Below are 72,089 nucleotides of genomic sequence, written 5' to 3' on the forward strand. Positions count from 1 at the left end.
TCCAGATTGCAACATGGCACGCAAAATACTTAGTAGGTTATATGGAGCAACAGTGCAGCAAATCAAAATGAAGTTGGTAACAGTGATGCTGTGGCTGCTATAGTGAGGCAGAGGTGCAACAAGCACAACGCGCTAATTATTATTCATTATATTTATAACCAAGGACAACGAGGACTTTAGGATTTTAGGATTAAGGTTTTGATCAATAATAAAATTACACAGAAAAACATTTGATGCATTTCAGGCAATTTTACCCATAATTACCCACTTTTCATATTCAATGGTAACTGTAGGAAAAACTTAATGTGAAATACGTGCGCAAAGTTCCTCTGCTGCACTCAAGAAACCATTCCGCCCTCGCCTACGGCTCGGGCGTAAACGTTTCTTTCGGTGCAGCAAACTGTCACTTTGCGCACTAGTTGCACAAATAACTATTTTATCATTATTTTATATTGAGAAGAGGACAAATGTATGAAATGAGACAATAGGGAGGAGAAGTGGGAGATGGAAAGAACTGGAAGACTGGAAGAGAAAGATAAGATGTAGAGAATGATGGAGAGGGAAGGAAAAAATATAAAGAAGGAGACAGATGAGGCTGTGAAGGAGGTGGGTGACGAGGAGAAGGAGGAAGAGGAGGGAGAATATGTGGAGGGAGAAGGCAGAAGAAAAAGTTCTTTTTAATATCACTTCTCTGAGAATCATGGGCGTTGTAATGCGTAATAAATTGATATGAAACTAGCAGGGCACCCGTGCTTCGCTACGGGAATTAGAAGATAAGATTATTTTTGTGTACCATTTATAATCTAAATTCTGCCAAAATTGCTATAATCGTTTTTGAGATTAGGCCACAACTTGGCATGAAAACTATTGAGTCAAATCAATCGATTAATTATTGATGTGTTGGAAGTGCTCTGTAGAATAGTAGTCTAATTGCAGCGAATTTTTTAGAATATTGGGCGGGGCTCAAGAGTCAACCTCGACTTTATTCATTGGCAATTAATATTTCCCATTGACTATTATCAAATCATCAGGCAGTGATCATAATTAATTAATTAATATCGAGTGACCTGGCTGGCTTATGTCTGGTGTCAGAGTTTTCAGGTCGCAACTGATCAATTTCAGGGCCTCTGACATGACCTAACGACTGCTTTTTAGGCAGCCGGGACCGACGGCTTAACGTGTCCATCCGAAACACGGGAGTGGCCCGAGATAAATATCTTGCCCGGGCCGGGATTTGAACCCGGGCCTCTGAAACATAAAGCCAGCATCTGATCCACTCGACTACGGCCACTCAGTTTTTGCTTGATGCAATTGAAGGTCAAATTCCAAATTAAGTTGATTAGGAATTAGATGACTCTGGTATCCATCGATCTCTTGCTTATTCTGGAATTTTTGACATAGCCTGTCGCTTACTTTTCGTTTCACTTATCCAAAAGTGTGAAAGCACCAATCCACTGATTCTTTCTTCCATGGAAGTCCATTCATACATAAGAGTCCATTCATTATAGTTAGTATAACATTTATTGTGGCTGATTTCTCATGTCCTAAACTTTACTATCATAAATATTGGAGTCGGATCATTTTAATGTGAATTCGCATAAATCTGAATAGAGTTAATTCAATCACTTTGATAATTGACTACCATTATATGATTTCTTCCTTTCATCTTAGCTCGAAACCAAAAGCTCAGGGATGAAAATTTGGATGTGAACTAACATTTAACTTAATTTAATTTCTATCTAAATTGACAACTCTAGTATCCACTTGTGATCTATCAATATCAATATCAAAATCAATTTTTTGATTTTGTTTTTCTTGATCATATGATTTCTATATTTCTTTTCTCATTTCTTTCTTTGTGTGTGTGTGTCAGTATGAATGTGGTGTCTTTTTTGTATCTTCTTGTTGTTTCGCCGTTTCACCCCTCTCTTCTGCCTTGCTGCTTCGTCGCAGCTACCTTGTCTATACAGCAGGATGACGGCGCGGCCGCGCTGAGTGTCGGCGATGCCCTCAAGCGGGCTGTCTCTCCTTTCCCTGATCGTCTTAAAGTCGCTCATATCAATGCACAATCCCTTCTCTGCCATATAGATGAATTTAGGCACACTTTCGAGGGCAAAGATTGTGACACCATTCTTATATCTGACAATCCCTAATCGACTTGTCGCACTCGAGGATTATGTGCTCATTAGGAATGACCGGTTACACAAGAATGGTGGAGGGGTTGCCGCGTTTGTCAAGCGTTCTCTGTTGCCTGTTCATAAGTTTTCCTCTGATACCTCCCGTGCAGCTAGACCTGAATACATGTTTATTGAGGTAAAGTGTAACGGAGTTAAAATGTTAATAGCAGTTTGCTACAGGCCGCCTCATATTTGGTATATGTCAGAATTTGAGGAAGCACTACTTGAGCTGATGGTGCCCTAAAACATGTGGCTATCATGGGTGACTTCAATACTGACTTAGGCTACTTGGACCTGATACTCATGACAAAATACAACTGACCACTATGTTTTTTGCGAATGGTATGACCTTGCTGCCTCTCCAAGCTACGCACCATATATCCACCTCTGACACATTGCTTGATCTTATTGCAGTTGCTGATAAGAAGTCAGCTGTGTGCCATGGGCAGATCCCTTTTCCAGGCCTTTCAGCACATGATATGATATTCCTTGTCTATAATATCAAAAGGCCTAAGCCTAAACCTAAAATAATCACTTATAGAGATTATAAGAATATTAACTACCAAAGCTTGTTTAATGATGCAATTAACCTTGACTGGCTACACATATTCCATACTAACGATGTTAATGTTATGTTGAACATTTTGAATCACAATATAATCTCTCTTTTTGAAAAACATGTTCCTTTGAAAAATCGTAGAATAAGCAGGGATCCTGCTCCATGGCTCACTGATGAGATACGCCAGCTGATGAGGGATCGAGATTATTGGTGCAAAAAAGCAAGAGCGTCAAAAAGCCCCAATGATTTCAATCATTATAAGTGTTTGAGAAACTCTTGCAAGCAAAAAATTAGAAATTCTAAAGCTACATTTTACCGAGACTTGATCTCCTCAAAGCGATCATCAACTTCATCTTTGTGGCGTGCTCTGAGGGGGAAGGGGGCTGGCAAGGAGAGGCAGGTACCGACTGTTGCTCACTCGCTGGATGATCTCAATGATTTCTTCACTGACATCCCTGTAAGTTTGGACCAAGCTCGTGCTCACTTTGACTCTCTGCCTGATTGTCATCCAAATGAGGATTTCTACTTCTCCAATGTCACGGAGCAAGAGGTCTTCTTGGCTGTTCATACATAGAGTAAAGAGTAATGCTGTTGGTGCAGATGGTATCCCAATCAAATTTTATCAAAATTATCCTTCCTCTCATCCTTCCTTTCCACTCATTTAATCAATACCTCACTTTTAACGTCGGTTTTTCCTGATGACTGGAAGTCATCTATTGTAATCCCCTTGAACAAGATCCCTAACCCTCTCTCTCCATCTGATTACAGGCCTATAGCCATTGTCCGTCTTGTCAAGGTTTCTGGAAATCATTGTTCACTCCCAATTGAGCACATTCGTTCATGGCTCTGGATTGATTGGTGACTTTCAATCGGGGTTTCCGTAGTGGTCATAGCACACCTCTGCACTCCTGAGAGTAACTGACGACATCGTAGGGCCATGGATAATAGAGAGCTAACAGTTCTAGTCCTAATAGATTTTAGCAAGGCATTCGACAGTATTTTCCATCCTACTCTACTCTACAAACTCAGAAAATTAGGTTTTTCTAACTCCACTGTGGCATGGGTGAGGTCCTATCTTCGGGGTCGTGTATGTCAGTGTGTGAGAGTTGGGGATGCCTCTTCACGGTGGCGTAAAGTGAACAGAGGAGTTCCTCAGGGTTCGGTATTGGTGTCCTCTACTGTTCAGCATTTACATAAATGACGTGACAAGCACTCTAACTTACGACCAGACATCACCTGTATGCAGACGATTTACAATATACCGACACTGCAAGAAAAATGACTTTGGCGTCACAGTTGATGAGGTCAATGCTGACTTGACTCGTTTGGTACAGTGGACTGAGAATAATGGACTAAAAAATTAACGAGACAAAATCGAAATCTATAGTGATAGGTTACTCAAGACTTTTGAACACAATTGACATATCTAACGGACCATACATAACATTGAATAACATACAATTGGAATACAGTTCTGACGTGAAAAATTTGGGACTGACAATGACAAGGACTCTTGACTGGACCAGCCACGTGACTCAGACTTGTAACAGGGTCATTGGGGGGATTATGACATTGAAGAGGATCTCTGACTTCATTCCCTTTCCTACAAAGGTTATGCTGGTCAAGACTCTGATTTTCCCAATCTTCAACTACTGTGACATTGTGACTCTTGACATGACAGTTCAACTTTTGCAGAGGATGCAGCGTGCACATAATTATTGTGTTCGCTTTATCTTCAACCTGAGACGTGACGACCATGTGACCGAATACTTTAACAGACTTGAACTCATGAAGCTGCGTGAGAGTAGATCACATCATGCTTTGTGCTTCCTGCATAAGATATTGAAAACCAAAACGCCTAAGTATCTGGCAGTGGAGTACCGTTACTTGGGTGATTTTGGCCATGGAGGAATGCGGCATGGATCCCATCTGCTGGCTGTCCCAACACATAGGACTGTTATGTTCAATACGTCGTTCCTTGTGACAGCCTGTAGTTTATGGAATTCTTTGCCTGCTGAGCTGAAGCTAGTTGAGGGACGTCGCCGGTTTGGCGCGGCTGTCTTGCGGTGGATCAGAGGTGGTGGACTCGGCTGGAATGCTCCCTAACCCGTAATTCAAGTCTGTATAGTGTATATGTGTGTGTGTGTGTGTGTGTGTGTGTGTGTGTGTGTGGTGTGTGTGTGTGTGGTGTGTGTGTGTGTGTGTGTGTGTGTGTGTGGTGTGTGTGTGTGTGTGTGTGGTGTGTGTGTGTGTGTGTGTGTGTGTGTGTGTGTGGTTCCTCTCTTTCTTCCTTCTTTCTTCCTTCTTTCTTTCTTCCTTCTTTCTTTCTTTTCCCTTCTTCCCTTTCTTCTACCGGAATAATCTATGGATTTGGACTGAAAATTCTCAACTGTATTCACTTTCTCTTCTTCCTTTCTGCATAACCACCTTTACGTACTCAAATTCGAAAGGAGTTCAAGTTTTCTCTTTTTTTTTATTTTTATTATATTTATATATAATTATAAATAATTATAATGTAATAAAAATTAAATATAGTTATTATATTTATATATATTTTTTCTTGTTAATTTGTTTTCTAAGTTATTGTTTTCTTTTACTTTAGTTCATTGTTTATGATGTTGTTTTAGTTGTAACTTAGAATTGTTTGGAGGGTTAAGTGTAAGAGAGGGCCGGCTGCGCCCAAACTTCGCACTCCTAGGTTTTTAATAAAGGCAGCGATTCAATTCAATTCAATTCAATTCAATATCAATAGGTTTGTCTTGTGTCATGTAATGACATCATGAAAGGAAATAGGAGCAGCTGATGGAATATTATGCTTTTTTCTATTTAGTTTTTAGCTGATTTTGAAACATGAAAATATCAGGCCCAGTAGCACAAACGCCTGTTCAATTTCAATCAGGATTAAATTTCATGAGAATTGATCAGAGCAGGGTTTTTTTTATAGAAGGCTACTCTGATTGGTTCTCGTGGTATTTAGTCCGGAATAGGAATTGTCACCTGGTCATATGAGACATATATATATGAACCATATATTTATCCCATATTGATCAGGATTTTAGAGTTTTAATTTGGAAAAGTTTAATGAACAGTGTTTTTGTCTTTGAACAATTTTTGTCATCGACAGAAAGATTGTTTATTTCATTTGTTGTCAAAATTAATGTAGCTTCTCTTTTGTTTTCAATAACAAACGTGCCGCTTGTGCGACAGATAAAAATATGTACTGAAATGGCTTCCATGTTTGGCATTGACTGAGTTATATTTAATACCCAAAATTTTACTTTTAGAGTGTGTCAGTGTGTGAGCTCGTGTGTGTTCGATAGGACTGTGAGTAAAGTCCGGCTGTTCTGGTGAAGGGGATAGATTTTGTTCTTGTTTTATAATACAGTTTTCCTGTCACAGTTCGGGCAGTTTAAAGAGAATTGTATTATTGAATAGGAAGGGATCTGAACCCACTTCATTAGATCAGTTTTTTTTTTTTAATTAATAATTAACGTTGCGTTTCAACCAGTGGATGCCAATTGGGAAGCCATTTTCATAAAGGTAGGTGACTACTGAGTCATTGTTCTTAAATTTTTCATAACCACAACAATTGAATCTTCACTAGCAGCAAAGCGAGTAGCCCTTGAAATATTCATCTGATTATTATTATTTCGTTATTTCTATTATAATTCTAATTTTGTACAAATATTTTATTGTTTTGTTTTTAATATCAAAACCAGTACGATATTTCTTGTGTTTGTTTTTCATTTTCCCACCCTTACATATTTGGTGAAGGCATATCTTGCTTACATATTTGGTGGAGGCTTCTCCCGCTTTCCATATCGTGCTTACAGAATTAACAGTGCAACTGGCAGTGCAACTGTCTCTCTCAAGGCCATGGCTGCATACAAACATAGAACAACAGAGGAACCAATACAACAGAAGCTGAAGAAATTAGTCGCATTTCTATCACCTCACAATGAACATTACATTCAACTACCATATGTTTTGAGAGATCGATTATAAATTTTTTGCTACCATCCGGTCACTTTCTGAACCTAATATACCAGATGTTCCAAGAATATTGCAATGTTTATGAAAAATAAAAACTATCTATACTCCCAGGAATAGCTTTGATTGAAGCAGCAGTACCTCATCAATTTGTTCTCGATAAATGCATTTTGATTAGCTCTTCAACTTGGTCCCAACCTAATGAAGTCATCTCAACTTAATGCCAACCTGTCAAAATTATTAATTTAGTTGCCAGTTAATAACTGTTTCGAAGAGGTACTCTCTCTAGATTATAGATCCATAATAACATATGATATGGACATTTCTATTATAATAAGGAGATTGGGAGAATAAGAATATACATGCTAAAAACGAACTTTAAACCCTTAAAAACCACCCTTAGAGTTGAAATATCGCCAAAAGATTTCTTAGTGAGCACCTAGGACGTTTAAGGAAGCTATATTCCAAGTTTTGTTGCAATCCATCCAGTAGTTTTCCAGAAATCGTGATCAGTGAGTCAGTGTGATAAGAATTTTATAAGTATAGATAAACGGAGATATTCTCCCCGTTAATCTATATAAATTGAAATCAAGCCTCAAATTTTGACATTCAATAACTTTTTATATGTGCACCGAATTGATGATTTTTTTAGTTGTGTTCGTTATGTTCAGGACCAAGTTTATGGACTATCAAATTTATGATCCGACTTCTGGAGTTTTCCTACGATCCTTCAAAGTTCACATGTAATCCTTATGGGAAAGATTTGTGAGCTGGCCACACACAGAAATAAAATTCAGCTGTTATAATCATTGCGTCATCCAACAGATGTCGGTAGATAGTAGCATAGAGAAACAATAGCATAACTTACGCTATTGTTTCTGTATGATAGTAGACTAGTCACTGTAGATAGTGACAAGAGTATAAGTTGCTCTATAACCACCCATGTATTTTATTCCAAACGCTCCGATTAAAAACAAAATGACGTTTCTGTGTGTAACCATCCAGCAGTACGGCCTCAGGTTAAAGACTTACATGCGCTAAAGACATTGTTTTGTTTCGAATAATTGTGATGTCTTCGGTGTTTAGAATTAATTGATATTTAGTAAATTATTTTGCAGTAGAAAATTATCTAGGTACATAAATAAAATACATTGAAATTGATTATTGGAATAACATCTACTATTCAAAACCAATAAGCAAGAATCACATGGATGCAAAATGCTGCATCGCGCCTCCTCAGGTGTGCATCCAGCTCAAATTTGTCATGAGATGCATTAACTATTTGGCGGTACGAAGTTCGCCGGGCCAGCTAGTTTGATATAAAATTATTGCGCATTACAACGCCCCATGATTCTGAGAGAATAAGTGATATTGAAAAGAAAAGCAAATCTTCGCGATGTTACCAATTTCATCATGAAAGTTAAATTTCCTCTTATCCTTCAACCCTGAAACTTTTTAGCACTACTAGGATATCGGGGATGATATTCTACATCCAATTCTGACGTTGAATTGAAAGTTTGAAAAAGTTGCAATTTCACACTAATTATTGTCAACCTTGTAATTTCTTCGGATGGAGGGCCAAGTCTCAACTTATTTTACACAGACTATAGTGTGAAATCTCCAGTTTTGCAATAATAGACTAATTGACAATGGAATTTGGAGGGAATGTTTTGAACAGAATTTTTGACTTTGCAGCTTTGTTGGGATTAATTAGGAAGTGAACATATCTAAAGTTCCCCATCCCTGCCCCTCGTGCTAAAGGGATGAGGGTGGTTTGAAAGTTAAATTTATTCAAATCATACTTCAATATACCGTACCAAAATCTATTTCGGATGTGGAGGGTGAACTGAAAGTGGGCAGATCATTGCCAGCCTTTGCAGGCTTTTGACAGCCCCACAATATTGCACGGCAAGAAACAATAGGCCTATAGATATGGTATAGTTCCTTGCCAGGCCCATGAGAAGCGGCTCAAACTTTTGCTCAGGACCTTGCATCCATTCCTGCAACGTCAGCAGACCAGCTATACCATGTTTCTCGTTGATCAAACAGGTATTTACCTACCAAGGCTTCATTATTCAATCAATCAAATTATTTCCTTTTTTTGTGTAAATAATATTGGGTTCTATGAAGACGCTGCTAATATCCGCAATGGTGTTCTAGATCACAATACAACTAATAATATTTTGCCTCACAATATATTATACATCCATATCTCTTATAAGCATAAGTTATATTGCTTGTCTCTGATAGTACCTTGTTGAAAAATATTGGATATTATAATCCTTCTAAATTGAAATTGTGACCGAGTCAATAATAGGCCTATATTTAATAGTTCAAGAAACGAAAAATGAAACAATCATATTTAGTGCTTCAAACGAAGTCTATTTGGAATACTATACCTACCTATACCTATAGGTATTCCTTATATAGGTATTCCTATAGGTAATCCTTTGCGGCTTCTTGCTGCATACACATAATAGGCCTAGAAAACACCGATCAATTTATGCCACATGTATCTGAAGCTATCTAATCTTCTATTCACATTGATTCGTCAATGACGCTTATGATAATGAGGATGGATTATTCGGTTCCACACTATTCAAATCATAGTTTATTTCTGAACACATTAACTACAGTATCGTTCACTGTACATATATGTTAAAGTTCAGAGAGAGTAGCTGATGCCTTTTTGTTTGATTCATTCAAATTGTAAAATTTCAAACGTCAACTTATATAGCACACTCATAACTGGATACTTTGCAAACACATTATAAACCAACTCATATTTTTTTCGGATTAGTCGGTTTTGTTCTGATGATCCTACACAGCACCACTGATTCCGGATTGAGTCTCAGCATTGAAAATGGGTGAGTCTGATAAGATTTTATTCATTCTTAAGTCATTTATACTTTATTTATCTATATTATACTTATATATTTTTAAAGTCTGATTCTTATTTGAAACTGAGTTGGATTACTGGATAAAAATCGAACTTCGAGCTACCAATAAATTTAAAATGTATATTTTAAAATCATTAATGTTCCTATATAGACCTACTTCTAGTTGCTTGTGTTAAATTTATGTTGATTCCCTAAACAGTGTAGGTTGCATATCAAAAAGGTAGTGCAGAACATTTTTTTCAAAATAATTAATCCATTACATCTCTCTATAAATTTAGTTCATGGAAATATTTCTGAGAATGTTGTGCATATTATTTCCACTTTAGACCTTGAACAAAAACATTTTACCAGTACAAAACTAATATATGATTGAAGAAATTTTTTTCAGCCCCAACGTTTCCTATCAATTTTACCATTATCAAATGTTTTGTTGATTTACCTTCAATTCAAAACATCCAAATTTCAATCAATTGCATATTTTAACCTGTGATATTTTTCTTTGTTTCAGTGAATAAACGTTTCTCAGCATTCTCTCGAAAATCTCTTCTGGTTAGATCAGTCCCAATTCTGTTGGCTGGATGTGTCCTTCTTTATTACATCTACTTGAAAACTACGATTGTGCATCAGCAGATATTTATTATTGATCATCAATCCAAATACTCAAATGGAAGCATCAATGGAAATGAGGAAACCATAGCCACTGGAACCTTTGGTGATCATAATCTTTTGGCAAAGAATGGGAATGTTTCAAGCTCCAATGAAAAGGGTCTTTGTCCCCTTGTTTCACCACATTTGAGTAAGTAAATCCAATTAATCCAACCAATTTTTTTCATGTAGAAGCTGATGAAGACTACTTTCTATAAAAACAGTAGAATTGAACAGTAGGTTATCAATATTGAATCATACAGTGTAAACAGATTAAACAATAATTTACAGCTAGACAAATAATAGCAATAGTTGTAGCTTATCCAGTAAATGTTTTAAGCTATTGTTGTATTGCTAGTCGTCTAGCTGCAATACTAATACCAAGAATCATTTTTCAACTCGTAATGAGGAATAGACTACTTTGAAATATTATTATTCTTTGATAAATTTATCACACGTCATAAGCTAGGATATAGAATAATGTCTTATAAAATATAGGCTATAACAATGTACCTACCTAGAATACATTTCTATTTCTATATGTATTCTAGGTACATTGGGATATAATATTTGGAAATAATCTGAATTAATGTTTCAATGAATTAAAAAAACACGCTTTCGAAGTGAAAAGCTTACTTTTTTGCAGTGACGATGTTGCGACCTATTATGGGTCATCTTCGGGCTGTGGAAACTTTATCCCCTCGAAAGTGTGTTTTTATCAAATTTGAGATTAATAGTGGAAAAGCATGGATACACAACACAGTAATGTTTCATTATTGAAGGAGGAGAATTCAAACCAACGCATGTTATACCAGAATCTATTTCCAATGTGGAGGATGAACTGAAAATGGTTGAAGCACTGCCAGCCTTGGGAGGCTCTTGGCAGCCCAACAATTGCACGGCAAGACATCATATAGCTATAATAGTTCCTTGCCACGACCGAGATGAGCATCTCAGAGCTCTGCTGAGGCACTTGCATCCATTCCTGCAACGCCAGCAGAACAGTTATGGCATATTTGTCGTTGATCAAAAAGGTAGGTACCAAAGTTTTCACTCAATTTTTTTCTGAAGATTGCATGTATACTTACTATATGCTACACCTCCAAACTGCTTTAGTCAACTGTGTAAGGATTTATTTGAAGGAATTCCTATCAAAATAATTATTGGAACACCTGCGAAATTGTTAAAATATAGCTAAATAAATAGAGTAATAGAGAGAACAATAAAAATCAAGAGAAATGAATAGCCTATAAATAAAATAAATAAAGAATTTATATGCCAAATGCTATAAATAATAATTCCACAAGAAATTATGAAATAGTCCTCATTCTATTCAAAATGTTAATAATGTCTTCAAGTTAATCAAATTTTTTTTTGCTAATAAGTTATATCTTAATAGATGTAAACCCTCAAATATTTAAAAAGTTAATAGAATAGAATAGGCTAGAACTTTATATGCACTTTTAAAATATAACAACAGAAAATGAAAATTATGCAACTCAAAAAGGTACCTAGTTAAAAAGAAACAAAATTAAAAAATCATTCTCGCAGTATATTTTCCTCTCTGCACACAAATTACAAAGTAAAAAACGTTCTGTAGGCATAGCCGAAGCCGTCAGCCGGGTTATTGATAAACTCGATCATATTTTAATTCGAATTAACACAATTCTCAATTAACTATATTTATGTCTTTATGTACACATTTTTTAACAAAATACTGAGAAACTTTCGGGTAGACAGAGCGTCAATGTGGCTGAATGATAACTCCAACACGACACTAATAAACTAGCAGTAACCTCCTGGGTTGGAGAACTCGCTCACGAACTGTTGTATTGATCTCTGAAATCCGCAGACTTGTAATTATACAGAGTTGGTGAGAATTATTATGGAAACAGCTAAATATTTCTTTTACAAGTATGATATAACAGAAGGTTCCATGGAGATCCTATTCGAATTGAAAAAACTACTTTCTTTCGCTTCAAAACTTTTGTCCGCAATCTTGGATCCTTCATATGAATCCAACTTCATTTCGAATTCAGCTTATTGATTTGAATCCAACTTCATTTTTTCAAATGGGAACATCTGGTCGTGCGATACAGTCATGATTTCGATACAGAATTTCAAAAGAAAATTTATGGCGAAACCCGCACATTGATATCTCAAACTGTTTCAATATTTAAAGATACTGATAAATGATACCAAAATGAAATAAATGAGTACCTAAATAGAAATAATCAAGTGTGAGTGAACACGCTTCTACTCACAAATTAAAAATTTGAACAAAGAAAATTTGTCAACGTCATAGCAATATATTAAGTACGTCATAGTTCTATTTAATAATACGGTAATAATACTGAGGGTGATATCCACATAAGCTCTTAGGCTTGTGCGTGGGTAATGAGTGAGAGGGATGATGATGAGAGATCACGAATACCTTTTAGGTAGTCGGACCGACGACTTATCGTCTCCTCCGAAAAACGTTACTATTACAAGTACGGTACCTAGTATTAATCTTTGAAAAATATAAAATCAAAACAAAACTATCCACTTTGTACATCTAGGCTATACACTGCATTAATAAATAATAAAAACATAACAAAGCAAAAAAAACGCTGATAATAATAATTACTTCTTTCAATAATGAAACTAATGAATGTTTTTATAAGTTGCATAATAATTAAAGCTTCAAACCCTTTCTAAGAAAATTAAAAATCTGGTGTGGCGTACTCACACAACTTTCCTTGCCGTTATGAAAATTTATCACCTGACGCTAGTGTTCCCACGTATCTCAAGTCTACTATTCAAAGATCCAAGCCAGCTGGTGACAGGACAATAAGGCTGGAGACACACAAAGATAGCTATCTCTTCATAGTGAATGATCTAATAGAATCAAAAGTTGCCAACAGTTTGTAATTGAAATAATAACATTTTCTCGAATTTCGAGCTTATTTTCAATTTTAGGTGAAAATTATACTGAACATTAATTGAAGAGATTTTCATGCTCAATCTTTTCCACTTGGAATTTTTTGTTTAAATTGTATCTAAAGCCTGATAATTGGGAATCTATAATTGAACTTTGCATAGATGGGGCGGAGGTCCTGAAATTTTTACAGACATGTGACTTGTGGCAGTTGATAGAGCTTATCAATGACTATTTTAAGTATGAATTTAATCAAAATCGTTGGAGCCGTTTTCTAGAAAATCGCAAAAACCCTGTTTTTGACAACATTTTCACCATTTTATCCACCATCTTGAATTGCATCAGATCGAAATTGTTCGTGTCGGATCCTTATATTGTACATATACACTCATACACACACACACACACACACACACACACACACACACACACCACACACACACACACCACACACACACACACACAACACACACACACACACACACACACACACACACACACACACACACACATACATACATACATACAGACCAATACCCAAAAACCACTTTTTTGGACTCAGGGGACCTTGAAACGTATAGAAATTTGGAAATTGGGGTACCTTAATTTTTTTCGGAAAGCAATACTTTCCTTACCTATGGTAATAGGGCAAGGAAAGTAAAAAATTAAAAATAGACGTTCTTTCAATACAGAAATGAAATTCTACCAAAATAGGTAAAATGACTTCTATCATACTCTAGGGACTTTCATAATACGAATACTCTATATTATACATAGGTGATGGAATAATCTCTAGTCAATGCTTTTCCCCCCTTTGTTTATTAAAATTGAACTCTGCAATTAACCCTCGCCTATACCTCAAGGCCTCTGACAAATATCCCACTAAGCTCGACTAACATTTTCCGTAAAGATAATCAATCACTGTCTCTTATCTATATATTGTCGCTTTTTCAGATATTTATTTCTCATTTCGTTCAATATAGAACAACAACTATAAAATGATAGGTATTTTCCGTTTCTCGGCTATTCAAAATAGAACAAATACCTATCAGCTCCTCTCTGTGCGGTCCATGATTTAGTGAGAATAATCCTCCTCTGGCTTTAAAACTCATCGCAATAACATTCCGTCTAGTTCCATCATTTATGCAATCTTTGGTCTTATCGTCAATTTCCAAAGCTGCATAAACCCTATGAAACTGTGACGGCTCTCGTCTTTCAAGCCATTTATCTTTGACTTTCGCTTTTATTTTTGTCAATGCCCGCTCCCACGTTGCCTCCCACCCCTGCCTGAAGTTCACTGCTCGCCAGTTGTCCGCTGTTATCGGCAGTTCAATATCCAACTCACCCAATATCCTTCTTCATTCGGCATACCAGCCACACTTATCTATTATATAAACCTACAATCTAACCCTAAATCTATTATCTGTTTCGATATATCGCTGCTCGATATCGGCTAACTGGCAGCTCAAATGAGATCAATACATTATGTAATATGAGTCTTTAACGTCTACAGCCACATCATGTTCTTCCTAGTCTCTAAATAGAAGATAATAATTATGATTTGGTCTATTAATAGGCAATCCAAACATTTTCTTCACGAGAACCTGATAAATAATTTTAGTTCTTCTCTCTCCTCATATCCGCATACCTGAGAAGTTACCAAGACAGCTCTACTTATGGATTCAAAAATTCCCCATTTTATCGATAGAGGTACTTCATCATTTGAATAGAATTTACGCCACACACTATTAATTATAAATCTGGATGCTGCATGACCATATTACCACTTCACTATCTATTTCTCCTAATCTCCCTCCTCTTCTGAAAATGGCTATTTTGGATTTTGTTATATTTACTGTGAGATTCAACCTCACACAATATGCCTTCAACTCATTTATCATTGATTGCAGCTTTCTAGGATTCTCAGACATCAAAACTACGTCATCAGCATATAACAGCGAATTGATTAGCTTCTCACCAACATTAGACCTCCACCAATAAACTCACTCAAGTCATTTGAAAAGAGCGTGAACAGCAACGGGGACAACACGCAACCTTGTTTTAATCCATTTTTAGTTACAAAATAATCTGTGAAATTTCCACATTACCCATGCCAGACGGTGGACATCGTAATTTGGTATAACTTCCGAAAATCGCTATAAATTTTGTTGACACACTCAGTTTGAAAAATAAAGCCACTCTGTCTACACTACAGTACGCTCCCTTGAAATCCACGAAGAAACAATACAGTTCATCCTAGGTCTACTCAAAGTCTTCATCACTATATTTATTATTGAATAGAAAAAATTTTTTGGCAATCAATCAATCTCTTTATTCAAGACATGTCTATTGTACATGAATGCGTCATCTCATTTAACAATACTTCTAATTCTTAAACATAAAACTAGGAAGATATAGAAAGAAACAATAACAAACAAGTTAGATACTGTATCCCTAATTCCCCCGGTAAAATTCTTCAAAACTATAAGTTTCTAACTCTATTAGGTACTTTATAAACTCGATTTTGAATCTTGCCCTATCCGTCTCGCTTCTGATGCTACTCTGGAGGTACCTCATAAATTTCAATCCCATATAAGCTAGACTTTGTTCAAATTTTTCTCTTTTATGTTCCATTACCATGAAATCATTTCTAAATATTGTATGGTGATTGTGAACATGATTTCCTATTGAATGAGTGTTCGTTATCTTTTATATGTAAAATTTTTCTGTAGATGTAAAGGCCATCAAACACAGTCATAAATCCTAGTTTCTTGAAATAAATTGAAATTGAATTGAATTTGAAAAGTAAATATTTTGCATCTATGAAAATAGTTTATGCTGTAAATCATTGTGAACGAATGATTGATAAACTTTTTCGTGGTTCTCTGATTAAAAAACTCTGTCTAGTGAACAGGAAACTAGGAATGCATGTTCTTACCACACTTCTTGCTCTAGAATCAGGTTTGGTTCTGAGCAGATCAGACAAGTGTTGATATGAAAACTTAATGAGATTTTAATGTGTCTTCAGTTTCAAAATACTCAACCATCTAACATTTTATTGCTGAGAATATGATACCCACAAAGCCACATGAGATCTATGCTTGGCTAATGCGGGTGATTGATTAGGGATTATAATTGCAAATCATTACCTTATGTTATAAAAGGCATACCTAAGGCAAACACTCATGAATGTTATGTTCTCCACAAACAAAAGTGATGAATTATTCATGAATTTGATCATGGAAATATTTTTTTGTAAAAGTAAAAAATTATGCATTTTTTCCAGAGGATGGACGACCATTCAATAAGGCTATGATAATGAATGCGGGCTTTGCTGAAGTGAATAAAACGGGTCAATTCAGTTGCTTTATTTTTCATGATGTCGACCTTCTTCCAGAAGATGATCGAAATTTGTATAGTTGTGCAGACCAGCCGCGTCACATTGGAATTGCTGTTGACAAATTGGGTTATCAGTAATACTTCACAGATATAATTATCTACTTTCCTATAAATTTATGACATATTAATAATAGATTTCAAACTAGAGTTTACACAATTACATAGCATCTGGCTGCCATTTCAAACAATATAATATGATAGTCAGGATTTGTCTCCTTATGCGTTAGCTTTACTGAACTCACGCTATACATTTCTGCCAATGTTATGACACCAAGTCTTGTTATATGCGTGTTGGAGATTAATTTTTTCTTTTTTGCTGCTGTATAATGTAACTTTATATTAGATTGAGTTACACCTTCAGTTTTGAGCTAATAACATTTATTTTTATCTATTTATTATTTTTTTGCAAGAGACTTATAACGTCACTTATTGCTGTCACTTGCTTATAACGTGAATTGAAATACGGTATATACTGTCAAGCCATATTTCAATATGATACTTAATAATGTGTGAGTGCATTATATATATATGTTATATTATATATATATATATATATATACAGGGTGATTCATAATTATGGTAAAATAATTTGATACGTGATAGTAGAGGTGAAAATAAGAAAAAAGGTTCCTATAAACATATATCCATAAACGCTTCATTAGCGAGCTATACAGAGTGAAAGATTTCGCCTGGAATTCAGTTCCTCTGGTGAAATACACCGATGCTGAATTGGTTGGGGACTAGTTTTTGAAAAACTTATGCTGGATTCATATGAAAAAATAACTGAAAAATTGAATAAAACTAGTCTGGAAGCTGTAGTGTGAGTAGTTTTTGAGAAAAAAGTTGAAATATGCAAAAAATTCAAGTAGGAAAACACAGACTTCTACGTTTAATGCCCAATAACTTTCTTTAATGACCAGTAAACAAATAATTTTTTGCAATAAAAATTGTGGAGAATTCAATTCTGAAAAGAATTATGTAAGCTGTGTAAACTAAATTTGGATAAAAGTTGTATAAAATGTATTCGTATGTAGTACATTACACCACAAAATTTGCTGTTTTATGAGGAGAGAACTAATAACTCATAGGTTGTAGCTGATTGCAAATAGAACATTGATTTTAAGAACAGCTGTACCAAAACAGCTGATTTATTTTGTTTTAAATGAAAAAATATTTAAAAGAAATTATCAGCTGAAAATTATTTTCAGAAATATTTTAGCTCACTGTTGAACAAAAAAACACACTGTAAGTTAGGCCTACTGTAGCCGCGCTGTGTTTTTTGTTAACCTATTAACCAGTTATTTATAACCATTTCACTTTGCTTTTGTGTTAAGTGTTAACTTTTTAAAAAATGGCAGGTAATTTTAGACATTATTCATACTCCGAATTAGCTGACATGCATTTAATGTATGGAATGGGACACTACTGTAATAGTACTGAAGCAAGACGTTTGTATCAAGAGAACTTTCCTTACCGAGTATGTCAAAGTTCAAGGTTTTTTGCCACTATTCATCAACGTCTGTCTGAGACAGATTCTCTGATATCCAAAGAGCACATTTATGCAGGCAGACCCCGATCTACTAAGACTGTTGAGTTAGAAGAACAAGTTCTTAATGAAATTTATGAACATCCCGAGAAGAACACAAGAAAATTGTCAGTGCAGTTAAATGTCAATCAATCTATTATTTGGAGGATACTAAAAGAGCAACAATTACATCCATACCACCTCCAGAAAGTTCATACTCTATTGCCAAGAGACTGTATTCCACGTGCTGGTATTTGCCGATCAGTTTTCAGTAAACATTTGGGCAGGAATCATAGGAGATCATCTACTTCTTCGAGCTTCCTCCCAGGCTTAATGGCATAATCTACTAGTCTTTTGGTATAAGTTTAATGTCATTTAGATATGCTACTTTCATATAAAAAAAAACTTTTCATAAAAAACCGAATATTTTATTTGCAATCAGCTTCAACTTATCAGTTATTAGTTCTCTCCTCATTAAACAGCAAATTTTTGTGAAATTTTTTGAAAAATTATGCTTACTGGTCTTTAAAGAAAGTTATTGGGCATAAAACGTAGAAGTCTGTGTTTTTCTACTTGAATTTTTTGCATATTTCAACTTTTTTCTCAAAAACTACTCACACTACAGCTTCCAGACTAGTTTTATTCAGTTTTTCAGAAATTTTTCCATATGAATCCAGCATAAATTTTTCAAAAACTAGTCCCCAAACAATTCAGCATCGGTGTATTTCACCAGAGGAACTGAATTCCGGGCGAAATCTTTCACTCTGTATAGCTCGCTAATTAAGCGTTTATGGATATATGTTTATAAGTACTTTTTTTCTTATTTTCACCTCTAATATAACGTATTAAATTATTTTACCATAATTATGAATCACCCTAAGCTGCGTTTACACCGGAGTTAATAACACAAGTTTTTAACATTTTTGTTATCAACTGATGTTAATTACAAAAGTTAATAGCATCATGTTGAGTTGCGTTTACACCGGAGTTGATGACATGGGTTATTAATTCTCATGAAAGAAGTTGATAACTCGTGTTTTCAACAGAAAATTCGTTGTTATTAACAAGATTTATGTTATCCATCGAGAGTCGGTAACTTTTGTTGACCGAGCGAAGTGAGGTCTAAGATTCAAGTCGACGGTTTGGCATTTCTCTTAAAGTTTAAATGTTTATATGTTGCGCATTTACAGCGAATATAGATTTCCATGTAAATTTGACAGGTATGTTCCTTTTTTAATTGCGCGTCGACATTTTGGAAATTTTGCATTTCAAGGATAATATAAAAGGAAAAATCTGGTGTGGTACACTCACACAACTTTCCTTGCTCATATTTGAAACTACGATCAGACTTCTGTATTTATGTGTATGTATAATTGTTTTCAGAGTACTTTTTCTTTGTGTGAATAATTGTGAAATTCGATGATTTTTTTAGTTGTCATTTTTTTCAAGTCGTCAAAACAGCTGTTCTACAGATGAAATATCTCGACTATGTGTTCTTTTTATGAACTGCGCTACCTACCTAACTCATGCACGAGAAGGAGGTTACTAAGTCCATTTCCCAATGATGGGGTGGACCCCCCATTGGTTTCCCAGAAAGGAGACTCATGCCAGTTGATAGAGCTGATAAATAACTATACAGGGTATGAATTTGAAAAAATCGGTCAAGTTATTTTTGAGAAAATCGTGAAAAACATGTTTTTTTAGTAATTATTCGCCATTTTTCTCGAGAATATTATTCGCCATTTTTCTCGAGAATATTACGGAGCTCCAGCAATTTTCCCAGGAAAAAAACTCATGTTATTTGATAGGGCTTATGAATAGCTATCCATGGTTTAAATTTGAAGAAAATCGTTAAAGCCGTTTTCGAGAAAACCGTGAAAAACATGGTTTTTTAGTCATTATCCGCCATTTTTCTCAAGAATATTACGGAGCTCCTGAAATTTTCCCAGAAATGAGACTCATGTCAGTTGATAGGGCTTATAAATAGGTATCCATGGTATAAATTTGAAGAAAATCGTTAGAGCCGTTTTCGAGAAAAACGTGAAAAACATGGTTTTTTAGTAATTATCCGCCATTTTTTCCGCCATCTTGAATTGGATTTTATTGAATTTCTTATGGTCGGATCCTCATGGTATAAGGACCTTAAGTTTAAAATTTCAAGTAAATCGGTTAATTAGGAATGGAGTTATCGTGTTCACAGACATACACACATACACACAAACACACACACATACACACACACAGACCAACACCCAAAAATCATTTTTTTGGACTCAGGGGACCTTGAAACGTATAGAAAACATGAAATTACGGTACCTTAATTTTTTTTGGAAAGCAATACTTTCCTTACCTATGGTAATAGGGCAAGGAAAGTAAAAAGGAGCCTCCTTCATACGTCAATAATAATAATAATAAGCTTTATTGACATTCTAAATAGAACAAAAGCCTCTCATATGAGGTAATGATATTTTGTGCTGGCAGCTTGACAGTAACTTCAATAACTATTTACAAATTTACAATTTCTTGATGATTTTCTCCCATCTCTTTCTGTCCCTGGCTATTGTCGGCCACATATCTCCAACTCTTTGGGTGAGCTCGTCTCTCCATCGGCACGCTGGACTCCCCCATCTCCCTCTGGCCCGATCTCGTGGTATCCACTCCGTGCATATTTTCGCCCATCGCTCTGCTGTCATCCTTGCCACATGGCCGGCCCATCTCCATTTTATCAGGTGAGCTTCTTTTTGTAGGTATTTCACCTTCACCTGCTTCAGTAAGTCTGTGTTTCGTCTTCTATGATGCAGTCGTAGTCCCAAAATACTCCTTATCATCTTCGTCTGCGTTCTCTCCAATCTCTTGTCTGATTGAGCCGTCAGGGACCAAGTCTGAGCACCATATAATATAGCTGGATAAACACATTTCAGAAGCAATTTGGCTTTCAATTCATTCGAAAAGTCGCCCTTGAATATCTTCTTCAGTGCCCAATATTTTTTCCAACCCTTGTTTATCCTCAAACTCACGTCCTTTCCCGTTCGGTTCTCAAAAGAAAGCAGTTGGCCCAAGTACTCATACTCATTGACATATTCTATTCTACCACCTGTAACATCAATTCTTTCCGTGTCTGAATTCGTCATTACTCTTGTTTTGCCTGCATTCAGACACAGACCAATTTTCTTGCTGGCTTCTATAAGTTCATCAAACATTTCTTTCATCTCTTCCGCACTTTTTGCCAATAACATCACATCATCTGCAAATCTTAAGTTGGTTAGTTGATAGCCATTTATGCACAAGCCTTTGCTCTCCTAACTTAAACGGCGAAAAGCATAGTCCAAGCAGCAATTGAAGATGATTGGTGACAATGGACATCCTTGCTTGAGTCCTTTCCTCACTCTAATACTCCTTCCTCTTCGCTCCAACTCGATGTACATTTCATTATCCTCATACAAGCTTTTCAATACTTCAATGTTTTCCACTTCAACACCCGACTCCTCCAGCGCATTCCAAATTTCGCAGTGCTTAAGGCTATCGAATGCTTTGTGGAAATCTACAAATCCTATGTACAAAGGCATCTTATACTCATTGCTCTTCTCAATTATTTGGTTTGCAGCTTGTAATTGATCCGCTGTAGAGTAACCTGATCTAAATCCGGCCTGTTCTGAGGGGTGGTTTTCGTAGATCTTGTTGATTATCCTGTTCTTGATTATGCTGGCGAATATCTTGTACAGAGCCGAGGTTAGAGTGATTGGCCTATAATTTTTAATATCCGAGCGAGATCCTTTTTTGAATAGAATTATTACTTTGCTTCTTTTCCAGGCTGAGGGCACTCGTTTCTCTTCCAGTATTTTGTTGAAAAGTAATTTTATAGTGCTCATTAACACATCCAACCCGGAGATTATCACTTCGTTTGTAATGTCATCATCTCCAGGCGCCTTGTTCTTTTTCAGTTGCTTGATGGCTTGTTTTATTTCCTGCTCCAATATATCTGGCACTCGAAGTTCTGGCTCCTCTTCTCTAGTGTTCCTTCTTTCTGTCTGATGATCCATTCCATTTCCTTCTTCATAGAGCTTCTCATAGAACAATGTAACTTGTTCTAATATCCTCCCTCTTTCCGTTGTTGATGTTCCATCTTCTGTGTCCAACTTTGGTATCCATCTCTTCTTAACACTGCTTATTAGTTCATGGATGCTTTTTGTAGACTCTGAAGTGGCCATTATTGTTCTAATTACATTCTCCTCGTAATTCTTCATTTCCTTCCTTATTCTTTTCCGAGCTTCTTTTCTGAGATCTTGATGTTTCCTCTTTTCTTCTTCTGATTTGTTCAAAATTCTATTCAATCTTTCTCGCTCTTCGATCAACTGCTTTGTCTCTTCAGATAATTTATTTATTTTAATGATCACACACATGTTTCAATTCAAATTTGAAGACATTTTTTTGCTTTTTATTCCGGCTGTTATATCATATGAATAGTCTCGTCAAATGAAATCATATGGAACTCAATATTATATTGATAACAAGATCTTGTTAATAACAAGGAATTTTCTGTTTGAAACATGAGTTACCGTATTAACTTTTGTCAAGAAAAAAATTTTGACGATTCAGTCAAGTGATCAATAACTTTTTGTTAATAACTCGTGTTATTAGGTGTAAACACAGCTTTATATTATTTTATTACTACTCTATTTTCATTCATTTTGTATAGGCCTATTTGATGTAGGCCTATAGTATTTTATATTCTTAAAACGTATGTATTCAGGGCTACTTATTTTTATTTATAAAATAACATTATATAAACATAGCACTCTTTTTTTGGGAAGTTTTTTTTATATACAATAACAGTATAAAAACACAAATTAAACTATAGTGAGGTCCACGTATTAATGGCAGTGTAGGAAGATAGGACAAAAGGGTTGCCAGATCTCAGCCTTTTGCCACCCAAACAGCTGATACTGGTACGGTATATCTGATGAATTAAACTGTTCATTATTGTTGAAAAAGTTATTGAGTTTGTATCACTGCGCTACACGGTTAGTTGAGTGAATGGATTGCTCCGTAAGTTTTTGACAAATTAAGTATGTTAAGTTGAAAAACGAATTTATAAAGTGTGTTATCGTAGTTCAAGTACAAATTGTGATACCATTCCTGAACATCCAAGTTTCAAAAATCGTAAGTAGTTACCATAGTTTTGTTGAAAGCATAAACATTCTCCACAGAGACGCCATTTTCCCGACGCTGGAATTCTATTATATATCAACGACAGCAGCTATTTTTAGCGTAGTCAGAGATAAGGAGTCTAGTGCAGGTGACCATGACAGCGAACTAGGCAGTGACAGCAAGTCGATTTCGCCGGCTAGTATCGAAGTGTCATGCAGTGGATCGATTGTTGACATCGGAATCAATTTCTACTCAAGTATCACTTCATCTTCATCCAAGTCTGGGTTGTAACGGCTCGACCCTCAGGAGAGGGCGGCGTAATTGAGTGTTGTGCATCTTTAGTCCAACAATTCCGTTGGATCGGCAGCTCATCCCCAGATAGGACTGAGGTGTAGTCGGTAATTAGCATAAATTTTGTCGATGGAGTTTTCATAAGTCAAGTATAGTAATTTATTACCGTAACTAACAAACTGCTGTATGCAATGACTCAATTGAGGATAAATTAGATCAAATTCTAGGAAAACTACAGAAGCTAGATGATTTGGATGAGAAGGTCGACAAATTGAATAGTTCTCTTCGAAAAGGAATAGATGAGATTAAAGTTGAAATCTCCCGCCTAAAGCAAGAAAGTTCGAATAAGGACAGACGAAATGAAGGAAGAGATAGGAAGTTTAACTTGTTGCTTTTCGGTGTTGGAAGTAAAGAGCTTTTCACTATGAATCAAAAAGTAATAAACATTTTGCGGTTTCTGGTTCCTGATTTCAATGGGAATTTCATCAGAGAATTGTGGAAAACAAACAGGAATAAGGAGAACTCACCTATTATTGTGAAATTCAATTCACTCATAACGAAGAACACGATATTGAGAGGAAAAAGAAAGCTTCAAGAAAAACAAGAATTTAAGAATATTCAAATCAAGGAGGACTTTTCAGTTGAGACTAGGGCTATCAGAAAGGAATTATTCCCACACCTTTTGAGTTTAAAAAAAGAAGGAAGGAAAGTTTTCATGATTGGAGATAAGTTGAAGGTTGATGGTATCCTTCTTTCCCTGGAGGAATTGCAAAAGCAAGAGTCAAACTCCTCTAAGCGAGCGAGAAGTGAAGAGGTATCACCGAGTCCAAAACAAGGAGAATGCATGGAATTCCATGATCGTCAGACAAAGAAGAAGGGGAAAAAGTCCAATGAAAACAGCCTTGAAAGATTCCTAACAAAGAATATTGATAAAACTAAAGAAGAAGACCGTCAAAACGAGCAATCGGAAGCAAAACGCAAGGAGGATTCAAGATCAGAAGAAACAAAAAAACAGGATGAATAGGAAAATGTGGAAACCAGGCTACCAACCAACAAAAACAAGAGGACAATATCTAAAGTAAGGAATTCAGGACTTAGTTATTCCCCAGAACGACTGGTCATTAAGGGGAAACAAGACCAAAACCTCCCAGGTTTAATTATAGGCACACTCAATGTAAGAACACTCAAGACAGAAGATTGACTCATCGAACTAGAGGAAGCATTTAAGGAATCTAGCATTGATATCCCTGGTATAGCAGAAGTAAGGAGACACTCCAAAAAAATAATTGAAAGCTTTCATTTTCTACCATTTTGGTGAAACACCAGGTCATAAAGGTGTTGGATTCCTTGTTAGAGAGGAGTTGAAGACGAAAATCGTAGAGTTCAAAGGTATATCCGAAAGAATAGCATTGCTGAAGTTGAAAACTCAGGGAAAACTGTTACATATTTACCAAGTTTATGCTCCTACTTCAATGGCTGAGGAAGCTGAGCACTAATCATTTTACAATTCACTCACCGCAGCTCTAAGCAGGGAAAGAAACAATTGGAAACATATAACTTTGATTATTGGTGACTTCAACAGTCAGATGGGAAAGCAGGAAGAGGGTGAGAGGCTTACAGTAGGGAAATATGGCTATGGGACAAGGAACGAAGCTGGACAAAGACTGGTGGATTTCTGTCAAGAGCAAGGATTAAGAATAGTTAATACATTCTTCAAGAAACGAGCTGGTAAGAAGTGGACTTGGATTTCACCAAATCAATTGTTTAAAAATGAAATAGATTATGTGCTGACTAGGCACAATGGAATTGTGAAGCAGTTTGAGGTTTCAGGGAGTCTGAAATTTTATACAGATCACAGACTCATATCCATTGAATTGACAAAAGATTGCTTCAAAAGGAGGCCAAAAAGAGAATGGAATGAAGAAGTAGTAGGGAATATTTTCAAAGCAAATGAACAAGGACAATTTGAATTAGAATTCCAGAATTGGCGTGAACAAAGAGGTGCATGTCTGCAAGAGAGCTACAATAGATTGGAAAGCATAATAAAAAGTGCTTTTGAACCTATAATAAGTACAAAGATGAGGAAAATAACCAATGAAACTAAAGAATTGATTGTTAAAAGAGAAGAAATGAAGAAAAACAACAAAAGTTTCCATGAATGAATTGAGTTTAATATGCTTTGCAAATTAGCAAGATACCATATTAGAAAGGATATTAGGACATTATTTGAAGACAGAATTATAAAAAATGTATTGGACACCAGTGGATTAACAAAGAAATTGAGAAAACAATTGTTTGACGGTAAAGAATGGAAAGATAGACTTGGCAGGATTGTAAGGAATAGGAATAGTTATTTGTGCAACTAGTGCGCAAAGTGACAGTTTGCTGCACCTAAAGAAACGTTTACGCCCAAGCCGTAGGCGAGGGCGGAATGGTTTCTTGAGTGCAGCAGAGGAACTTTGCGCACGTATTTCACATTAAGTTTTTCCTACAGTTACCATTGAATATGAAAAGTGGGTAAAATGAAACTAAAGAAAACTATTCAAACCATTGAATATGAAAAGTGGGTAAAATTGCCTGAAATGCATCAAATGTTTTTCTGTGTAATTTTATTATTGATAAAAACCTTAATCCTGAAATCCTAAAGTCCTAGTTGTCCTTGGTTATAATATATAATGAATAATAATTAGCGTGTTGTGCTTCGTTGCACCTCTGCTCACAATAGCAGCCCAGTCACTGTTACCAACTTCATTTTGATTTTGCTGCACTGTTGCTCCATATAACCTACTAAGTATTTTGCATTGCCATGTTGCAAATCTGGAGTGCAGAAAAATTTTTCCCGCACTAGAGCAGAAAATTGATTCTTTGCGTTCTGTAATCAGTGCAGCAATGGCCACTTTTCAACGTAACTGTAGGAAAAGGTATTTCTGAAAATGCTACTGAATTCTTCAGAGAGCTATGTCATAATATGAAGTTATCGATAATGTAATATCGATAGTCGATGTATTGATCGAGAGTTGTAACAAGTCGATACTGCTACTTCTTCAACCTGATCATGAGTTGTATAGTTGTATTTGCTTCGTGCATAATATTCATTTAATAAATACTTTGTGTATAAACTTTGTGAATAACGAACCAACAAACATAACATGGCACAGTCGATTATGTTTGATGACAAAGATGAACCTGTTAAAATCGCGATCTTACTACATTGCATCGGAGAAGAAGCATTGCAAAAATACAATACTTTTCAACTTAGTGAAGCAGATAAGAAATCGTACAAGAGACATTTGGAGCTTTTCAAAAATTATTTCATTCCGCGCAGCAATGAATCAGTTGAAAGAAATATTTTCTTCTCAAGAACCCAAAATAGTCATGAATCTTTTGATGATTTCTACACATCATTGAGGAAACTAAGTGCATCCTGTGGTTTCGGTAATATGCTGGAGAGTTTATTGAAAGACAGAATTATTGGTGGACTAAACAATAAAAACTTGCAGGATAAACTTCTACGTGAAGAAGACCTCACACTCGAAAAATGTGTCAAAATGTGTCGTACAGCAGAGCTGGCCAATGAACAGTTGAAGACTCTAAACGAACATGCAACCACGATCAACGTTGTGAATCGGGAGGAAAATAAAAACTATAATCCTAACCAAAATCGTTCAGAACAAGTGCAACACAAGTTCCAGCAACGTGATCCAGTCAACCGAAATTACCAACCAGTTCAACCTACAAGAGATGGCTTCAAGGCAAGAAATCAACGCAATTGTCGCAATATTATTAAGGATTGCAGCCGATGTGGACAAGATCATGCTGAACGGAATCGCCCTGCTTTTAATAGACAGTGTGCGATATGCAAACGGCGAGGCCATTATGCAGTAAAATGTAGAAGTAAGAAACAAAATGTTAGTCTGGTGAGTACAAAATCTGACAATTCAAACAATTTATTTTGTGGAACTCTAACCTTCTGTAAGGGAAAAGATTGGTATGCATCTATCACAATAAATGACAATAAAAAGGTTAATTCCAAATTAGACACGGGAGCTCAATGTAATTGCCTTCCGCAGTCAGAGTACAAAAAATTAAAGGGAATTCCAATTAGTAAGTCAAATAATATCCTATTCAACTATGATAATTCAAAAATAAAAGTCCTTGGTGAATGTGAAGTACCTTGTAAAACTGAAAATAATGTAAAGAAATCATTACTTTTCCAAATAGTAGACATTAGAGCACCTCCTATTCTAGGTAGAGAAGGTTGTGAGGAACTAAATTTAATTAAGAGAATGGATACAGTGTCAACAACAAAAAATAGTATAATTGAACAAAATAAAGATATCTTTGAAGGGCTAGGTGAAATTAAAGATTTTGAATGTAAATTGAATCTGAAAGATGATGCTACTCCTAAAGTTGAAGCTACTAGGAAAGTTCCAGTATATTTAGAAGAAAAATTCAAACAGGAATTAGATAAAATGCTAGATGCTAAAATAATCAGAGAAGTACCTAACTGAGCCTACTGAGTGGGTAAATAGTATTGTCTTGGTGAAAAACCCCAATAATGAAATTCGTATTTGTCTTGATCCACAGAATTTAAATAAAAATTTATTGCGAGAACATTTCTACTTACCAACATTTGAAGAATTAGCTAGGAAATTAGGTGGATGTACAATGTTTAGTACATTAGATGCTAATCAGGCATTTTACCAATTGAAACTTAGTGATGAAAGTAGTAAATATACAACATTCAATTCAGAATATTGTAGATTCTGTTTTTTGAGAATGCCTTATGGAGTATCTGTAGCATCAGAAGTGTTTCATAGATGTTTTTCTAAAATATTTGGTGATATTCCTGGTGTATCCATTTTCATTGATGATTTGATTATCTATGCCAAATCTGAGCAAGAACATGATAAAATATTGCAAGTTGTATTGCAAAAAGCTCGAGACTATAATGTAACATTCAATCCAAACAAATGTAAATTTAAATTGCAACAAGTAAATTACATGGGGCACTTAATATCAAAAGATGGTGTGAAAATAGATGATAGGAAAATTAAGGCTATTATTGAAATGAAAAAACCAACTAATGTGAATTCTTTGGAAACATTTTTGGGTATGATAACCTATATTTCCAAATTTATCCCGAATTTGTCAAAAAAACTTCAATTTTGAGAAAATTACTGAAAAAAGATGTTATCTGGCATTGGAATTCTGAGCATGACAAAGCATATGATGAGTTGATAAGCATATCGACTAGTAAACCTGTTCTGCAATTTTTTGATCCAAATAAAGAAATTGTATCATCTGTAGACGCATGTAAGGATGGATTAGGTTGTGTTTTACTTCAAAATAATTTACCAGTAGAGTATGCATCCAAGTCATTGAATAGCACTCAACAGAATTATGCAATCATAGAAAAAGAAACATTAGCTATTTATTTTGCATGTGAACGTTTTCATCAATATATATTTGGTAAGCATGTAACTATTGAATGTGATCATAAACCTCTAGAGAGTATTTTCAAAAAACCACTTAGTGAATGTCCTGCTAGATTACAAAGAATTCGTTTGAGACTATTGCAGTATGATTTTACTATTGTGTACAAACCTGGTAAAGATTTACTGATAGCTGATTGTTTGTCTAGAACACATTTCATTGCTTATGAAGATGATCCTCTTAGTGAAGAAATTGAGTATCAAATCTGTTTATTGACATAAAATAATGAATTTGCTCAAAATTATCATGATAAGTTAGTTATTGAAACAGCAAAAGATCCAGCTCTTTGTAAAGTCGAAAATATGGTAAATAATGGATGGCCTAACAGTATCGAAGAAGTACCTTCTGACTGTCAGTCTTACTTCAGATATAGGGAAAATTTGTATATACCGTAGCTAATGATTTATTGTTTAAAAATGATGGTATAGTTGTTCCAACAAGTATGAGAAAAGAAATGTTGAATGTTTTGCACTATAATCACATGGGCGTGGAAAAATGTAAATTGAGAGCTAGGAATAGTATTTTTTGGCCTGGAATGTCCAATGATATAACTAATATGATATCTTCTTGTGAAGCATGTGCAAAATTCAATAATTGCAACAGAAAAGAGTCATTTGTAAGTAGAGAAATACCGGATAGTCCTTGGCAAGAAGTAGGAATGGATCTTTTCAAACTACAAGGAGAATATTATGTTTTGATGATTGATTATTTTTCTAAGTTTGTAGAAATAGGATTGTTGAGAGACTTATCTACTGAATCTGTGATTACAATAATGAAATCTATTTTTGCTAGGCATGGAATACCGAAAATCTTATGGTGTGACAATGGACCACAAATGAAGTTGAATAATGTTAAGTTTAAGCAGTTTGTCAATGAATGGAAATTTGTACATAAAACGTCAAGTCCTGAATACCCACAATCGAATGGTATGATTGAAAGACAGGTAGGAATTGTAAAAACTATGCTGAAAAAAGCCATGTATGATGGTAAAGATCCCAATTTAGCATTGTTAGAGTACAGATGCACACCCTTGTCAGCTAGTTTGCAGTCACCTTCAGAATTATTGATGGTTAGGAAATTGAATCATTTAATGCCTAATTTGAGTCAATTTGTAAATAGAGATAAGTATAAGAATGTTAGAAATAAGTTGAAAGAGACTCAAGAACGTCAAAAATATTACTATAATAGAGGAGCAATGAATAAAAAACCATTGAAAATTGGAGATCAAGTTTTTGTAAATAAAAATTCTTCTAAGGAAAGGGAAAAAGGATTAGTATTAGGATTGGCAGATAGACCAAGATCGTATAGAGTTCAATTAGAGTCAGGACAAAGGGTAGAAAGAAATAGAAAACATTTGAATACTTTCAAATCAGAAACTCCATTTTATTTGCAAAAGAATAATAATAATGATGTAAGAATGAATGTAACTGAAAATGAAATAATTCCATTCGTATTTGAAAATGGCAATGATGATAGCAGAGTAAATGAAACTGAAAATGTGTTGCAATAAGGGATCGCCCTAAAAGAAATGTACAGGCACCCAAGTATCTAAAGGATTATGTTTTGTAAGAAATGTTTGAATTATTATGTTGTAGTAAAAAAAAATATATATATATATAAGATGATTTTGTTTTGTTTAAAAAGGGAGATGTTATAATATGAAGTTATCGATACTGTAATATCGATAGTCGATGTATTGATCGAGAGTTGTAACAAGTCGATACTGCTACTTCTTCAACAGGATCATGAGTTGTATAGTTATATTTGCTTCGTGCATAATATTCATTTAATAAATACTTTGTGTATAAACTTTGTGTTTGATTAATAACGAACCAACAAACATAACAAGCTATATCGGGACACATCTGAGAGCGCTGTTGTATTGGAGCAGATTAATTTGCAGGAAAAAGTACCAACAATTGAAGGAAGTGACCTGAAGACAGTTGTAAGTACTTTGAAAAGCAATACCATTGCAGGAGGCGATAGGATAACAAACAAGATGCTGAAAGTACTGTACTCGATCTCTTCAGAAACAATAATCAGTCTGTTTGATAGAATCTTCAGTGAACATTCGGTACCTCAGCAGTGGATAACATCAGACATAATTCTACTGTTCAAGAAAGGAGATCAATCAACAACTATCGACCAATAAGCATTTCATCTTGTTTCGGGAAACTCTTTATGAAAATGCTACAATATCACCTACAACCAATTATGAATGAGCATCAACCAGTCGAGCAGGCGGGATTTCGAAGTCGATTCTCAACGATTGACCATCTTCAAGCAGTTAGTCAACTCATAGAAAAATGTGATGAATTCAATATAGGTGTCTACTTGGCCTTTATTGATTATAAAAAGGCATTTGATAGTTTGAAACATGCATTCCTTTTCACATCGCTTGAAATGATCCAGCAACCTTCTTAAATATAATAAAGGACGTATATAACAATAGTACAGCACGAGTAATATCAGATTCACCAGGAGAGATCTTCAGGGTTCAGAAAGGTGTAAAACAGGGTGACCCACTCTCGCCGTCTCTCTTCAATGCTGCTCTACAAAACATTTTTAGTGGTCTCAAGTGGGATAGGTATGGTTTGAATATCCAAGGACAATATCCAAATCATTTACGTTTTGCAGATGACATTGTTCTCATCGCCAAATCTCCATTGGAACTAAAAATCATGATAACCAGCTAGGCTGCTGAATGTGAGGAAGCGGGGCTCATTATAAATCCAGGGAAAACGCATCTCATGACTAATAGGGAAACAGTAGACATAACACTTGATGGCTGTTCATTGAATTGGTCAAGAGAGATTATTTATCTAGGACAACTGATTGCTTTCACTGACAGAACCGACAAAGAAGTGAAACGTAGGTGTGCAATTGCATGGAGGAAATATTGGTCATTGAAAAGTATTCTCAAGAATAAGGAGATTAGTACTGTTAAGAAGACACAGATATTAAAGACTTGTGTTTTTCCCGCACTTATTTATGGCTCCCAAACCTGGGCGTTAAAGAAAGCAGTACTACAGAAAATAGCAAGAACTCAAACGGCGATGGAAAGAAGTATACTGAATGTAAGGAGACTAGATAGAGTTAGGAATACATCCATCAAGGCGATAACAAAATTGGACGATGTACTGAAGACTATCAAGACTCTGAAGTGGAAGTGGGCAGGTCACGTCGCTAGATTGGAGGATGGCAGGTGGATGAAGAGTCTAACTTTGTGGAAGCCCAGCTGGAGGAGAAGGAAAATTGGACGACAGCGATTCAGATGGGAAGACGACACTGTGAAAGTGACTGGGGATAGGTGGGCAGTGTATGCAAAAGATAGAGATAGATGGAGGAACCTGGGAGAGGCCTATGTCCAATAGATGACCTGGTTTCCACAAATAAAATGATAAGAACATTTTTGCATTTTCTTTTTATTTAATCTTGTATACTAATAATGGAGTTTGGACTATTTGAAAAAAAGCTAGCTAATTCAGTAATGTTATTTAATATTTTCAGTTTAGCAAAGATGTTCATTCTTTCTACATATTATTTTGTATTATTGTATAGTGTTGGGAACCAATAAAGGTTTTTATTATTATTATTATTATCATTATTATTATTATTATTATTATTTTATTATTATTATTATTATTATTATTATTATTATTGTTGAAAAATAGTTAATCATATTTCATTTGTCAAGAAAATATATTTTTTGAAGATGTAATAATAATTTTTCATGATTGAGATAAGATATTTTGTCAATTAGTGAATTTCTTCATTGTTAATAAACGATGTGGCAAAATCGCAATGCGTGAAAGAGATAGCGCCATCTGCTTTGTTGAATGATAGACAAGGATAGCAACACCATTGCAAATCACACATTGCCATTATAACGTGGACCTCACTATAGTTTTGATGTTCCACATCATCTGAACAAAACTATTAGTAAAACGTTTATTTGAAATTTATTTTTAAAACCTGAACATACTCATTTTGACACTTGATAGCATATTATAACTCAAACAGGTCGTGCCCATGTAAATATACTGGCATAGACTAACTAGACAGGTTAGATCTATGATAGACTACTATTTATAATAATTGAAATTTCAATTTTATTGATGTCATGCATTGTACAATAATACAATATTGACACAAGTCAAATACATAGTCACAATGGTAAATAACATTGAAAAAATATTAAGATATTTAAATAACAAAAAATAATTCAATTCGCTGCCAAGATGACAAGAAACACATCATTTTAAAAATTTCTCAATTCAAAAAATTCCAATATACTGTAAAAGGATTTTTTGATCAGCCAATCCTTCAACTTAATCTTTAACAAAACTTCAGAGTCGATCTCAGATATAACAGGTGGGAGAGAGTTCAATATTTTCCTGCTCATGTGATCAGGACTGCCTTGGAAAAAAGACGTTCTATGAGCATCTAGTCTTAGAGCATTCCTAGACCTCGTGTTGTAGCCATGTATATCTGATCCTCTAGCCGAGGAAGCTCTATGTTTGAGTCCATGTAGTGCAGCCTCGAATATGTATAGACAGGGAAGCGTCAGAATTCTTGCACTTTGGAACAGTGGCCTACAAGGGGTTCTAGGAGGTTTCCCCAGCATCATCCTGACCACTCGCTTCTGTGCCTTGAACACTCTGACCATTCCAGTTGATGAGCCCCAGAAGATCAAGCCGTAGGTCAGTAGCGGTTGAAAGTAACCATAATAAGCCGAGAATACTACTTTCTTGTTCAGACTTTCTTGTTGCCCTACTAAGTCGCTTCATGACCTCGTCCACATGGTAATTCCACCTCAATCCAGAGTCAACCTCGATTCCTAGAAGACCACGAGCACCTGTAGATTTGATTTGTTTTGAATCCAACTTGAAATTTAGTGAATTAGAGAATTCCGGGCGGTTGGACTTACTAACAGAAAAATCCATAAAACAGGTTTTCTCGACATTGACTTTCAGTTTATTTGCCTTACACCAATTCTCGATGCTTTCTGTGATGCGCTCTCCCTGCCTCAGCAATTGCTGCAGATCATTCTCAACAATAAGAAAGTTCGCATCATCTGCAAATAGGACGCTACTGGCAAGAGGTACATTACTTGGTAAGTCATTTATACAATGAGAACAATATCGGACCGAGGACTGTTCCCTGTGGTACTCCCCTTTTTATCTGGCAAATTTTCGACCTGTATTTATGATTCATCACTTTTTGTTTCCTGTCCTCAATTTCTACAACCTGCACTCTATCAGTGGTAAATGATTTCAACCATTCTAATGCTGAGCCTTTAAATCCATAATGTTGCATCTTTTCTATCGAAATATCATGATCAATACTATCAAAAGCCTGTTTTAAATATATAAAGAAACCCAAAGCCTTTTTTTCAGCATCCAATGACTTGTATATTCGGCATAAGAAGTTATTAAAGGCATCAATAGTTGACTTTCCACGTTGAAACCCGAACTGGCTTGAGGAGAGAATTCTATTAACTTCAAGGTGTTTTGAAATGGTAGTTATAGCCAATTTCTCAATCAACTTGGAAAATGAGCTCGTGACTGATATTGGTCGAAAATTACTCACTTCTGAAGTGGATCCTTTTTTATGGATGGAAATAACTTTGCCCACTTTCAATTGACAGGGAAATGTTCCTGAGCTGAATGATAGATTGATAAGCTTCGTTATTACACTTCTTATTGGATCAAAACACTCCTTTAATATACAGCTTGGAATATCATCCATTCCACTCGACATTTTGCTTTTAATATTGTTCATAGCTGTAGAAACCTCGTCCTCTGTAAATTCAGGGAATCTCTCCAATGTGGCGCCTACAGACTTAACATTCAACAGTAAGGACTTGGAAGATACGTTAGATTGAGGAATTTCATTGGTAGCATTTATGAAGTACTCATTTATCATATCTGGTATGTCAACAATTGAATCGATTTGAACTCCATTAATTGCTTTCAGATATTTTGTTTTCACGGTATTTGTGACTGTCTCCATTTTTATTAGTTTCCAAATTAGTTTAGATTTATTCTCTGACGACTCAAGCATTCTCTCTGCATAAGCTTGCTTTGATGAATTACGGTAATTGATGTTTTATCATTTGTGATAAGTCCTTCAGTCTATCCCTATACGTTATTTCAGTTGGAAATCTTCTCGCAAGTAGTAGAAGGTCTCTTTTAGCTTCACAGGCATATTCTAGTAGTGGTGATGTCCATTTTATTTTATTTTTGTCATTTTTCTTCTTCTGATAAACAATTGGGAACAATTCACTGAATGCTGCACAATACATACTCAAGAAATGATTGAATTTTTCATCAACACAATCTCCATTATTAATCACCGTTGACCAGTCTACCTCCATAAGGCGTTTGCAGAATTTTTGTTTCGCATCATCTGAAAATATTCTTGATGAGAAGAGATATCCATCACTTCTATCGGTGTTCCCAAATGAATAATTCACAACTTGAGCACAATGGTCAGAAAGTCCTATTTCGATAATATCTACATATTCAACCTCAACCAATGCTGTCATGAAACAAATGTCAATCAAGGTTGAGGATGTCTCTGTTATTCTTGTACAACTCTTTATTATTCCTCGTAGTCCATATGCCTCAAATAAGGATTCCAGTGTCTTTCTCCTGCTTGAATCAACCATGAAGTCAACATTGAAATCACCGAGCACTATACAGCTTTCAAATATATTTGACATTATAAACAGAATTTCCTCAAGTTTGTCAGCAAAATTTTTGAAATCATTATTAGGTGGCCTGTAAATACATATAATAGCACATTTCATGTGTACTGCTACCGCCACTTCGAAATCATTGCCCTCAGTCTGTTTAATATCAAGTTTATTAGCCACTATGCCTTCTCTTGCATAAATTGCTATGCCACCTCCTTCTCTGTCGATTCTGTTGTAAGATGAAATGAGGTTGAAATTAATAATGTTTACTGTGTTATCATTCTGAAGCCAGGTCTCCGATAGACACAAAAAGTCAATCCGAGTTTTTTTACCATTTTTTCTTATATTTCCAAGTTGAATAGCTAGTTCATCTGTCTTGTTTCTTAGACTTCTTATATTATAATGGACCAAATTAAAGAAATTATCATGTTCATTCTGTTTTTCTGAAGTTGTTATGTAAATCAAATTGCTATTGAGGCTACTGGTCCTTTCTCTAAAAAACCTTTAGAGTTTCTTGGGTTTCCATTTTCCACAACTGGAATTTCAATTCCACAACTCTAGCTGGGTTTCGTCAAGTTCATGCCCATTCCATGTTACCCTTATTTGCTCACCGACAATATCCGAAATATTTACTGTTACTTGTCTTGGTTTCATTATTATATCTCTAAGTCTTCTAGCGATTATAGATTTACCTTTTCTATTTAAGTGTAATCCGTGTCGTGTGTGTTCACCAGCTTTCAAATTCCACATATCTAGTACTGTCGTTTTATTACGTGCAATATTCTTCAGCCCTGAATTGATATCTTCAATAGCAGCATTGATGTTTGATGAATTAGGCACATTGTATCGATATGGAATTGTTCCTATGATGATATTCGTCTTTTCTGACAGAGATAGAGATCTACACAATTGTTGTTGAAATGCTCTATTACAATTTCCCTCTATGTGCCAGTTTACATCGTTTGTACCCCCTATAACTATTAAGAAATCATCGACATTCAGATTAGCCACCTCTTTGCTTTTCAAAACCGCATCCACTATTTGTGACATTTTCGCTTCACCAAGCACCAAACCAGACACCAAAAACTCTTTAGACAATGTATTGTTCAAATTTGTTGCCTGATCACGACCTTGGCTATCCAAGAAAATTAATACTTTCCTTTTCAAATCTTGTGTTCCATTAATTTTCAGGTCTGAATTCTTGAGTCTCCATTTTTGTTTGTTGTTGAGATCATTGATTCAATTGGTGAAACTTGAGACAATATCTCTTAATTTATAATTTTCTCCTATTACAGAATTTATTCTATCGTAATTTTTCCTTATCTCGAGTTCTAATTCTTATATCTCTCTGTGGAGAGAATTATTGTTCTCATTTAAGATTTTTATTGTTTGTTCACGGATACCAACTATATCTAAACTGTCACAATCCGGCTTGCATTTTTTAGTTGTCAGTCCATAATAGTTGTCTGTTTGCGTATTGATACTTCGAGAATTTGTGTCCAGTTCAATTTGAGTTCCAACATCATTCTGGTTTAAAGATGAATTACTGCTAATACTTTTCATATTCTTGATTTCCTCGATAAGCGCATCTCTTTGACAAAGTAACTCATCTATTCGCGCAGTCAATTCCTCTTTCTCTTTTTGTTTGTTGTTGAGATCATTGATTCGATTGGTGAAACTTGAGACAATATCTCTCAATTTATAATTTTCTCCTATTACAGAATTTATTCTATCGTAATTTTTCCTTATCTCGAGTTCTAATTCTTGTATCTCTCTGTGGAGAGAATTATTGTTCTCATTTAAGATTTTTATTGTTTGTTCACGGATACCAACTATATCTAAACTGTCACAATCCGGCTTGCATTTTTTAGTTGTCAGTCCATAATAGTTGTCTGTTTGCGTATTGATACTTCGAGAATTTGTGTCCAGTTCAATTTGAGTTCCAACATCATTCTGGTTTAAAGATGAATTACTGCTAATACTTTTCATATTCTTGATTTCCTCGATAAGCGCATCTCTTTGACAAAGTAACTCATCTATTCGCGCAGTCAATTCCTCTTTCTCTTTGTGTACCTATACAATCATCTGTTTGACACTCTGCATCATTTAGCTTACACTCTTGTTGACTATTTAATTTGGAGTCGAGTGAAAATCTTTGTGTTCTGTTGACTACTTTGTTCAGACGTTCAATTGATATCCCTTTTGCCTGAACATTAATTTGTGAAATTAGTTGTGACAGGGGGTAGTGTATGCTTGACATGCTTCACACTTATTTTCACGTTTCCAAGCATTGCATCGGTTGTAATGGAACCTGTACAACCCCTATTACTACATTTCCACACCACGTCGCCATTAATTAGCGGATCACTTTTCCTGTAGCATTGTTTTTCATAATAAACTCCTAATCCATTTCTAGAATTCTTGTACGTCAGTATTGTCATGATAGTTCGTATATCTTTTGTCTAATCACTTTCTTATAAAAATTGAGAAGTCGTGGGAGTAATAGCAACTGTATTTGTACTGTATTTAGAATAATAACAACAGCCTGAATATATTTGTGTTGTGGGGTCGTGGAGATAACGAAATTATTGTTTTCCTCACAGTGGATTTAGATAAAATTCTCACTTCTTATCGGGAGTTGGAATGTTATCTTTCACTCTCTGCTGCTGCTCTACGATGATTAATGGGATCTTTTCGTTCAGGCGTGGGAAATTTATAGATCAGAGGTTTTTGGCAGGAAGGTCAAAGTTCATTTAAATGTTAAAATCAACGTGAATCTTGCTTGCACTGAAAGTTTTTCAACCTAACCTCGCACACACTAGTGAAATTCAAACGCCTGTCATGAATGTTTAGAAAATACAAAAGTCTCACTAATTGCGTCAGAGCACTACAAAATATACTTGAAATCCACACACACTCGAATTGTCTTCGCCTCTAGCAACTTATATTATTTATTAATCATTTATCAAGTAAATGGTGACACGACATTGACACCACTTCCACCAGCAGATCAGGCCTGCCAACCATTTTCATTGAGCCAACTGAATTCAATACCTCAACCAGAAATTTGATCAAATCATGAAATATAATATGTTTGTATGATAAATAAATCTTCACAATTATTCAGGTAATCTCCCATAATACGTGTCTCTAGGAAGCTATTAAAAACAAATATTACATACTCAATAATATTAGTAGGTGATAAAAAATGAATAGCCTACATATTTTCAAGTTTTTATTCTATTCAAAATACAAGCCATCAAATATTTTTCATCTGTGATTCAATTTTGAAATAAGCAAAATGGAGTCGCCAGCTAATGATTTTGCTATTTTGTCTTTTTGCTCATTATTCCCTATCTTTTCACTTTTAATACGTTCTGCATGTTTAGTATTTTTCCATTATTATTCCTGTCACTCAGTTTCCTGTACTAACTCTTAGTATTGTTACATTATTGTCTTACAGTTATTGTTACAATTTTTTCTGATAGATAGCACAATTGGCAGTGCCAACCAGACGACCAGATTTAAGTTTTTAGATTTCAGGTTATGTTGTTAAAGAAAACATTGTCACCGATAACGTAAGTTATGGTATTAAAGTTATTTGATTTACAGTTTCTATCAAATGTAGGAGGAGGAAAAATTTTGGGTACATCACAAGTGAAAAATGCTTTTTCTCCGTAAGGGGAATTGTTGCCCAAGGCGAATAATCAAACTTTCCCCTCAGGGAGAAAAAGCAGTATTTTCACCCTAGATATAAAAATAACTATAATGCTATTTGAACTGTTTTTTCAGTCTCCCCTATAATACATTAATTGGTGGAGTCGTTGCATTCACCAAAAGTCAATTTGAGAGAATAAATGGCTTCAGTAATTTGTATTGGGGATGGGGAGGAGAGGATGATGATGCTGCAAAAAGAATAATGGCTGCCAACATGAAAATTACAAGATGGCCTAAGTATGCTAGATATACAATGCTGGTACATAAACGCCGACATATCAATCCTCAGAGGTAACTATACAAATTTTCTACTACAACTTTTTATAATTTTTAGCCAAACTGAGTCGGTTTATAACAGGCGCGGATTCAGGACCCTGACCTGGGGGGGCGTCCAGAACCCCCCTCCCCCCCGTTCGACTCAACCCACCACACGAAAACAGAAAGTTTTTGAAGTTTTTAACCGAAAACAGCACTTGTGAGCTTTATTTGTTGAAGTTGATTGGATTTTTCATTTATTCATTTATACAATAATTGCTACTATTAAATTTTGTAAAACTTTAAAGTGAAAAATCTGGTGTGGTACACTCACACAACTTTCCTTGCTCATTGAACTGTGAGCCTCATTCTTAAACGAGAATAATATAGAGGAATAACATAATGACGATTGGCGGCAACATAATTGAAACTACCATCAGACTACTGTATATGTGTATACCGTATATAATTTTTTTCAGAGTACTGTTTCCTTTGTGTAAATTGTGGAATTCAATGATTTTTTTCAGTCGTCATTTTTTTAAAGTCGTCAAAACAGCTGTTCTACAGATGAAATATCTTGACTATGTGTTCTTTTTATAAACTGGTCTACCTACCTACCTCATGCACGAGAAGGAGTTTACAAAGTCCATTTCTCAAGGATGGGGTGGACCCCATTTGTTTCCAAGGGAAAAGACTCATGTCAGTTGATAGAGCTGATAAATAACTATACAGGGTATGAAATTGAAATAGATCAGTCAAGTCATTTTTGAGAAAATCGTGAAAAACATGATTTTTTAGTAATTATCCGCCATTTTTCTCAAGAATATTACGTATCTCCTGCAATTTTCCCAGAGATGAGACTCATTTGAGTTGATAGGGCTTATTCATGGTATAAATTTGGAGAAAATCTTTGAAGCCGTTTTTGAGAAAACTGTGAAAAACATGGTTTTTTAGTGATTATCCGTCATTTTTCTCATGAATATTACGGAGCTCCTGCAATTTTCCCAAGAATGAGACTCATGTCAGTTGATAGGGCTTATAAGTAGCTATCCATGGTATAAATTTGGAGAAAATCGTTTGAGCCGTTTTCGAGAGAACCTTGAAAAACATGGTTTTTTAGTAACTATCCGCCATTTTTTCCGCCATCTTGAATTGTATTTCATTGAATTTCTCATTGTCGGGTCCTCATGGTATAAGGACCTTAAGTTTAAAATTTCAAGTCAATCGGTTAATTAGCAATGGAGTTATCGTGTTCACAGACATACACACATACAGACCAACACCCAAAAATCATGTTTTTAGACTCAGGGAACCTTTAAACGTATAGAAAACTTGAAATTGGGGTACCTTAATTTTTTTGAAACTCCACCATAGACGGTCCTAAGCCGTTTATGTACTAATGTCAAATAGGTACTACCATCAAATACCAGGTAATGCTCCAGTTGACAGTTCAAGCTGTCTACTCTACGCAACCAGCAAATCCTATCCCAATTGGGAAGGGGTGAAGGGGAGTGTCTGGCTCCTCATGACGGGACCCCTTCGACTAAAGGAAGGAAAACCCCAACAGAGAACCTTGGTCTTCCAGATTGGGGGTTGGGCGTTGGGCCCTACGCCCAACCCCTGCCCTGCAAAAAGCTTACTGCTACGAAACCTACAAATGCCTTGGAACCAGACCGGAATAAAAGGAAAAATGAACTGATACCCAATGACAGAAATAGGATGACGGAAAAATGTAAGAAAAACAGAAGAGACGGAGATTTATTCCTTGCCACCTGGAATGTTAGAACTCTGAATAGGGCGGGAAACGCTGCCGTGCTACGGAATGTGATGGAAAAGTATGGAGTGGGAATTGCTGCTCTGCAGGAAATAAGATGGAAAGGGAATGGAATGATGGACCTGGGAAATCATACCTTGTTTTACAGTGGGCATGTGCAAAATGCCTTTGGGACAGGATTCCTTGTAGATAGAAAATATAAGGATAGAGTAATGGATTTCAATGCTGTCAATGAGAGAATTTGTGTGATACGAATAAGAGAAAAATTTTTCAATATAACTTTGATCAGTGTACATGCACCAACCAATAAAGCCGATGGAAACGATAAAGATGCATTCTATGAGAATTTAGAAGAAATATATAGAAAAGTACCTGATCATGATGCAAAAATCGTCCTCGGTGACTTCAATGCTAAAATTGGTAGAGAAATATGTTTTAGACCAGTAATAGGCATACACAGCTTACATGAAGAGAGTAATGCCAATGGACTTTGTGTGATAGACTTTGCCAGTGGCAAAAATATGACAGTTAGTAGTACTTACTTCAAGCACAAGGACATTCATAAGATGACTTGGTGCTCACCAGATGGAGTAACACGAAACCAAATCGCCCACGTTTTAATTGATAAGAGGCATGGCACTGACATATTGGATGTGAGAAGTTACCGAGGTGTGGACTGTGATACAGATCACTATCTTGTTAAAATCAAATACAGGCGAAGAATAAATAATATGAAGAAATTTCAAGGAGTGAGCCAAAAGAAATTCGACAGTGAGAAACTGATAAAAGATGAAGAACTACGAGAGAGGTACAGTCAAAAATTGGTGGAAAAATAGAGAGAATGCAAGGTGGAGGGAGTGTTTCAGTGGAGGAGCAGTGGAAGAATATTAAGCAAGTTGTTACAGAATCTGCACAAGAAACAATTGGATACAAAAAACAGGACAAGAGAAATGTATGGATGGATGATGAATGTTTGAAAGCATTGGATGAAAGGAATGTGGCCAGAATGAGAATGATAAGTCGCAGAACAAGAGCTACTACAGTAACTTTCCAAGAAAAACGGATATATGCCAGTAAACTATGCCGTCAAGAGAAAAGACAGTATGAAAAAGCTAAAATAGAAGAAATTATGGAATTTGCCATGGCAAGAGATGTCAGGAAGGCTAGATTTCAACCTAGGACATCTTCCTGTCAAGACAAGCAAGGAAATTTATTAGGAGGGGAAAGGCAAATAATGGACCGCTGGAAAGAGTACTTCTGCGACTTGTTGAATCAAAATCCAGTGGAAGAAGGATTAGAGGTGATCAATTTTATAGGGCCTCTAATTTTTAGAAAATAATTTCTTTCTATAATTTATTTATTTATTATAATTTTATAGAAAATAATTTCTTTCAGATTGAAGCCTTACATTTATGAAAATAATACTCGGTGACTACCAATGCAGCTTCAGGAAAGACAGGTCCTGTACAGATCATGTTTTCACAATACGCATCATCATGGAAAAGTGTTACGAATTTAACGTAAATCTGCACCAACTGTATATTGATTATCAGCAAGCTTTTGATAGTGTCCAAAGAAATGAGCTATTTGAAATCATGATAGAACTCGGAATCCCACTGAAACTTGTACGTCTCACTAAAATGACTATGCACAACACCAGGTATAGAGTTAAAGTTCAAGGAATACTGTCAAATGACTTCTTAGCAAATACAGGGCTCAGGCAAGGAGATGTACTTTCAGCCATGCTTTTCAATATAAGTCTAGTAAAGGTTATTAGAGGGATCACCATTAACCCAAGGGGAACGACTATGAATAGGATGATCCAATGCATGGCATACGCTGATGATGTAGTTTTGATAGCACGAAATAGACAAAGTTTGGAAACTGCATTTACTCAGCTAAATGAAACATCAGAACAAATAGGACTTAGAATAAATGACGGCAAAACGAAATATATGGCTAGCAGCAGAACACGACAAGCAGGTGACACAGAAATAAATATAGAGAACTTTGTTTTTGGAAAGGTAGCAGAATTTAAATACCTTGGCTCTGTAATCACTGATGACAACAACGTCCATTGTTGTGCCAAAATTTTGAACATTTTCTGAAAATATAATTTTTTGAAAAAGTTATTCAATTTACAAAAAAAAACTCAACTAAACACTATTTTTGGTCATTTTTAGTAAATTGAATAACTTTCTCAAAAATTGATATTTTCAGAAAATTTTTGTTTTATTAAATCAAAAATACCATGAAGAATTCATCCTTTGAATTTTATGGATTCATCTCGTACCGAATTTGAAATGTTCTGTCCCAAAAATTTCAACTTTAGGCGCTCATGTCTCAGAAAGTAATGATTGAAAGAAAAATGTTTTCCTAAGAAAACTTTCTCATTTTGATAGCTTGATCCTTAAGCGATCCTTGATCGTGTCCTCGCGCGCCTCTCCACTAGGAAATACTGAAATGAAGTCCAACTAACGGGTGATTCTCATAGAACATGATCTCATGAGCTTATATCATTGTGCGAAATATCACTGTGAGGACAATATAGATGGTGATTATGGTTGAAGCTAAAAATGAGTTTTTCACAATACAATTGTTTTCAAGTGTACCTGGAAATCTATATGAGATAGAGCGCTCTACCTAGTCTCAGATTTCAGAGCACAAAATTACGCCCAGAGGGATTTTGAATTTTACATCTAGATTGTAATCGGGATATATCATTGATCAAATACTTAATATGATCAAAATTGATTTTTTTTTTCTTAAAATATACTCATATTTGAAAAATCATAACTCAGTACTCATTGGAGATAGAGAGTTTCGAATCAGAATCATTTCATTCAGAATTTTATGATCTTAAAAAAGGCAAGAGCAATTATTTTTCTGTCCGATCACTGATTTTGCTGGAAATAGCTGAAAACTGGAAAATTAACCTAAAATACAAACTTTTTGGGCCACTCTGTATTAGCACAAGGGAATTTTACATGAAGAATTTGGTTCTGAGCCTCTCTCATGTATCCAAATAAAATATTAAAAATCAGAACTACAATATAAATTGTAAGCAAACCCCCATTTTTATGTCCATATTGACTGGAATTTACTGTTCCCCAATAAATGTCAATAAATATTGTTGAACATAATTTTTTAGAGTTTACTGAGACTCTGTGGTGTCGCATCACAGCGGAGACACAATAGTAACGCTGGTTACACACTGGGCGGTTTCTGCCGCGGCGGCGAAACTGCCGTCGCCGCCTAGAAAAAAAAGTCGAGCTTACACATTCAGCGGAAAAAATACCGCCAAACATCAAGCGGCAAAATTACCGCCACGTATGATCAGTAGCCAAAATAATTCTTGTAGTTCTTCATCGCAAATGTGTTGTGATTTCTCTGTTTCATGAGTGTTCAGTTAATTGTATTTTGCACACTTTTCAAAAGTATATATTATTAAGTGTTCAACTTAAAATGGAAAGGCAACAACTTCTACCACTTTTTTTGTGCCATCGAAGAAAAAGAAGACAGCAGAGAAATCGCCTTGCTTGGATTCATTGAAATGAACGTTTTTATTAAATCAACAGCGATATACAACATATTACAGTTTTTTCCTTGTCATCCAGAGTTTCAAAATCCCCCCTAATCTCCATACACACATCCTTCCACGCATTCCTTGTTGCATCTCGATCCTTAAATATGTCGAGGGTTTTGTCCCACAAAACTGGCATCTGTTCTACAAATGATATTAAAAACTCATTGTCTATTAACTTACTCATTTTCTCACACTCGTCAACCACAAACACTTAAAACAAAAAATAAATGTTATAAACAACTTACAAACTTTACAACAAGACACAAATTAAAAGGCTGATTTTCAAAGACCTCTGACTTGGAGCAACTGGGTAAGACGACTGATCAGCGGCGACGGTAGACACCCGCCAAATGTGTTAACGCCCATTTGGTCACGTACGCCACTGCGTAGACAAGAGCGGCAAAAACACCGCCAGCCGCAGTGGCAGTGGACGGCTGCACAGCTGCCGCCAACGGCAATATAGCCACGCGGCGTTTCTGCCGCCCAATGTGTAAGCTTCCATTCAAGTCCATAGACTACTGCTCGAACGTGGGCGATGGCGAAATTACCGCCCCGGCAAAAACCGCCCAATGTGTAACCGGCGTTAGGCGATCGCTCAAGGAGGGGTGGAACCCGGGATTGAAAATTAATGACGGGATACTTTAGGGGGGGGGGCAGTTGCCGATCTCGCCCAGGGCGGCAAAGACCCTAGGGCCGTGCCTGGAAAGATGAAGATCTCTTGAGTACTTGGGAACGGAAAGTATTGAGAAAGATTTACCTACCAGTCTGTAACAATGGGGTGTGGAGAATAAGGACAAATCAAGAGTTACATGACCTATACCAAAAAACATAAATTGTTAACGAAATAAAATACAGGCGACTGAGTTGATTAGGTCACGTAGAAAGGATGAGTGACTCAAGAGCAGTAAAGAAGGTCTTCAGAGAAAATCCAGGAGGAAGGAGACTACGAGGACGCCCACGATAACGCTGGCTAGAAGATGTGGAACAAGATTTGAGGTGGCTGGGTGTCCGAGGTTGAAGAAGAACTGGCAACAGAGAGGAATGGAAAGGCATCATAGAGGAGGTCAAGGCCCTAAACGGGCTGTAGCACCACGGAGTGAGTAAGTAATTTTTTTGGAAAGCAATACTTTCCTTACCTATGGTAGTAGGGCAAGGAAAGTAAAAAACACTCACATTCTTTGATGTGGCCATAATCAAAGAATGTGAGTGTTTTTTCACTTTGAAGTTTTACAAAATTTAATAGTAATAATAATAGTGAAAACAAGATGGATAACCAACAACAAACAATAATTACATTATCAAAATGAATTTGTTCATTTGAATGTCAAGGTCATGATACTTTTTTCTGTAACTACAATAGTAGTCCAGTCACTATATTATACATTGGTGCTTGCATTTTAAATTGTAGTTCTGATTTTTAAAAATATTGTTTGGATACATTAGAGAAATCCAGAACCAAGTACTTCATGGAAAATTCCCCTTGTGCTAGTTACAGTGTGACCCAAAAACCTCTTATTTTCGGCTTATTTTCTAGTTTTTAGTTATTTCCGCCAAATCCTGTAATCGATCAGAAAAATTTGCTCTCGTTTTTTATTTAGATTATGAAATTCCTAATAAAATGAGATCATTTGGGACTTTCTATCTTTAATGAGTTACAATTTTACTAAAATGAGTAAAATTTAAGAAAGATTTTATGCTATGATTTTAATTTTTGATCAACAATATCATCCAATTGTTACATTTAAATGTACGTATAATTCAAGATTCATCTGAGCGTAATTTTGTGCTCTACAGGTAGATTGCTCTAACTCATATGAATTTCCAGGTAAACCTGACAACAATGATCCTTGTATTTTGAAAAACACCCAAGTTTTAGGTTTAATCATCATCAGCAACTCTATTGTCATCACATCCACATTTCGCACCATTATATACGTTCATTAAATCATGTTCTATGAGAATCACCCGTTAGATGCTCTTAATTTAGTGGAGAGGCGAGCCTAAGGACACCTCAAGAATTAAAATTTCAAACAATCATAACTTTTGATATAATGATCAGATCTCAATGTAGCACAGCACATGAAGGCGGTTCAAAATCATGCATCATAAGTGAAATTCGATTAGAAAATAGACAATTCATCCTTGAGTGTATTTTAACCAGTATTTCAATTTACTAAAAAATGACCAATTTCCATATTCAAAGCTGCGTATCTTGTGAAATACTTCGGATTAAATTTCAAAATGTGGATGTGGATAAGTATATTTTCTTTTCCCACAACGGTACATTGGATAATAGTTTCGATTCCAGCTTCATTAGAAAGTTACAGCCGATTTTAAAAATTTCAGTTTCTCATTTTCTCGCGATTTTTCTCTCGATCAAGAGTCTCTAGAATGAGTCCGGTACATCATAGAAACTCATGATTGATTCCAAATTGTAGACAAATCCATCCTCTACGAGCTCAGTTTCCTAAAATTAATTTTGAATCACTGTTTCCTATCATAGAGAGCTTCCTAGACCGTTGATATGAGGAAAGTATCTTCAATTTCTAGTTTTTTTAATGATTGAATTTTACATTACGATCATATTCTTCCATTTACAGCAATTAAAAGAGGAGAAAATTCAATTCTAAAACTCAAGATCAAGTCCTTATTTATAATAATGGGTTACCGAGATACATATAGCTCTAAATTATTGGTCATTTCTTTGTGTATTGAAATACTGGTTAAACTACACTCAAGGATGAATTTTATATTTTTCGATCGAATTCGAATAATGGTGCATGATTTTGAGCCTTCTTGGTGAGCAGAGAAGAATGAACTGTGGTACAATGAGATCCGATCATTGTGTCTAAAGTTATGAGTGTTTGAAATTTTGATCCGTGAGGTGTTCTGATGCGCGCCTCTCCACTAAATTAAGAGCATCTAACGGGTGATTCTCATAGAACATGATCTAATGAACTTATATAATGGTGCGAGATCATAATGTGATGACAATAAATAAATAAAATTTTATTGTCGAAAAGCCTTTACAGCATAGACAACGTCAATATATAACATAACAACGTCAATATATAACATAACAACGATAAGTTCAAGTCACACACTTCTACAGTAGTATATACACAATGCTCATGTAATGATGGTTAATATTAACAAATACAATAACAACAACAATAAATACATTTGGACGTTTCTACTATAGTATCACAGTTGAGTGATGAAGAGAAGTTGAATTTAGATAACAAGATAATCAGACTAACCAACACTTATAGACAGGTACTAATTTAGTAACATATATTTACTAGGCACTCATCGAATTCAGTCAATTTATAAAACGGATTTAATACTAGCCAACTATATATCTTTTGTTTAAATATCTTTTGTGACACATTATGTAAATGGGAAGGCAGTTTGTTGAACAGTTTTTGTCCTGTGATCTCAAAACTATTAAGAGATTTTGTCAGTCTTTGGTGCTGTATATCAATGCGATTTCTGTACCTAGTGTTAATTGAATGAACATCACTTCTTAACTGCAGACTTCTTATGAGTATAAATTAGGACATAATATACATACAAGTTTATCACAGTTGGATTTTTTTGATTAATGAACAATGGTTTGCAATGCTCAAGATATGATGAGTTAGTTATAATTCTTAAAGCTTTCTTTTGAATGAGTAGAACATCATTGATCTGAGAAGCATTACCCCAAAGGATGAGGCCATAAGATATTATACTATGAAAGAAAGAAAAATAGGCCGTTCTTAAATATTTCATAGGTACTACACCGGATAGACTTCTGAGCAAATGAATTACTCTGCTAAGCGTTGAGCTGACATATTTGATATGTGGCTCCCATGTGAGCTTTGAGTCCATATGAATCCCTAAAAATTTCACACTTTCTGGATTATTCACTGGAGGTCCTCTTTTTAAATAAAAATTAAGTTGTTCAGTTTTACTGTTATTAAGAACAAAGCTATTTGCATTGAACCATAGAGATGCTTTTTCCATACCGTAGTGTGTTTGCTTTCCTGGTATTTTTTGATACAAAATTGTATCAGTCTTAACAAAAGCTGAAATGTCATTGATCGCAACCAAAAATAAGAAAGGACCAAGTATCGAGCCTTGTGGCACATCCCACTCAACCTTCAACAACGACGACTTGTTGCTAATGCTACCTACAGTTACTAGTTGACTACGATTCATTAGGTAGGACTTTAAAAATTTGAGAGCATTCTGACCTGTTCCATAATAGCTCATCTTTTCCAAAAGAATCGTATGATCAACACAGTCGAATCCCTTACTTATGTCACAGAAGGTGTCCAGAGCATAGTTTCCCTGTTCAAATGCTTGCAATACACTCTTAGTTAATTTGAGAAGAGCATCTACAGTAGATTTATTTTTTCTAAAGCCAAATTGAGAAGGTGCTATGATATTTAAACGCTCAAAATGTTCAGACAGTTGATTATATACTATAATTTCAAGTATTTTTGCTAGAACAGGTACAATGGATATTGGTCTATAACTACCTGGACAATCTCTAACACCCTTTTTGTAAATAGGCACCACCCTCGACTTCTTGAGCTCCTCTGGAAATACTCCTTCCGCTAAGCATTTATTTAGACAATGTGTAAGAGGCTTCACAAAACTATCTATCACCTCCTTTAATAAGTTGACAGACATGCCGTGAATATCACAGCTATTAGAAGATTTAAAACCTTTGACAATGTCTGACACATGTTCAGGGAGCACTTCACAGAAATTAAAGTTAGCAGTCAAACTGGGTCCCTTAACAGATTCTAGATCCAATGACAATCTACCTGGTCCATTCAATGAGTCTTGAATATCTTCAACAGACTGAAAAAAATAATTGTTTAGAACATCTGGATGCAGAGGAACACTCTTTCTAGCATCAACATTATTATCAGCAACTGTGTTTATAATTTTCCATGCAGCCTGACACATGTTTTTTGATTTTTCAATGTATTCAGCGTTATAGATTTTTTTTGCTTCTCTTATTGATTTCTTATAACTATTTCTACATTCTATATAAGCAGATTTTGTTTTGGCAGTTTTGAACTTATCATTTAGACTCATTAGTAAAAACATTCACTGCTTTAGGGCTGCCAACTGTGAACTGTACCAACTGTTTTTCTTATTCTGCTTGCCTCTATTGTAGGAAACTTTACAAGCTCTTTCAGGAATGTTATAGTTGAATATTCTTAAGAATTTTGAAAAGAAATATGAAAACAAATCTTTAGCTGGTTCTTTTTTACTTTATATATCAGACCAGTCAGTACTATACAACGAATTTCTAAATTTATTTATTTTGTCAGCAGTCATAGGTCCTGTTTGTACTAGCTTTGATTCGGTATTATATTTTTTAACATTACTACTATGTGCAAGCTCAACAATGGAGAACCCATACTAACAATTTAATGATCCAAAAAAGGTGAAATAGCTATTTATGTATTAAGAGCGTAATGCGCGACTTCATTGCTCGCGCAAAATAGTTATCACACGACGCGAAGCGGAGCACAATAATTATGCAAGAGAGATGAAGAAGCATTACGCGCGAATTACATACAACATTTTTTCTACAACTGCCCAAACCTGTTAAATTACTTCTTTCGGCGGAGTTACAATTACCGACTTTTTAGGTTAAGATCTGACTTTTTGGCGAGCTTCTTACAATCAGCTGATTAGGAAGCGTAAAGAAACTCTTCTGCGCCTGTGTGAATGATTTGGGAGCGTATAGTAGATCTACTGTGCATGCGCGGATGGTTAGCGAGCGAAAAAGTAGATTCTCCTCAGAAATAAGCTGTTTTACGAGGAGAATTGAGTCTGTAGATTCTTTTTTTATGCGCAGTTGTAGAAAAACTGATTTTTGTGTCAGGATTTGGGGGAAATAACTGAAAACTGAACCAAGAATAAAAGGTTTTTGGGCCATCGTGTAACTAGCACAAGGAAATTTTGCCTGAAATGATTGCTTCTGGAACTTCTTTTATGTATCAAAACAATCTATTGAAAAATCAGAACTATAATATAAAATGCAAGCACACCCCCTTTTATATATTTTTTCATAGTCAATATATTGACTGGACTAAAGTAACTGTAGATTTTTCAAACACCACTCGGGAAGTGGGGGGCTATCGCCTACCCCCCTGGATCCGTGCCTGGTTTATAATATATTGGGATATTAGATATTTGCCTACATATTTCAGAAAATTTTATCAATTATAAAACTCAAATCAGATCAAAATTAATATAAAATTTGATCATTTGTTTTGGCAGTTTTGAACTTATCATTTAGACTCATTAGTAAAAACATTCACTGCTTTAGGGCTGCCAACTGTGAACTGTACCAACTGTTTTTCTTATTCTGCTTGCCTCTATTGTAGGAAACTTTACAAGCTCTTTCAGGAATGTTATAGTTGAATATTCTTAAGAATTTTGAAAAGAAATATGAAAACAAATCTTTAGCTGGTTCTTTTTTACTTTATATATCAGACCAGTCAGTACTATACAACGAATTTCTAAATTTATTTATTTTGTCAGCAGTCATAGGTCCTGTTTGTACTAGCTTTGATTCGGTATTATATTTTTTAACATTACTACTATGTGCAAGCTCAACAATGGAGAACCCATACTAACAATTTAATGATCCAAAAAAGGTGAAATAGCTATTTATGTATTAAGAGCGTAATGCGCGACTTCATCGCTCACGCAAAATAGTTATCACATGACGCGAAGCGGAGCGTGATAATTTTGCAAGAGAGATAAAGAAGCATTACGCGCGAATTACATACAACATTTTTTCTACAACTGCCCAAACCTGTTAAATTACTTATATCGGCGGAGTTACAATTACCGACTTTTTAGGTTAGGATCTGACTTTTTGGCGAGCTTCTTACAATCAGCTGATTAGGAAGCATAAAGAAACTCTTCTGCGCATGCGCGAATGATTTGGGAGCGTATAGTAAATCTACTGCGCATGCGCGGATGGTTAGCAAGCGAAAAAGTAGATTCTCCTCAGAAATAAGCTGTTTTACGAGGAGAATTGCGTGTGTAAATTCTTTCTTTATGCGCAGTTGTAGAAAAACTAATTTTTGTGTCAGGATTTGGCGGAAATAACTGAAAACTGTATTAGAATGTCCTATTCCACCCTCTAGGTTTTCTAATAATTGCGAAGTATTGCTACAATGCAGACTAGCTACAGTCGGGTATGGGTCGGGGTCGGTGACCGTATTGACTGGTGGAGATACTGGACCTACACTTCTCCCCTTGTCCTGATTCTTTACCCTCTGTCTTTGGCGGGAGGTATTTAATTTGAAGGGAAGAGTGTGTGCCCGTGCCGTTGTTGGCCAATTCGGCCCTCGGCTCTTGGAATTCAGGTTGGGTGTTAGGGAGAATTGAGGTAACCTTAACCAAGGATACGGATCCGGATATCAGATCCCCACAAATAATTATATTTGTAAAGGTAGTACACAATCTGAACCAACTGCGAGTTGACGGCGAGCAAAGCTGTACCTGCAAGCCCGGAATAAAGGTTGTAGGTGGAGGAACTCGGGATGGAGTTTAACAAGGAATGATATAGAATTTTTGTTACGGTTTTTGCAATCTGAGACTGCGGGCTGTCGGTGTGCAGACTGAACCTGCGCACCCGGTATTAGATCAATATGATTGGAGAGGCGTAAGTGGTATAAGGTACAGGATATGGTATACCGAGTTTGAGGTATAGGGAATATTTTATCGGGCCTGGGGAATGGAGATTCGTTAATAGGATTGTCCCTTCCTGTAACTAATGGGGTTTGGTTCAATAACTCGCGATCTGTGAATCGCGATATAGTTCTCAGCAAGCTGAACCTGCTAGCTAAAGATAGTATATCTATTTAAATTTTATGATAACTAAAGCTCAAAGGATGAGGTTTCGGGTGTCGGATTTCTGAATCGCGAGCCTGCAGCTGCGAAAGGATTTTCAGCAATTCTGAAACTGCTAAACAGGATTTCTGCGCTAGTCTGATGACTCCGCGCCGGTTATTAAGGGCCAATCTGTGACTGCCCTTAAGGGTATGGGAATCACTCTTGATCATCCGAAACGCTTTTAAATTAATAGTCAGTATGTCGACTATTATGAGAGGATAGGGAAGGGTTTACAAGGATTCTCCTAAGCTTCTCGCTGGTCTGAGAACCGCGACTGGGTCGATCTCTAATCTGTGACTGAGATCCTGCTCTACATAAGGTTTCCAACACCTCTCGCTGGTCTGAGGACCGCGACGGGAACGATCTCTAGTCTGGAACTGAGATCTCGCGCTATACAGGGTAGGAAAAATTAAGAGGAAGAAAGAGAGATGATGCCGCAGTCTGGGGACTTCGGCAAAGACGTTCTCTAGCTGTACCTGAGAGCAGGAAGCGTTGCAGTCTGTGTCTTCAACAAGGACGTTCTCAAGCTGTACCTGAGAGCAAGAAGCGTTGCAGTCTGTGACTTCAACAAGGACGTTCTCAAGCTGTACCTGAGAGCAAGAAGCGTCGCAGTCTGTGACTTCAACAAGGACGTTCTCAAGCTGCACCTGAGAGTGGGAAGCGTCGCAGTCTGTGACTTCGACAAGGACGTTCTCAAGCTGCAACTGAGAGCAGGAAGTGTCGCAGTCTGTGACTTCGACAAGGACGTTCTCAAGCTGCACCTGAGAGCAGGAAGTGTCGCAGTCTGTGACTTCGACAAGGACGTTCTCAAGCTGCACCTGAGAGTGGGAAGCGTTGCAGTCTGTGACTTCGACAAGGACGTTCTCAAGCTGCACCTGAGAGTGGGAAGCGTCGCAGTCTGTGACTTCGACAAGGACGTTCTCAAGCTGTACCTGAGAGCAGGAAGCGTCGCAGTCTGTGACTTCGACAAGGACGTTCTCAAGCTGCACCTGAGAGCAGGAAGCGTTGCAGTCTGTGACTTCAACAAGGACGTTCTCAAGTTGTACCTGAGAGCAGGAAGCGTCGCAGTCTGTGACTTTGACAAGGACGTTCTCAAGTTGTACCTGAGAGCAGGAAGCGTTGCAGTCTGTGACTTCAACAAGGACGTTCTCAAGCTGTACCTGAGAGCAGGAAGGATTTTAGAATAAGGAAAGTGAAGAGAAAGTAAGAGAAAGGATGCCGCAGTCTGGGGACTTCGGCGAGGACGTTCTCAAGCTGTACCTGAGAGTGGGAAGCGTCGCAGTCTGTGACTTCGACAAGGACGTACTCAAGCTGTACCTGAGAGCAGGAAGGATTTTAGAATAAGGAAAGTGAAGAGAAAGTAAGAGAGAGGATGCCGCAGTCTGGGGACTTCGGCGAGGACGTTCTCAAGCTGTACCTGAGAGCAGGAAGCGTTGCAGTCTGTGTCTTCAACAAGGACGTTCTCAAGCTGTACCTGAGAGCTAGAAGGATTATAGAATAGAGGAAGTTAAGAGAGAGAAAGAGTAAGGATGTCGCAGTCTAGAAACTTCGACGAGGACGAGCTCAAGCTGTACCTGAGTTCTCTAGGAAAAGGATTGGGCTTTTCCTACTTGGAATTACAGCAAGTCAGAAACTGCTAAGCGAATTTAAAATACAGGGCCACTCTTTAGTATGAAAATTAATAAGGAAAATACATCCCTAAAAACTGAGATTACCTTATTACAGAAGAGGAAATGCACACAAGTGACCAGTCCTGACATACAGTTACCTGAATCACTGCAGGACTAAATACGGAGAATAGCGAACAAATTCCCGCACTAAACTTAAACGTCGTGAAGCGACAGAGTTGAGACTTAAGAATTAAGCCCTCAAAAATAATCTGCTTAAGAGCCTAGCTAAATTTCCCCACTCAACTATTTGTAGCACAAACTTGAGATCCCTTACAGGTTTCAAAACCAAGGATAACTCGTTCACCCCCAGTGATACGAATTCGGGAAAAATAGCTGACAAGAAAGAAAAACCCAACAGGGAGTTCTAACTCCGAGTTGTTCGGAACTCGACCTACAATATTCTATGTTAACACAAGATAGAATAATAATTAGTATCGGTAACGTCGTAAGGAGAGGAGATTCGCGACCCAATCTCATGCTCAACCACCGAACATCTGCTTCTCTCCCAGGTCTTCTTGAAGCAACACCGGGTCGCTGAAAGTTAGGAGGCCGGGGAAAAGGGCTTGCTGACCAATGGGAGTCTGAAAAGACAATCACGCCACTAGTCATGTGACAGGGTTTGAATCCACTAGTGCTGATGATAAGGGTACAGCTAATGATGACACTGATACTAATTGCTACACTAATTCAGGCCGGTAAACAATATTTCTATTCCAGAAATTTCATGAAGAGCCGATACTGACCCGACTCGGTAGCCACTTATCGTTTTGATGATACGAATGCTGCTAATTTAAAGGGGTTGACGGCGATGGTGATAATGCATATACACAACTACAAATCTAACAAAATATATCTGGCAGACGATCCTATTCCTATTCTAAAATAGAATAATTTCGCTAATTTTTCGCTGGACGATGGCTCTCCATCCGTCACAAAAATTCACTTTGTGACAACTGAACCAAGAATAAAAGGTTTTTGGGCCATCGTGTAACTAGCACAAGGAAATTTTGCCTGAAATGATTGGTTCTGGACTTCTTTTATGCATCAAAACAATATATTGAAAAATCAGAACTACAATATAAAATGCAAGCACACCCCCTTTTATATATTTTTTCATAGTCTATATTGACTGGACTAAAGTAACTGTAGATTTTTCAAACACCACTCGGAAAGTGGGGGGCGATCGCCCTCCCCCCTGGATCCGCGCCTGGTTTATAATATATTGGGATATTATATATTTGCCTATATATTTCAGAAATTTTATCAATTATAAAACTCAAATCAGATCAAAATTAATATAAAATTTGAGAAGTTTGCATGAGTACTTTTATTGGATATAAAATGTTGGATTAAGTAGATCAGCCATTTTACGTGTTACCGTACACCAGAGAGGATCAGCTGTACACTTTCCTCCTCCTCCATTTATACCTGAGGCAAGAGCTCACACGCTTTCCTTCAAACTGTATCAATAAGGGGAATTAGGGAATAAGGGGATATAGTATAATACTACTACTTTAGTAGTAAACACTGTTCAAGATTATGTTGATAGGCTAGATTTACTTCATATCATGTGACGTTAATGAATATTTTCTATATTTTTCAGGTTGGCTTTATTGGGAAAAACAAAGTATAGATACAAAAGTGATGGTTTGAATAGTTTGAAATACAAGCGTGTTGCCTTCAAACAAAATCAGCTGTTTACATCAATGATATTCAAATTACCTTGATGAAGACAACACTCTATTCATACTGTATATTGAATTACAGCAGCCTTTGAGAAACTAAGAAGGAAATTTCAGATATGCCTACTGTATTCCAGTAATTATTCGAGTGTAGCCAGTTAGTCTGTTTTGTAGTATTATAGTTTTTATATTACAATAACGGTTAAAAATATTAGATCATTTTATTTTTGTATCCACCTATTGAAGGTTTTATATCTATAGTGGGCCTTAGTTTATTAATATTATTTGGTCGTTCAATAAAATACAATGGACATTTTTTCAATATATGGTACCGTACTATACTTTTAAATTCCATACTTTATAACTATGAAAATAGCAACTAATGAGTTTGTGTTCATTCTATTGATAAGTTAATGATCCTCCAACTCTACGTAAAACATTATTTAGTAGGCTAGGTACCAGTAAACCGAGTCTTTGTACCAGGCAGTTGAAATTTTAAATAGCTAGCAATCAATACTCAAGTTTAAAGAAATCACTAGCAATATTCTTTATTGTATTTTACAAATGTTCAGAGTATCCTCTAATATGGATATTCTTCTTCAGTGTAATAAATAAATATTTTTTTTTTTAATGTTAAAGAGACATGGGTTGGGTGACTATTTGACTTTGAAAATATTTATAGATTCAATAAGTTCATTTTCAAGTGCTACACATAGTGAAACTGAGTGTAAAACTTTCAAATGAATGAAATAACATTTAATACAAAAAAATCCACTTCGAAAAAATGGTGAATACTATTTTTATTGGAAATTATTCCAGTTTCTGCTTCCTAACGATTTTTTGTAGCATTGAGGCATGTTGGCTGCACCTGCAGAGTCTGCAACAAATGAATATTCAGAACGTATTTATTTCAAACAAGGTTGATTATGTTTTATTTGATAAAATACATAAGTTTTATCTTATTTTGCATTCCATTTGTATCATTATTCTGAATAATTTCCATACAGAGGCAAACTAAACACCAAATTTCGCCTAAACGTTGACATTCTTCAACCAATATTTAACTAGTAACAGTATCTGAACCAGTTCAACTATGGATATTTTGAATACACCAATTGAAATATAATAAAAAAGCGAAAATAAAATGTACTCACCTATATCATAAGTCTTTTGGAAATAGGATTTCTAATAAGACTGTTTTCTTATAATTCACTTATATCTTCCCAGTGAATTCACTTGGTATTATTTTTTAACTTGAGACCATTCGAATTTTCCAAAATTAGTCAACAATATGTTGGGGCTCACTTCTTTATCTTGTGGATCAGTCATTGTCATCCAGACTTTACGTCACATTAAACATTTGAATAGAGGTATTAATAAAATTGTAGTTAATATAATGCTAAAAAATGCATATTCTGCATTTTATATTATCCAATTCAATCAATCGTTGACCAGCCTCATGCTGGATAGATTCATCAACAATATGTGATGTTACAAAATTGTATAATAGGATTAATTAAGAAAAGAAAATATTGTAAGACTTTATTACAACAACAGAGGTAGTAACAATTTGAAATTCTCACCTACTGGAAAATGTAAAAAACAGGAGTTGATCATTTTTAATTATAAAAATCGTAATTTTGTAGATTTTATTAAAATTAAATATAAAGTAAAATAATGATGTAATTGACAAAAAATATTTATTATAAATTGAAAGAAATGTTGATGAAAATGAAGAAAGAAAGAATGGGTTGGAGTAAGTCTGTATTTATGCTTGCAAGAGAGGGGAGACTGACTCTTCTGTCTGGAGGATGCTAGGAAAATGGAGGTGTTTGGAAGAATTTATGTTTATTGAAAATGGGGTTGTGGGTGAAAATTTAAAGTGTCAACGATGAAAGTATTGAAAAATAGTACAGTAGAATTGGGTGGGATCACATTCAATTTGTAATCATGTTAAACTAAGTATTGAATTTGTAAAATATGATCTTGTTTTTAGACACATGTGAATTTGTATTTTATTATCCATGATAACTGTAATTTGTTGATTCTATTATATCGGTGCACTGGCACAGGATGTTCAGTCCCGATAGATTATATGCCTGGTTCATAATCAAATAGTTGTGTTTCAATATAAGTAAATAGCTTTAGATACCTTTCTCGAACATAATCAATAATATCTAACAGGCAAACATGTGAATAAGGGCTATTGTCTCAAAAAGTGGTGCTACTGCCAATAAATGTACAATAATGAACACTTGAAACACAAAGTTTATCAGGATGGCACTATAAAATGTGATGATCAAAACAACTCAAAGAAACTGGTCATCTCACCACCACCAGTACCACAGAGTACAGCGATTTTCAATATGGGCTTAAGTACACTCAACAATGAATTTTCCATTTTTCGACCGAATTTGACTTATGATGCACGATTTTGCACCGCTTTGACAAGAAGAATTAAGTGTAGTAGGTATGAAGAAATCTGAGCATTGTGTCAAAAGTTATGTGTTAGAAATTTTGATCCTTGAGGTGTCCTTATGTGCGCCTCTTCACTAGGAAATACTGAAATGAAGTGCATCGAATGGGTGATTCTTATAGAACATAATCTCATGAACTTATGTCATTGTACGAAATATCAATGTGAGGACAATGTAGTTGGTGATAATGGTTGAAGCTGAAAATTAGGTGTTTTTCACAATACAAGGAGCATTGTTGTCAGGTGTACCTGTAAATCTATATGAGATAGAGTGCTCTACCTGATCTCAGATTGTAGAGCACAAAAATACGCCCAGAGGGATTTTAAATTATACATCTAAATAGTACCTAACAATCGGAAGATATTATTGATCAAAAACTAAAATTCATCAGAATTGATTTTTTCTTCAAATTTCACTTATTTTTGAAAAATTAAAACTCAGTACTCATTGGAGATAAAGAGTTCCGAATGATCTTATTTTATTCAGAATTGTATAATTAAAAAAAAGCGAGAGCAAAGTTTTCTGTCCGATTACTGGGTTTGGCAGAAATAGCTGAAAAGTGGAAAATGAGCCGAAAATAAGTGGTTTTTGGGCCACTCTGTATCTAGCACCAAGGATAGCTGGTATAATATAGCTATTCTATATACTGTTTTCGATCTAGCACAAGGAAATTTTGCATGGAGAAATTGGTTCTGGACTTCTCTCATTTATCCAAAGATAATATAGGCTATATAAAAAAATCAGAACTACTATATAAATTGCAAACACCAATGTATGTAGTGACTGGACTATATGGGACATGAAAACCAACATAATCAAATAGTAAATGAACAAAACCTTGTACTTACTTTGCTATCACTTCACAATTATCCTCTGACTGCACAAGTCACAATGATCTGTCCTAGGTCCTAGCCAAAGACCTCCCGTATATATTAAATGTCCTTCTTCAAACCCCTCCCCACTAACCCAACTCACTCTTATCATTCCATCTCTCTGGAATATGTTTTTTTTCTTTTCAATGTTTTATTCAATTTTATTTTGATTTTTTATGACCTTGATGTTGTCCTAGAGTCCAAGACAAATCCAAGGAGCTTGATCTCTTGTACACCAAAGGAAGGTGGATCATGCCTCAGTTTACAAAGAAGATTCTGGGTCTTTCCCTGCTCATTCATTGACAACTGTGTTGTCCTGTAGATAAACATCTGGGGAGTCTCATCTTGAGCAATTGAGGTGGTGTCATGAGAGAGCCTTCCCTTGATAAAGAATAGGAAAAGCAGGGGACCCGCCAAGTTGGAATTATGTGGCACACAATACCATCACATCCCAGCACATCACATCCTGCTTCTGAGATTCTGCTCCCTAAACTGTGACAACCTGCTTTCTTCTGGCAAGATAAACCCTCAACGTCTTGAGAGCTACTCCAGATATGCCATACCTCTCCATTTTCTCCAGAAGTGTATCATGTGAGACAGATGCAATCGTATATGCTTTTTCAGGTCAGGTCACTCAAGGTCAAGTCAACTGTCTGTCTGCTCTTAAATGCTCTCAGAAGTCTCTCAATTAAACAGTGCGGAGCGCCAGATGTCTTGCTATCCCTCATCGAAATCTGAAATGTTAAGCCTGCAAGAGAAAAGTTATTTTCAAAATAGGCAGAAATTTGCATGTAGGCTACAAGGTGCGCCAGAGAAACTTACTTATTTGAAAGGTCAATCAAAACAAAAGTACTTCAGTTATAGTGCCGTTTGCACAGTCAAAGCACTGAATTGAATCAGCTGGTGGCTTAAACTCAAACACATTATAACAAACGAGACTTGATACGGATTCAATCCAGTTTAAAATGAAATTCAGTTTAAACGGTCACTGTGCAAACGGCCCTTATTGTTTTAATCTTTTTTTACATGAGAAAAAAATTTCCCTATTTTTTCCATGCAGTCTTGAAAATTACATCAGATCAATGGCGACCCCCATCGCGCATACACTGATGACCTCGATTTTTGAAATTTGTATCCACACGTTGCAGTATATCAATCGGTATGTTGACAATGCATGGCGTCGCAAATGTTGTTCTTCAGGTGTGCTATGGTCCGTGGTCGATTTACATAATAAAAACCAGAGATTTCAAATAATCCTATGAAAAAATAAAATTAAGGAAACGCATGTGGAAATGAGCCTCGTCACTGAAAGAAATGACAGGCAGGTGCATGGCTAATCAGAATATCACATGCATTTTGATGGGCAACAAACTCGTGTTCAGTCAACTCGAACTACAGCCAATTATTTTATAGGGATGAAATTGAAGGTCTTCATGGAGTATTTGTCAACAGTGGAATCAGAAATTGCCATAGCAGCTGCGTGTATGCGACTGAACGCCGGGGAGAACGCACAACTGACTGCCTCACTCTTTTGATATTTTCTGGAGTTCTGATGGTTCGTTAAAGTCCATTTTTGGGTTTAGCGACACTCCCCACTCCTGAAATGAGTTAACCCACGAAAGAATAGAATTATGGCCAGGGAAGAGTCTGTGAGGAGGAATTTCAAATCGAGCGCAGAAGGCACGTTTTTTTAGCAACAACAAGTGATCAACCATCAGAAAAGAAGCTCTCAACTGCGAAAGCCCGCTGATCTCTAGAGCAGAGCATGATGGCTACTTACTTGAGGAAGGATAAATTTGAGAACTTCGCCCTCCAGATGTGCCCCCTACTGCCGCTCAACACGACAAATTCACCACATGGAATTTTTTTCAAATAAGTACCAGTAAGTTTCTCTGGTGTATCTTCTACATGACTGACTCCATTATCTTAGCAAATATTGGGATGATCGCTATTAACCTGAAATTTGACAGCTCCTCTGGATCGGTCTTATTGAAGATTGGTGAAATCCTCGATTTTTTCAATTGATCCAGCATCCAGACAGTCATTGATCAATCTGCTCAGGGGGGCTGCTAAAAGATGCATACCTATCAGATACATAGCTGAGACATATCCCTGAAATCTTCAATACATATCAGAAACATAATGATGGATACATGTGATATAATATCAGATAGGTAGAAATTTTTTGGTGGTTTGTACCAAACAATTTATTATCAGAAATACATTTTTGATATGTTTCATTGATACACATCGGTTATGTATCAGTGATACATAACCAAACTGATATGTTTCTTTAATAGATCTATGAACTGAATTATACACTCATTATACATGAAATATTCTATCGGATGGAGTTAAATAAGAATTATAATAATAAATAACAAACTAATATTTTTACTTTCCTTGCCCTATTACCATAGTAAGGGAAGTATTGCTTTCCGAAAAAATCTGGTGTGGTACACTCACACAACTTTCCTTGCTCATATTTGAAACTACGATCAGACTTCTGTATAATATGTGTGTATATAATTGTTTTCAGAGTACTTTTTCCTTTGTGTAAATTGTGAAATTCGATGATTTTTTTCAGTCGTCATTTTTTTAAAGTCGTCAAAACAGCTGTTCTACAGATGAAATATCTTGACTATGTGTTCTTTTTTTATAAACTGCTCTACCTACCTACCTCATGCACGAGAAGGAGTTTACAAAGTCCATTTCTCAAGGATGGGGTGGACCCCATTAGTTTCCAAGGAAAAAAACTCATGTCAGTTGATAGAGCTGATAAATAACTATACAGGGTATGAAATTGAAATAGATCAGTCAAGTCATTTTTGAGAAAATCGTGAAAAACATGATTTTTTAGTAATTATCCGCCATTTTTCTCAAGAATATTACGTATCTCCTGCAATTTTCCCAGAGATGAGACTCATTTGAGTTGATAGAGCTATTCATGGTATAAATTTGAAGAAAATCGTTGAAGCCGTTTTTGTGAAAACCATGAAAAACATGATTTTTTAGTGATTATCCGCCATTTTTCTCATGAATATTACGGAGCTCCTGCAATTTTCCCAAGAATGAGACTTATGTCAGTTGATAGGGCTTATAAATAGCTATCCATGGTATAAATTTGGAGAAAATCGTTTGAGCCGTTTTTGAGAAAACCGAAAAAACATGGTTTTTTAGTAATTATCCGCCATTTTTCTGAAGAATATTACGAAGCTCCTGCAATTTTCCCAGAAATGAGAATCATGTCAGTTGATAGGGCTTATAAATAGGGCTTATCTATAGTATAAATTTGAAGAAAATCGTTGGAGCCGTTTTCGAGAAAATTGTGAAAAACATGGTTTTTTAGTAATCATCCACCATTTTTTCCGCCATTTTGAATTCAATTTCTTTGAATTTCTTATTGTCGGATCCTCATGGTATAAGGACCCTAAGTTTAAAATTTCAAGTCAATCGTTTGATTAGGAATGGAGTTATCGTGTTCACAGACATACACACACACATTTAATATGTCAACCGATTGACTTGAAATTTTAAACTTAGGGTCCTTATACCATGAGGGTCCTTATACCATGAGGATCCGACAATAAGAAATTCAAAGAAATTGAATTCAAAATGGCGGAAAAAATGGTGGATGATTACTAAAAAACCATGTTTTTCACAATTTTCTCGAAAACGGCTCCAAAGATACGCCCAAAATCTGTGGTTTTTAGCGTTTTCTCAGCTTTATCGAGAACAAATATGAACAAAAAATGTTCAAATTTACTACAGAAGCTCAGCTGGGATGCAATAATGTTGTGTTAGAAGGAATTTGAAATAACACCAAAGATACGCCCAAAATTAGCGTTTTCTCAGCTTTATCGAGAACAAATGAACAGAAAATGTTCAAATTTACTACAGAAGCTCAGCTGGGGTGCAATAATGTTGTGTTAGAAGGAATTTGAAATAACGCCAAAGATACGCCCAAAATTAGCGTTTTCTCAGCTTTTCTGCGTTTCCTCACCTTTGTCAATAATTGATGTAGATATATTAAAAAAATTCAGTACACAGGTTTAGTTGAGGTGGTAGAATTTTCTTCGCCAAAGATATGCTGATATAGTAACAGGTGTTTTTCGAGATCATATTGACATAATACGTTCAAATTCGGTACAGAGGTTCCACTGAGGTCTACATGCAGGTGAGCAAAGCGAGCCCGCTGATCTCATTTTTGGACGATCCAGTCATGGGTCCAGGGGGCGGAGCCCCCTGGCTAGACGGATATGGCGAGCGAAGCGAGCCTGAAGGCTAATAAAATAAATAAAAACGTTTCCATTTTGGAATGCACGGGCACTCCACACCGTGAGTCCGTGAACGCATAAACCAGTGAATGGATAAGTTATGTTTATTATATAAACATAAAAAGTTGAAACATATTTGAAACATAAACAGTGTCTCTAAGGTAAACATTATGGGGTAACGTTTTTGGTTTGGGATTACAATATCCTGGAAGGGGTTTGGGTCCGTGTTGAGGTATGTTTATTAATGTTTCAAATGTAAAAAGGTGGATTAGGAGGTTGGGTTTTTGCTTTTAAATGGCAATAATATGCTGGAAGGAACTGGAACTGCTCATCAACGGAATATATTGCTCCAACAAATACATTTCCACCGCATGCGCACATTCCTCTATCTATACTGGTGGTGGTGGTGTGGAGGAGTAATCCTACAGCGAGACGCGCGCGTGTCTGACAGACAGTCGTTTGTCTTTTCCATTGATATAGAGAATAAGATTAAGAAGAGCGAAGTCCGCTATGATGCCACTGCGCTAGTGTAGCTACGAGAAATTTCGGGCAAGAAGTCGGGTATTTGTATTCGCTGTGTAGAAAAAGAGCCTTTTTCAAATGATAATATTTTTTTATTGAAGCAATAAAAAATATTCAAAGTATGGTAGTTTCATGCAGTGCTTATGGATGTACGAATCTGCATGCGCCAGATAAAAATATTTCTTTTCATACATAAGTATTTTTATATTTTCATCGGTCATGTTTCATGCAGGCTAAGCCTAGTGCCAAATGATCGTTTCAAGGAATATTGTGCTTAGGTTGATTCATTATCATTATTTGCCAAGTAATAAAATATAAGTTTCGGTAATATTATAATAAATATTTTATTTCCATAGATCCAATAAAGGTATCCATATTCCATTCCATTAATTTGTCTTATATTGTAATATTTTGTGAACTATGAAAATATTGTATGCTAAATTTGTATTATAAAAAATATTATTTGCTAAAATTGTCTATAAATTCTTCATCATTGCTATTGTTTTATTTTTCCCATTCTTATAATATGTAGTTATTTATTATCTTATATTTAATATAGGAGTATAGAGTATAGTTAGGTACCTACACTTAAGTTGCAAAACGAATGAGAAACAGTTTCATGAAATATTGTGATAACGGTTAATTTATTATTATTTGCCATCTAATAGAATACATGGTAATATTAGTGATTTATAATTTTTGTTTTATTTTTCCCGTTCTTATGTGTAGTTATTTATTATCTTATATTAAATATAGGAGTATAGAGTATAGTTAGGTAGGTACCTATACTTAAGTCGCAAAACGAATGAGAAACAGTTTCACGAAATATTGTAATAATGGTTAATTTATTATTATTTGCACTCTAATAAAATATACAGTAATATTAGCGATCTATAATTTTTGTTTTATTTTTCCCATTCTTATAATATGTAGTTATTTATTATCTTATATTAAATATAGGAGTATAGAGTATATTTAGGTACCTATACTTAAGTTGCAAAACGAATGGAAACAGTTTCACGAAATATTGTGATAACAGTTGATTTATTATTATTTGCCATCTAATAAAATATACGGTAATATTAGCAATCTATAATAAATGTTTTATTTTCCATATCCTAAATACATTGTAATAGGAAAATATTGTAAAAATGAGATTCATTTTCTAATAGAATGGATCAAAATCTGTAGTGAGGTAGGTTCACTAAATTAGATGTTTGGTCGAGTTAAAAATAATGTTCAATGAACAAATCATTTTGTATTATATGGTAATGGAAATGACGAAAATTTGAAAAAAAAAATTATATTGAAATCCATCAAGTATGTCGAAAGATATAACACAATGAAAGTCGATGTTTTCCCATATAAGTCTGTCTGGGCGCCTGACTTCTTGCCCGATATTCAATGGCGACGAGAAATGAAGGAGGCATTATGCTTCCAAACGCTTGAAGGTATAGCTTAGTCATCTAACTATATATATCAATGGTCTTTTCAATCGGTATAGGGACAAAGTGGATCATTTAATAGACTGCAGCTTTTCCCTCATGACACGACAAACTAAGTCTGCTCAGTAATGTGGCCCAGTCTGTCACTGACTCAATTTGTCGGGAGGTGCAGAAATGAAAATTGCTTGCATCCCTCTCCTCATGACATGATAAACTGGGCCTGATCAGTAATGAGACCCAGTCTGTCGCTGACTCGATTTGTCGGGATGTGCAGATTTAAAAATCGATCGCATCTATCGCTTCATAATAATAATAATAATTTTTTTTTCCTGTAACTGGGCACCCGCCGAAAAACCTTTGGGTTTGGCAGGACCCTCAACTGTTTGAATTGTGAATAAAATTTTGATTTGATTTGATTTGAATAATAATAATAATATTAATAAACTTTCTGTCCATAAAGTGACCATGCAGGGCATGCTCACAAGAGACAAGTCAGGAGAAAACATAAAAGCCAAAAAAGGCAAAAAACCAGCAGTGGACATCACAGCGCCAAAAAAAATCAAAAATATCTACTCACCAGTGCACTGTCACATTCAAAGAATTCGTTAAGTGAGGAGAAAGCATTATCCTGCAGGAAGTGCTTCAACCTTCGCTTTAGGGCAGCCACAGGTAGACTCCTCACTGAAATGGGCAGCTTATTCATAATCTTTCCCGGCAGGTAGACCACACTGGATTGCATCCTCCCCAACCTGCAGTATGGGAGATCCAGCCTTAATCTGTTTCGAGTGCCGTACTCATGGGAGTTTCCCCTGACAGGCTGGACCTCCAGGTCACCAAATGCATTCACAGCAGATCTGAAAATATACAGGCCATAAACAGTTAGAAGACCCTCTTGTATAAACAGTGGGCGGCAATGGGCAAGGTGTTCAGCATTGCATAAGATTCTAAGTGCCCTCTTCTGCAAAAGCAGGACCCTCCTCACATGGGTGGAACTGCCCCAAAGTGTGATACCATAAGCCATCACACTCTGGAAGAAAGCAAAATAGCACATGCGTAGATAGGCCGCGGGAACGGACCTCTTTAGACCCTTCAGTAGGATCAGGATTCTGCTCAGCCTGCAACAGACACCTTGAATATGCTCCTCCCAGGGAAGTCTCCTATCCAACATAAAACCCAGGAGCTTTACTGGAGGACAGTCATGCTGCTTACCATTCTTGAGGCTGAAACAATCGTCTGTGTCTTTTCTGCATTTAGGAGAAACCTGTTTGCAGAGAACTAGTCAGCCGCCACCTCCATGGACGCCTGCATTAGTGTGATCACATCATCCAGACTCCTGCCAACATCCTGGACGGAGGTGTCATCCACATAACACACCACCATTCTGTCCCTAGAAAGAGCTACGTCATTGATCATAAGCAAGAAAAGCAGAGGACCCAGAATTGAGCCCTGTGGCACACCGCAATCCACACACCTCACACGTGACAGGGCCCCGTTCGCCAAAACGACCTGCCTGCGGCCCTCCAGGTAGGAACGGAGAAGCTGCAGGGGACCACCAGTAATACCATACATGGAAAGCTTTGTTAGTAAAATCTCATGGTTGAGGGTATCAAAAGCCTTGCTGAGATCACAGAGGGTCAACCCAGCAAGGTCACCGCTCTCAAAGCTTTCAAAAAATTTTCCAACAATTAAATCTACAGCCCCATCAGCCGACCTCCCTGACCTGAAACCAAACTGGGTGGCGCCAAACAGACCGTTCAGCTCACAGAACTCATATAATTGGCTAGCCATAACAATTTCCAGAATCTTACTTAGTATAGGCAATATTGAGATGGGCCTATAATTATTGGGGTCCATTTTGCAACTATTTTTGAGAATTGACTCGACAAACTGGGTCTGCTCATAACTATAGTGAGGTCCACGTTATAATGACAGTATTTGATCAACTTTGGTTTTGCTATCCTTGTCTATCATTCAACAAAGCCGGTGGTACTATCCTTTTCTAGGTCCACAACAATGCTAATTATGTATTTGACGGTGTAGAAATATAATGAAGAGAATCGGCATCGCTATTCTTCTATCTTTATCCCCTGCCATTATAACGTGGACCTCACTATATCACCAAGTTTGTCACCGACCCGATCTGTTGTTAACCCAGTTTGTTTTTAATACGAATCGACTCAGTTTGTCGTTGACCCACTTTTTCTCCTTTCAACAAAACAATGTTTGGAAGTTTCAAAGAGGGGTTGTTGAAGGTTATTTTTGCTGATTTAAGGTCGCCAGGTTTTTAACTAACTTGTTTACATCTTCAAAAAATGTGCGCAATTTGAAATATGCCTTTGCAACTGTGCATTTAGTGTATTTCAAATGGCAAGTGAAATACTTTGCTCGCGATTTCGACGCTTGTAAGTATTTTACTAGCTGTTTAGTTTCAACTCATTGTTTATTCCATAATATCATTAATAATAACATAATTGAATGATTTATACTGTGGTATACATTATTTAATGTGTAGAATGGCAATCGTTTCAAATGATAACATTACAGAGTTGCTTGATCTGTTAGTAAACAATAAAAGCTAAAATACAAATCATCTTGTTTCAATAGATAATACACATTTCTATTGTTTGGAAGTGTACTCTTGTTGTACATTTTATGTCTAGTGTACCTTGAGAATATAAAATTAAAAAACAATTTTCTTCTGAATTTACACGGATACAATTTGAAACACCGGGTTTTTGGAAGAGCTTAATGTTCATGGAAGGTATATATGGACAGGCCACATTGCCATGTGGCGCTTGTCTACAAGGGAACAAGTCAAAAAACTATAATCTGCCAACGTTCACAGGCAATATAGGTACTGCCAACGTTTATAGCCAATAAACTGCCACCGTTTACAGTCAATAAACTGCCAACCTATAAAGACAAGTCTACACGTCCACAGATACTGCCAAGTATACAACTTAGCAGCAGGCAGCAAATTAGCAGTTCATTATTGTAAAAAGTAACTACTTACAGTAGCTCTGTCCCACTCAACAAATTTATCCAAACAATAGAAGGAATTTCCTTTTAGATATGTCCTCTGACCTCAGGTAGACTCCTAGCAAAAACAGGCAACTAGTTCAGAATCTTGATTGGCTGGTAGGCCAAGCTTCTGAGTCCTCACCGATCTACAGTATGGAAGAGTCAATATAAGCCTGGTTTTAGAGCCATGCTGATGAAAGTCCCCTCAGGTAGGCTTGGAATACATGCCAAGAAAATCTACAATATTACACCTGATAATGTGGCTATTGGTGTTAGAGACACCTCTCTTCTATGGTTCACAATTTATTTTTGTGAACTTCAACAATGTGTTCAGATTGATGGGGATAGGCTGTGGCGTCATTCAAGGTAGTACGCTGGGTCCGGTACTGTTCCTGATATACATAAATAATACTTCTCGGCTCAATACTACATGCAGGATTTTCCTATTTGCTGACGATACAGTGGTTATTTCTACAGGTAGGGAATGGGAATAATTTTATGAAAATGCCACTAAAGATCTTTCCAAAATAAAAAACTGATTTGTCCATAATAACCACACAGTGAATCTCGGCAAAACCAAGTACTTGCCAGTTGTTACAAGAAACCAACCAGACCCAGGATTAAGGCAGGTAAGAATGCACTTATTTGGGAATATAGGATCTCTATCCTATGCTTGCGCGGTTGTAATTGGCAGAGTGAATCAATATAAATATCTGGGGGTCATTCTTGATCATCAACTGAGTTGGGCACCACATATGCAGTGTGTGAAGCAATCCCTGTAAGGCTGCTTGGAACATTATTAACAGTGCAAGTAGGAAGCAGCCTGTTATGTCAAAGAATGCGAGTCCGGATGACTTAAATAACTTCTTTCTGGACTCTGTAAAACTGTTAGTAGATGGTTTTCCTAAATCTACTGCGGATGCTGTTAATGGGATGCCTTTGTGTGAATTCCAGTTCCTCAGATGGAAAAATATTACCACCCAGGACCTTCTTAATATGGTGCATGGCATCAAAAATTCTTCAAGACCAGTCATTTTGTTTCAGTCTTGTTTCGACAGCGTTAGAGTAAACACCGTAGTGCTAGCCTCTGTAGTTTTATTAGTTTTTGAGGAATCAGCAATCTGTGCATATAATATAGTTTTTTTTCGTTTTTCCGAGTGAATATTAGCTTATATTATGAACTATTGATACTCAAGTTTTGTGTGTTTTGTGATAATGAATCCGGCGAAAATTCCATCACTTCTGGCCGCAGAGTTTGAAGAGGACGATGAAGCTGGGAATACATCAATAAATTTGTCAAATTTGAGCCAAATAAGCTTGAATCAAGCTACCAGCATACAAGATGAAAGGCTTTTTGGAGGACGTCGGAAGTCTTATTGACCTTTACAGCGACTTCATAAAGTGGGGTAGTGAGACTTTCGAGAAGAAAAAAACTTTTGAGAGTGGACCTCGACTCCTACAACTCGCTCTGCAACAAGTTTGCTATAATCATAAGCAGAGTAGAAACCAGGCGAAATACCCAAATAAGAGTGGATGATAAACTGGACTGATTGGAGAAAAACGTGATTGAACTGAAATCAGAAATAATCAGGGGTCATCTAAGCCTGCCAGATCGTTCGCCGAGGTAGTTCAGTTGCCACCAGGGATACTGAAGAAGAAGCAACAACATCAGCAGCAACAGAAACCGAAACAGCAGCAGCAGCATAATCAAGTAGCGGGACTGAAATTAGTGCGCAATATCGCGGAAAAGAAAAACATTGTTATAGTGAAGCCGAGTGTAGTAACTGGAAGTGATCAAGAGAGCAGTGCGAGATTCAGGGAAAAAAATGCATACCAAAAGAAAAATCGTTGAAAATAGAAAAGCCGTGAACGTACGTGTTGGCGGAGTTTTACTTGTTATGGATCCAACAGAAGATAAGAAAAGAGTTTTAGGGAATAAAATAGTGAAGAGTAAGGACTTCAAAATCAGCACTCCACAAATGAAAAAGCCTAGAGTAATAGTATATAACATTCCTAGCGAATTAACTCAGAGTGATTTGATTTTGGATATTTATAATAGGAATTTTTGCAACACACATGAAAAAGATAAATTTGAATAGGACTTTATTCCATTGTTCAAATTAGGACAAAAGGGAAAAAGCACACCCATTGGGTAATTGAATGTTCTCCCGATATCCGGAGAGAAATAATAAATAAAGAGCGAATCTATGTAGATTGGACTTCTTGTAGGTTAAAAGATTATAATATCAGTAGGTATCACGTTGTTTCAAATGTATGGCATGTTTCTAAGTTTTGCAGGGCTAAATCCACAATTTGTGGTCACTGTGCTTTGGAAGGACATGAATTTAAGTCCTTTCCCAACAAAGCACAAGCCCCTACCTGTGCAAATTGCAAAAATTTGAAAAAAGAACATAATCATAGAGTCAAGGATACAACCTGCCCAACTTATATTAGAGAAATTCAAACGTTAATTGATAAAACCGAATATGGGCAATAAAATTCCACTTTTAGAACTGAGGTCAGTGGTCTCTTTTACAAATTATTATAACAATCCGTCAACTCAACAGAAATGTATCATTGAAAACTATCAATCATCAATTCATTTACCCAGCAATAAATTGAAACATTTTTTCCATGGCCATTGTGAATGAAATTCTTGGTTTATTGGAAAATCTCACGCCGGAAATTGATGATTATACAAATTATGTTCCTACAATAACTGGCAAAAATGTCGAGTTTCTTAATAATGATCTGCACTAATATTCGTAGTATAAATGCAAATTTCAATCAATTCATCTGTTGTTTAAGTAGAATCAAAACTGACCGTTCATCTAATTGTATTAACTGAAATTTGGCTGACTGAAAATATGCCATTTTTTACGATATCCCAGGATACACTGCAGTTAACAGTTATACTAAAATTAATAAAAGTGTTGATTTGTGTGTTTACATAAAAAATAATATCAATTTCAATGTAATCTCGTGTGATATCTCTGAATCCAACTCCTTGTGCATTGATTTAAGGTTATCAAATGATAATATACTAAGAGTTATTGGAATTTCCAGATCTCCCAGTAACAATAACACAGAAAATTATGTTAATAGCCTAAACCAGTTACTT

The 72,089-nt window shown here is 35.9% G+C and overlaps 2 protein-coding genes across 3 annotated transcripts in view; both read left to right on the forward strand.

Moving 5' to 3' along the window:
* The first annotated feature begins 9,290 nt into the window (after positions 1-9,290).
* LOC120348836 (beta-1,4-galactosyltransferase 4-like) lies at positions 9,291-57,874 on the forward strand. Of its 2 annotated transcripts, XM_039425257.1 has the most exons (6): positions 9,303-9,593; positions 10,135-10,422; positions 11,054-11,305; positions 16,478-16,664; positions 39,543-39,758; positions 56,276-57,874. In XM_039425257.1, the coding sequence occupies exons 1-6, from the start codon at positions 9,590-9,592 to the stop codon at positions 56,397-56,399; spliced, it is 1,071 nt and encodes a 356-aa protein (XP_039281191.1). In that variant the 5' UTR covers positions 9,303-9,589; the 3' UTR covers positions 56,400-57,874. The 2 variants fall into 2 exon arrangements, with proteins under 2 accessions (XP_039281192.1, XP_039281191.1); XM_039425258.1 differs by lacking the exon at positions 39,543-39,758 and having other exon boundaries at positions 9,291-9,593.
* Positions 57,875-68,163: 10,289 nt separating this feature from the next.
* Positions 68,164-72,089, forward strand: part of LOC120350686 (T-cell activation inhibitor, mitochondrial-like) — an 11,194-nt gene continuing 7,268 nt past the window's right edge. Inside the window, exon 1 of the mRNA XM_039425260.1 lies at positions 68,164-68,349. Within this exon, the coding sequence (XP_039281194.1) occupies positions 68,312-68,349 (38 nt within the window). The 5' untranslated portion in view covers positions 68,164-68,311. The remainder of the gene's footprint in view (positions 68,350-72,089) is intronic.

The sequence above is a fragment of the Nilaparvata lugens genome, chromosome 3 (assembly GCF_014356525.2).
Source record: "Nilaparvata lugens isolate BPH chromosome 3, ASM1435652v1, whole genome shotgun sequence".
NCBI classification, from domain to species: domain Eukaryota; kingdom Metazoa; phylum Arthropoda; class Insecta; order Hemiptera; family Delphacidae; genus Nilaparvata; species Nilaparvata lugens.

What these genes read in the sequence shown, in the direction of transcription:
- LOC120348836 (XM_039425257.1), top strand. An exon ending in ATTTGTCGTTGATCAAAAAG is followed by an intron (nt 11,306 to 16,477) that starts GTAGGTACCAAA and finishes CATTTTTTCCAG; the next exon opens with AGGATGGACGACCATTCAAT. An exon ending in CGACATATCAATCCTCAGAG is followed by an intron (nt 39,759 to 56,275) that starts GTAACTATACAA and finishes TATATTTTTCAG; the next exon opens with GTTGGCTTTATTGGGAAAAA.